At 35.4% G+C, this 72089-nt stretch overlaps 1 protein-coding gene, 1 non-coding gene and 1 pseudogene across 3 annotated transcripts; 1 reads left to right on the plus strand and 2 right to left on the minus strand.

The window, feature by feature from the left end:
* The first annotated feature begins 12577 nt into the window (after positions 1-12577).
* On the plus strand, positions 12578-17343 carry LOC110645674 (26S rRNA (cytosine-C(5))-methyltransferase NOP2B-like; annotated as a pseudogene).
* Positions 17344-17802: 459 nt separating this feature from the next.
* Positions 17803-26787, minus strand: LOC110645671 (proline-rich receptor-like protein kinase PERK1). 2 transcript variants are annotated; one of them, XM_021798898.2, is made up of 8 exons: positions 26370-26787; positions 19653-20075; positions 19477-19578; positions 19159-19229; positions 18812-18888; positions 18564-18708; positions 18246-18407; positions 17803-18070 (listed from the first exon to the last, which is right to left on the minus strand). In XM_021798898.2, exons 1-8 carry the CDS (start codon positions 26584-26586, stop codon positions 17909-17911), a joined length of 1359 nt encoding a protein of 452 aa, XP_021654590.2. In that variant the 5' UTR covers positions 26587-26787; the 3' UTR covers positions 17803-17908. The 2 variants fall into 2 exon arrangements, with proteins under 2 accessions (XP_021654590.2, XP_021654591.2); XM_021798899.2 differs by having other exon boundaries at positions 19477-19563; positions 26370-26776.
* Positions 26788-57118: 30331 nt separating this feature from the next.
* LOC131181214 (small nucleolar RNA R71) lies at positions 57119-57225 on the minus strand. Its single transcript, XR_009149842.1, has one exon. It is a non-coding gene; the product is annotated as a small nucleolar RNA R71 (small nucleolar RNA).
* Positions 57226-72089: the final 14864 nt, after the last annotated feature.

Below are 72089 nucleotides of genomic sequence, written 5' to 3' on the forward strand. Positions count from 1 at the left end.
CTTTTTGAACCCAAGATCATCTCCGTGCTTTGCCGATGTGGGATTTAAAGCACGGAGATGGTCTTGGGTTCAAAAAGTAATGATATATAAAATGGGGAAACTAATCACTAGAGGCGCCTTTTGGTGGAATGGCCTGGAGAGTTGGAAGAACTCCAGGGTTAAGTGTGCTCGCTTAAGAGAAATCCTAGGATGGGTGACCTCCTGGGAAGTTCTCCAATCCACCTATGAGACGAAATCGTGAGGTTTATGGCCAAAGCGGATAATTCCACTAGTGGTTGGAGTCCAATCGTTACATAAAATATTCGTGAATGATAAAAAAATTATGATTCCTATTGTAATAGCCTTATAATATTGTTAAGGACCGCGGGGCAGGTTTATAGAATTTTTAAAGTTAGTTTGGATAGTTTTTGAAAAATATTAGTTTTGAAGTCTTATAATTGAGTTGTCTGATGTTGTGATTATTGCTTGATTTGGATGGCCCAGGAGGGACCATATAATGATGATGAGATATTGGTTGAGTTTAGAAGTGTTATTTGAACCATTTTACAGGTTGGGTAGGTCATAGGTATAGGGGAGACTCTGCCGAATTTTTAGCATAACTTAGGATGTCTTTGGTCTTTTCTAAACTTGTATTGAGTCAAATATATTAAATAATTGCAATGAAATTGTCAGGTAAGCCGGGACAGCCTTCCTCCTCCGCTCAGCCGCCTCGGTGACTTCGGTTAAGTCTGTGAGTAAAATATTAATTTTAATTGTAATTTTGATATTATTATATGTTCAAGCATGCCCATGCATCACTTATAAATATGTATCTACGTAGTTAAACACTAGGCACGTTTTATATTGCATTCATAATTGTTGAAGTGCCATGGATGTTGTTTGTGGTAATTTGGAGCAGTGTGTGTGCATGGCATGCGTGTGGTATGGTATTGGATATGGACAGAACGGGTAGACATGGCTTGAGAGATACTTGCTAGGACCCTGCATTTGGTTTATTAAGCGAAAGTCTAGCTTGAGAGACACTCGCTGGCAGTGGTTGGATTAAGAGGGCTGTATAAGGAATCAGCTCCCATATATGTATTGTTTGACAGTGTTGGGTGTGTGAGTGCTCCAAATTGTCCTTTTGCTGTTATGGTATGAAAATTATAACGATGTTGTATTTCACTCCACAGGGTGCATTAGCTTTAGATAGTTATAGAGATTATGATTAAAATTAGTATTTTACTCTCTGAGTTGAACGCTCACTCCTGTTCATCTATTTTCCAGGCTACAGAAGGATTATTTGTTGTAGCTAACCTGCTCTTCTTCTTCGCAGGTCCATTAACAGTATTTAATGTATTTTGTATAATTGAGTTAAATTTTAGACTCCGCATATGTTAAAAGCACTTATTTTTATTTTGGGCCTGTATTATAAAAGTTATGTTAGACCTGTAAAATTATTAACTGTATGCATGATGGGATTGGATGAGGGAGCTGAGCTCCCATTTGAGTTATGATATTTTGATTATGTGGAGGGTGAGCTGAGCTCCCCAATTTATTATATATTGTGTTTACAGGTTGGGTGAGTCAAAAACTCCTCGTTAAATGGTCCATTTTATAGCCGAACTCGATCCGATTAAATTCTTGAAATTGGGCCCAAATGGGCCTTAGAGTTGGGTTGCGGAATAGTTAGGCTTACTACGGGCCTCGGGGGCTTTAGGCTGGCCCAGGTCCTAGTGTCGGTCCAGCCCATAGGTTGGATCGTGACAAAAGTGATATCAGAGCTTAGGCTTTAGATTCATGGGAAAGTGTGTACCTAGAGTTGTCACATGCGGAGTATAGGATTCTGTTTCATATTTTTTCTATAATTCTTCATTTCTAGATTCTGCGTTATTCCTAGGTTAATATAAGAGTGCTTCAATTTAGCACATCGGTTTTTTGAAGTACATAGAAGTGTGAGATAGAGTTTGCAGACATGTTGAGGTTTGCCATGGAAATACGTTCTCCAAGAAACACTATATTTCTATCAGTATGGGTCTAAATGTTGTGCCTATCTGGTGCTAGGCACGAGTACATAAATGTGAGTTTTGATAGTATAATTGCACTAGATAAGGGTGAGGATACCACTATTAGCAGTCGTCAGTGGATGACCCAGTCAGAGTAAGTTTATGATAATAGTAGATTCAAGAGAGATAAGAGATTAGGAGACCTAGTCTGTTAGGATGTATCGTAGGAACTATACAATGTTTTCAATATCTGCTCTGTAAGCTGCAGATTACAGTACTGACATGAGATTATTGTATAGAGCTGCGTGCATCCCCGTGGTGCTCCATAATGAGGGTGTTTGTGAATGGCCTCTATTTTGATACAATTATACCAGAACAGAGTTCTATATCTGCAGAGGAGTTGGGAACTCCTGGTTAGGGATCTAGAGCTAGAATATCAAAGGTCACAGTTGGGTGGTAACTAGAGTCAGTAACTCGGTTACCCTAGCATGAGCTCGAGTTACATCAAGAGTTGCCATCAGACCAGAGGTTGCGGATTAGTTGCAAAGTAAAGGTGACATCTATAGAGTGAGACCATCTGGTCTTCGGTATGAAATTTTAGATGGTTTTTGCAGTATGACAGACGTTTTGCTTAGAGCTTAGTGAGAATAGTATACCTTGTGTGTATCAGCAAGGTGTAAAGTACAACCCTACTACCTAGGGAAGGTCAAAACTATGAATTGATGATTTACAGAGCTATGATATGATAAGAGAGTCATTAATTTGACATGGTTTTGGCAAGGTGGTAAATGTAGTACCTTTGTTGCAGTAAGTTATACCCTATCTTTTCAGAAGGGATCGAAGGTTATTACTGATAATGATGACTTATGGAGTAGTGTCCCAGATGGGATTGTAGCGTGAGATAGAGAGTTGTTAGCTCAAGTGTTCTGGAGAGGGTACAAGTTCCATGTAAGAATTATAAGATGTAAGATCAAGATGTATGTAAGCCTTTAAATTGAATGACGGGTTTGGATACCCAGTATTTTAAGTTTCAGCTAATTAAATGGATATGAAAAATTAGAGTTGCTACAGATCCCCTCCCTAAGGTAGTAGGGGGTAGTATGTAGTTCAAAAGGGTAAGAATAGAGATCACGCAGGAGAAGTATTACTGCTATTCCCTAAGTTCATCCTTAGCTTCTTAATGCTTAAGACTAAAGTATACTCCAAATAAAGTAAAAGAAAAATGACAAAAGTTAGCATCGATAAATCATAAAATATGTATATATATATATATATATATATATGGATGGAGTGTGGTTCAAATGCAGTAGGAGAGATAGCCTGAATGCCAGTAGAAGTCTAGCTAGGGTAGTTAGAGGATTAATTCTGAGTAACATTGAGGTATAGATGACGTGGTAGGGATAGTGGAAAGGTATAAGTTTCTGATATGACAATCAGGTTCAAAAAGAAAATAGAGCTAAAGGATGGAAGAGTGAAATTTTGGATTTGGGTAAGATAAAAAGAGTTAGCTAAAGAATAAACTGGAAAAATAGATTATGATAAGATTAGGAAGAATAGAGCCAAAATACCAAGGAGGTGAATGTGGTTTTAGAAAGGGTAAATGAGATAAAAAAAAAAAAAAAAAGGATAGAGAGCGTAGAAAAGGATGGCATTAGGAAGAACATTGTTAAGTTATAGAACCCAGAAGTACAGGACTTAGAGCAGGTCATAATTGATGTAGTGTTAGGAGCCTGAGCCTATAGCTTAGAGTTACAGGATCTGGATTAGACCTTATCTGTTTTCTACCCCCAAGATAGGATAATGGGGCAATGACATAAGAATCCTTTTGGTTGTTGACAGTATAATGAAAATTAGGTGAGGTGTGCGACCAAAGTAGGTAGTAACTGTTGAGAGTGCTGTGGTAACTTGAATTGTATTGTCAAATAAAGAAGCAAGATCAGTAGGAGTAAGTTTGATAAAAGTCAACATAAGGGATATAAATATGCAAGATGAGGGATAATGTCACAGAGGCTTGATATTAAAATTTAGAGTGGTGAGACCTAGAGTTAAAAATTGGAGTTAGACATATATTTTCAGTGTGATCGATAGAATAATTATGTAAAAAAAAGAGTAATAATAAATAAATAAATAATAGTATGATAATATATAGTAGAACGCTAATAATGATTAGAATAGGACAAGATAGGTATAGGTGTAATTATAAGATACTGAGAAGTACATGGATTAGAGGAGTGATTGTTGGTAAGATTGGAGTGGATCTGAAAGAATCTGTGAGTGATTTTATCTTCTAGAATATAACTAAGTATAAGGAGCATTGGACAAATAATTATAAGTATGGAAAATAGATGGAGAGTAAAAAGGAAATAGTAAATTCTAAGATGATATGTCAGGCAAGACAACAATATAACAAATGATAAATACAACTGATATCTTATAATAACGCACAATAATTACAAAGAAATAATAAAACTAAAAAGGGAGACTAAGGGGTATGAGCTAAATCTTGTTTATCAAACAATGGTATACCATAAATAGTGGGAGAACATTTCTCCTTCTTTTTAAATTGGCTCGTGTTTCGATTCTAGGAGATTATGTTAAGAAGAGAGGTCGTGTCAAAGTGACCCAATTAATTGAAAATTTGATGCGCATTAGTACATATCCAATCTTTTGAGGCGAAAATGACGATAATGTTGTACCTAATGTTAAGTATGAAAGAATGATCAAAGAGATGATAGGAGTTAAATCGAGCTAGTTACTAGGGCTTACAACCCTTTTGAACTATAAGCTGGAGGAAGTGCTATTTGCTAATGAGTTACAGCGAATGAAATTATTGCTAATGGGAAAAGTTGAGGCTGAAGTTTGGAAAGCTATGGGCAGTGTATGTGATTATATTAAGGAGAATGAACACGTGAAGTATCTTGTTCAAAATTAAGGCATGGCACATATTTTCCACAGCCGTATTAGTTCAGATGGAACTTATAATTTCTGGGGCTCTTATCCATTCAGGATGAGCAATTTCCTATTAAGGCTGGTAGGGAATGATAATGTAACACCCCCATTTGTATAGCCTGGTATATTTCACTGTTCCGGTGACTGGAGTCGGTCCGGACAATTAAGGAGATTAGAACCCTACTTAAGACAACTAGAGAAGCCATAAACACAAATAATTAGTAATGTCCAATTAGTTAAGTATAAACAAGAAAAACAGAACAGAAGAAGTTAAAAGAGCCGAGAGTCACAGCGATGGGTGACCTTCTCGGGAACGACTGCGAAGTCATTTTAAACTCAAATTTCGAACTGTAAAATGTGACGCCGCGGTCCTTAGGACCCTTATGAACACAGTGGAAAAGAGAAAATCACGAAAAAGAACTGTTAAGCCAGTCAAATAATTAGGTCAGGGAGCTAGAAGAAATATGAAATTAATTACAAACTGGGATGAACCGGCGAGGGGCAATTTGGTCAATTGACCCCGAGAGCTGACTCTTGACCTAACTGTCAAATAAAATCGGAGAAAAGAAAATTTCGAAATCGAGAATTAAATTAAAGAACTAATAGAAAAATTAAAAAAAAAAAGAGAGAAAATGGAAAAGTCAAAAGGTGATGACATCATGCATGACCTCATGCATGATGCCATAAAGAATAAAATTAATTTATTTACTTATTTAGATTTTTGGGTCTTCCATAAGGATAAAAACAAAGAAAAGAAAAAAAAAATTAAAATTATCTCATTTCTTCTTCTTCTTCTTGGACGTCTCGTATCTCTCTCTCCCTCACCACCATGTGCAACCACCATTGATGAATGCATCAAGCTTCCATAACTTGATTTTAGCCTTTCAAAATAAACCCTAAACCCTAAAAAGCTTCCAATCTACACTAGAAAAGAAGATTGAGGGAGAAGAAGAAAGAAGAAAGTGAAAGAATTGGTGGATTGTAAATCAAAGAATTAAGGTTAGTGATTTAAGATGTGAAGTTAGTTTAATTGTTGCATTTTTAGCTTGAATTACTTGTAGATAAACTTAAAATGAAAAGAAAACTTGTTGAGGGATTATGTAGAATTTTGGACAGCTAGGGTTTGGTTTGACAAAGTATAAATTTTTTTGAGCTAAACATGTTTGGAAGCTTAATTGAGTTAAGGGAGCATGTTTATAAGTGTTTAATTAGCTAAATGCGACAAATGACATGAATTAGGGTTTTGAACATTAGGGTTTAGAGACCAAAAATGTGAAGAAGTGCTAAATGATGTCTTTGACATAGTTTAAGGGAAGAAATGGTCATTGGTGACCTAATTAAGTGTGTTAGAAGTGTTTAAATCAAAGTCAAATTTGGATTGGGTATGAAGCATGACCAAAATTCAACTTTGAGGGACCAAAAATAAAATTTTACAAGTTCAATTGATATGGGACCAATTGGGAATGAAAATAGGCACTAAATGACACAATTTTCATTTAGGAAGCATGCCCAAAAAGTGACTAAAACCTAGTGAACAAATTGACCAAAGTTGAGAAATCACAGTCTGCCTCTGCACAAGTTGACCAAATGAACAGTGTTTATTCATTTGGTTATAACTCGAGCTAGGCAGGTCAAAATGACCTGAAATTTTACCAGTGGTTAGATGAGATATAGATCTAAAACTTTCATGAAGAACACAAACCCAAATTATTCCATTAACCCACTCAAATTACTGAGCAAACTTGGTGACCTGAACCTGCAGAACTGCAGATTTACCATATGAATAGTAAAGTTTCAATAGCTATAACTCTCTCTAGAAAACTCCGATTTAGGTGATTCTTGAACTGATAGAAACCTAAGACATATTAGAACATTTCATATGAAGAAAATTAGGTCAAATTATGGACTTGATCAAATTGCTGAACGAAGTTGGATCAACAAATCTATAGAACCAAATTCTGCAGCATAAACAGTAATCATAATTTGTGTATAACTCGAGCTACAAAACTCCAATTGGAGTGATTCAAAAAGGAGAATAAACTTAAGACAATAAGGAACATTTTCTATGAAGAAAGTTTTGCCAAATTCTAACAGTAAACTGACCAATGAAACAGTACAATTAGGGATACCAAAACTGAAAATTTGGCAATTTTGCCTAAAAGACCTAAGTTTTGAAAAAATGACCAAAACTAACAAGTTTGGTGACCAAAATGTGGTATGTGGGTGAAGTTGGAGTTCCCATACCTATTAAGCCTTAGAAAGTCAATAATTTGACTTGAATAATATAGTAAATAGTAATTCGAAACACAAAATTTCAAGAAAGTCGAGTTTAGCACGTTAGAGCTAGGTAAAAATGAGGCTAAATTTATTTTGGATTTATGTTAAGTTTTAGTACTGAAACATTGTAAAATTGTGTGTTTCAGTTGAAAAGAATACCGGGAAGGAACCCGAGGAACCGAGTCGAGGCCAAGAAGCGACTCGCTTGAGGTTTGTGCACAACGTATAACTTTTGTAAATTATTTCTGCATATTGTTTTGAATAATTTAAATCAGTGAATTATGACAATTTTTATGATGTTTTGATTTAAATTGTGGAAAGTTAGTTGTGTATATTTGAAATGACAATGTTTAGCAAATTGTTAAGATAAGTTTTGAAACCACAGTGTCATGATCATATATTTGAACACCTCACTAGCATGACTAGTGGGGGTAATTAGTTTCGAATTTTGATTCCTTCTCTGGAGAAGTGTTGAGGTGTGCCAGTAGAAGAGAATGTGAATGGATATCCATATATTTGAGCTACCTAGCCTTGTGATGTGATTTCTTTTTAGCCTCTGGCTATTGAGATTCTATTTGTCTTGAATGGCATGATCTAACTGTGGGTTTTATGAAATGTGATTTGATACTTCAAAATGAAATTGTTTGGGATTAAAATCTCATAATACATGATTTGTACTTAATTCTCATGTTCAGCCAAATTTTTGAATAAATATGATTTAAGTTTTGCATAAAGATTATTTTAGTATGTTGTGCACCACTGAGTCCTAGTACTCAGCGATAGCTTCTATTCTTTGTCATGAGATCTGAGACTAGAGGAGCAGACCGAGTCTTGAGGTGTGAGGAGCTATCAGCTTGAAATCACCGGGTATAATTTATACCCTAATCGTAAATATTTCTTTTGATGTATGTATTGCATATAAATGTATGGACATGTAAATGGGTCTTGAGCAGCTTGTACAAAATTTGTATGAAGTCTGTAATAAAGTTTAGTTTGTAATTCTTTTGATGTAAATTTTGTAAGGATGTATATAAATTATTTTGTCTCTAATGAAATATGAGTGAAATGTATTGCTAGTATTTTGAGGATTATTAAATTTTGAACTTGAGAAATTGATTGAAATGATTGTGGAGTTGTTGAAATGGATTGAGTTTGATTGTGAAATTGAAGTAGTTGTTAAGAAAAATTTTTAGAAGTGCTTTTTACAGGTATTTGAAAAACTGGTTTCTCAAAATCTGAATGAACTCACAAAATTTTTATAAAATTTGTGGAAAACTAAAATGGACCAAAAATATTAACTAGTTTTAATTTTAACTAAATGTTTTAAATATCTATTAGAAAATGCTCACCACTTGTCAAAAGTAAGAAAATTGTTTAAAATCTCTTGTAGGGTACTTAATGAGTTATCGGTCGGTGAAGTTCGGTAGTTCATTAGGTATTCTACGGGATCATGTTATGCCTTACAGAGGGTTAAGGTGTGACAGATAATGTTCTGATAAGTAAGTTGGGAAAGGGGATACAAAAAGGATTTTCTATGGTTAATTACAAGTGTTACGTAATGTGAAGAATGTGCTGGTAGGAGTCAATCGTAAAGTTAGAATTCTCGAAGTAATGGAACTAGTAATCAAGATAAGACTAAGAAATTAAAAAAAAAAAGAAAGTTAAAGTTGATGATGGGATGGACATCCTTGAAGGAAAAGGTGTAAGGGTGAGATAGGACTAAGATTAAGGAATAAGTACAGCATGTTGAAAAGATATCAACAATAGCAGAAATAAGAAAAGAAAGTGGATAAGATCCAAAGGACAGGAAGAAAGCTCGATAAAGCTAGTTATAATGATAAGGATAAGAATGAATAGATATGCTAGGAACACACTAAGAGATGTTTGAAACAAGTTATTATGAGATAATAGATTAAAGGAGTAGTAGAGCCTCTATCTAAGTGCCAATGTGTCAGAAGTAGGCCACATACTAAGAAGCTTTAGGAAGAAGTCTAGATATTTTCATTTCAGAGAAGGAGTGGGAAACGATAAAGTTGCATTAACTGGGTTGTCAGGGAATACAAATACATTTGTCATATAAGAGAAGAGACCCAGTTCACTTTCTAATATTGATAAGTGGTGTAGGGTACGCTTGACACTTGGATGGAGCTCTATATAACTAGTTACATAAGATGGACAAGAGCTGGTCTAAGGACCTTAGTAATAACACAAAAGAGATTGAAAATTTGAAGTATCATGGGAGTGAGAAGATTTATAGGTATTGACCATTGAGGTCATAGGACAAGTAAAGGTTTCGAACGAGATGTATATGATAGGTGCTATAGGAAAGCATTTCATAGGATACTATAGAGTAAGGAACATAAGTCATGTTTTTGGGGAATAGAGATTATTGAAACAAAGGAATGAGAACTGAAGTCACCAAAAGACACGTTAGGGCGTAATAAAAGTGAGGTAAGCGCCAAAGTTGATTAAAGTTATCAGATATCAAGTCGAGAGTAGTGGAGTTATAATGAGTACTAGAGATGACAGAAAAAAAGAGGGGTCAACGAGTAGTCAGATGTGATGGTTTAGACTCAGAAGGAGGATGGTAACTGGCATACTACGACAGGGGCAGATAGGCATAAAAATTTTTAACCATCCATGCAGATCCAAGGCGGAAAGATGTAAAATTTGCAATGGGTGACCGTGTTCTTGAAGGTTTCTCCTATGAAAAAAGTTATGAGATTTGGAAAGAAAAGGCAAATTGGCACTCCGTTATATACGACCTTTTAAGATCATGGACAAAGTGGGAGCAGTTACCTATCAGTTAGAGTTGCCACCAAACCTTTCTCATGTCCACCCAGTATTCCACATTTTCATGCTTAGAAAGTATGTTTCCGATCCTTCTCATGTGCTGCGACCAAACACAGTGGAGTTAAATGAGAATTTGATCTTTGAGGAGCAATTAGTAGCCATAGTAGACTATCAGATGAGACAACTTTGGTCAAGGCAAATCCCTATGGTTAGTCCTGTGGAGGAGTTAATCCATGGAGGAATGCACTTGGAAGTTAGAGCGGGATATGCGCAGCAAGTACTCATAAGTTTGATATGCAACTATGTGTCATTGTTCTGCCTTGTGTAAAATTCGAGGACGAATTTTCTATGAGGGGGGAAGAATGTAACATCCCTAATTTTCAAATAATTATTATATATATATATATATATATATATATATATATATATATATATATATTATTCTAACCTTGGTATTGTGGACTTCGCGTATGTACTTTCATTTTGTGGAAATTCGATCGTCGCCCGGATCTGCAATTTCGGGCCGAGCAGATAAGCTGCTGGAACCATTTCAAAACCGGGACAAGATTATAGGCTATCCCACCATTTTTAGACGTTCTGGACGCGTTCCAGTTGTCAGATTTGGCATAGGTAAATTCGAATTCTACATTACTCAATTTTTGCCTTGTACTGGGTTAGAATAAAATTTCTAAAATATTCGTGGATGATAAGAAAATTACGATTCCTATTGCAATAGCCTTATAATATTGTTAAGGACCGCAGGGTAGGTTTATAGAACTTTAAAGTTAGTTTGGATAGTTTTTGAAAAATATTAGTTTTGAATTCTTATAATTGAGTCGTCTAATGTTGTAATTATTGCTTGGTTTGGAGGGCCCAGGAAGGGCCATATAATGATGATGAGATATGGGTTGAGTTTAGAAGTGTTATTTGAACCATTTTGCAGGTTGGGTAGGTCATAGGTATAGGGGAGACTCTGCCGGATTTTCAGCACAACTTAGGGTGTCTTTGATTTTTTCTAAACTTGTATTGAGTCAAATATATTAAATAATTGTAATGAAATTGTCAGGTGAGCTGGGACAGCCTTTCTCCTCCGCCCAGCCACCGTAGTAACCTCTGTTCAAGTTTGTGAGTAAAATATTAATTTTTATTGTAATTTCGATATTATTATATGTTCAAGCATGCCCATGCATCACTTATAAATATGTATCTATGTAGTTAAACACTAGGCATGTTTTATATTGCATTCATAATTGTTGAAGTGCCATGGATGTTGTTTGTGATAATTTAAAGCAGTGTGTGTTGTGGCGTGCGTCTGGTATGGTATTGGATATGGACAGGACTGACAGACACGGCTTTAGAGATTCGCTAGGATCTGGTCCTTCGGGGTAAACACGACTTGAGAGACACTCGCTGGGACCCCGCATTTGGTTTATTAAGCTAAAGTCCGGCTTAAGAGACACTTGCTGGCAGAGGTTAGATTAAGAGGGCTGTATAGGGGATCAGCTCCCATATATTTATTGTTTGACAGTGTTGGGTGTGTGAGTGCTCCAAATTGTCATTTTGCTGTTATGATATGAAAATTATAACGATGTTGCATTTCACTCCACAGGGTGCATTAGCTTTAGATAGTTATAGAGATTATGATTAAAATTAGTATTTTACTCTCTGAGTTGAACGCTCACTCCTGTTCATCTATTTTTCCAGGCTACAGAAGGATTATTTGTTGTAGCTAACCTGCTCTTTTTCTTCGCAGGTCCATTAATAGTATTTAATGTATTTTGTATAATTGAGTTAAATTTTAGACTTCGCATATGTTAAAGGCACTTATTTTTATTTTGGGTCTGTATTATAAAAGTTATGTTGGACCTATAAAATTATTAACTGTATGCATGATGGGATTGGATGAGGGAGTTGAGCTTCCCAATTTATTATATATTGTGTTTATAAGTCAGGCAAGTCAAAAACTTCTCGTTAAATCGTCCATTTTATGGCCGAACTCTGTCCGGTTGAATTCTTGAAATTGAGCCCAAATGGGCCTTAGAGTTGGGTTGATGAATAGTTAGGCTTACTACGGGTCTCAGGGGCTTTAGGTTGGCCCAAGTCCTAGTGTTGGTCCGACCCATAGGTTGGGTTGTGACATAAATTCATTATGATAAATCTTAAATTTATAAATAATAATGGTCCACTATAAATAAATTATAAAATTAATAGATCAAAATAATAATGCGCAAATCTAATAAAGATTGAATAAAAAATAAATTATTTAGAAAAAAATGATAATTAAAGCATAATAATTGAAGCAATCTATTGAAAGAATAAATAAAAAAATAATAATTAAAGTATAATAATTGCAGTAAACTATTTAAAAATAAATTATTAAAAGTAGAGAAACTATATATGGCCACTTGAAAGAGAATATATTTATTTGTAGTGGTATACTAAGTTTATTTTTAATGAGTAAAATTAAATTTTTAATAAAAAATTAAAAATATAATAAAAAAATAAAAAATAAAAGTAATGAGTATAAGAAAAATTGAGATTCGAAGACAAGGTAGAGTAAGCCTTGCCCCTACTTATCCCTCCTCGCCTTTATTTACGCTTTCCTCACCCCCGAACCAAACAGAGAGCATAGGAAAAGAGGAAAGGCACAGAGTAAGAAGAAGGATGAGACCACTGAATTCTAGCTTCTCCATATCACTGTACAATATACATAATTGACCTAGGTATATTCCTTCTTCATCTTTTGCGCTATATATACATTGAACACTTGCTTTTATATTTATGTTTCGTTTATTTTGGCACCTTGAGATGGTAACTGTGGTTTTCTGTTTTGGGTTTTGTTGGTTCTTCTATTGAATTACAGTTTATGGTTTGATCTGGAACTTATTCTTTTATAGTTGGAAGTGGTTAGCTCGAGTTCTGTGTTAATAATTTTCTTGTTAATAGGTTTCCGGATACGCATTTGCTTATAAATTTTATTGTTATTAGGTGTCTCTAAGAAATCAATGAGCGTGATTAGTATAGATTGCTAGGATCTGTTTACCAGGGTAGTTTTGCTGATTCATTGCTTAAAATTTGCGTTTGGGTGAAAAAAATACCAGGAAAGTCATGGCTTACATGTGACATTTTGGTTTTTCCCCCTTTCTTATGTCCCTTGCCCACCAAATGTAACATGAACTTTGAGTCAATAACTGTATTCTGGGAATTTGGTGATTCTAGTATTTGCATAATGTTTGGCGAATTTAGTTCGATTGCTTTCTTTCAGTGTCAAGCTAAAACCTCTTCTATGATGCACAGCTTAAATGGCCCCTGCTGCACTTAACAAAAAAAAAAAAAAGGGCCCAAAATCGCAGAAACCTCCACCAAACAAGAAAGCAAACAAAGATGTTTTCACCGAAAAACACCCAAACAAGGATGACATTTTGGATGATTCTAGTAGCTCAAGTGAAGAAGTAGATGAGCATGGATCTGCTTCTTGTTCTGATATCCTTTTTGATGGTGATGATACATTCACTGATGATTTTCTGCAAGAAAATGATGATGAAGGTGCTATACTTTTCTGTTTTTACTGTTTTGTTCTTTTCTTTTGTTTTAGTTTGTTGACATTTTGGGTATCTCATTTTGTTGTTGCAGAGAAAGTTTCGGGTTCAGATTCTAGTATGGATTCAGGTTCAGATTCAGATGAATCTGATATTGGAAAAAGTCAAGAGCTCTTGATGAACGAAAAGCAAAGGAAGAAAAAAATGTTGAAGAAGAAATGCGACTCAACCTTGCAGAAGAATCTGATGAATTCAGATTGCCCACCAAGGAGGTTTTTAGTTGTCTCTGTTTTTGTTTCTCTTTTTGCTCAATCTTGATTTAATTTGTCTTCTTCTATTGGATATTATCATGTTAAGATTCTTTTATTTCTTAATGATGCAGGAACTTGAAGAAGAAGCACACAGGCCTCCAGATCTTCCAAATTTCCAGAGGAGGATAAGAGAGTGTAATATTCTCAGAGAGTTTTTGCATATCATGCTTGTTATTTGTTAGCAGGCTTTTACGCTTTAATAGTATGCAAACTTTTGGTTGATAGGAATTACTTGGGAAATGGATGTTCCATGCATAATATTATATTTGATGATAAAAAAATGTCAAATGCCTACACTAATGTAGTTGTAATGAACAAAATCATATACTTCACTTGAAGAAAAATTTCAGTTAAAGCTCATGCCTTTTCTATTTCTTTTTTGCCTTTTATATTTGCAGTTTTACCAAGGTTTTGGGTCACAATGCCATTGATAGGGTGTTGTTGGATGCTCCTTGCGGTGGGACTGGGGTAAGCACAGCTGCTAAAGAGATTCACTCGAGCATTGGCTTCTTTTTACTGCTATGAAACTGTAAGGTTTTTATTCACTTTGTTGGTCATATCTAAAGATGAATTTGTTAAAACCTCTAAAAGCTTTGAAGATATACAGAAATGTGCCCATTTGCAGAAGGCATGGTCCTTGTGTGTTTTTTAAAACATTCAATAGTTTGTAGAAGAACTATTGTTTCTTTTAACCTGGAAGGTTACAGAGTAGAGCCCTAATGTAATCATGCTTTATTCTGATGCTGCCTCATATTCACTGTGAAAATAAGCTTAAGCAATTCCAAAGTACTAAGGTTTTCAAATGAGTTAACCCATCCTTTTCTTGGAAGTTGTTACTGCACCATAAAAGTTGGCAATAGGATGTTCTTGACAAGGCTAGAGAAAATGTCTTGCTTATCATTTCATTTATTCTTTCCTAATAAAATTATTTACTTTTGTTAACTTTATCATTACTTCTTTTTTTATTTAATTTTTTATTTTATTTTTTATCATATGAACCTTTTGCCAAACACTTAACATGCTTTTGCCTGTAGCATTTGATTCTTGCTGCAATTGACATGGTCAATGCAAGCTTGAAATCTGGGGAATACATTTTTTACTCCACATTTTCCATGATGGTTGTTGAGGTCTGTTTATAAGAAAATGCCCTTGTGGGTTTCCATTTAATACTTTTCCCTTTATCATTCTGAACTTTTATCTTGTAGAATGAAGCAGTCATCAACTATGCTCTTAAAATGAGGGATGTCAAACTTGTCCCATGTTGACTCCACTTTGGGCATCCAGGGTAATGCTGAGTCTTTCGCTCACATGCATTGTTTCCGATTAACATTTTTTACTTGAATATTATAATAACTATTTTTTTTCCTCTTATAGGTTTATCTGGTTTAGGGAATATCGTTTTCACCCATCTTTGGAAAAGACAAGATGTTTCTACTGTCATGTTAACAACATGGATGGATTTTTTGTGGCAAAGGTAAATCTTGATCATCAAATTGCCATTTTTAATTTTGATAATGAACAAACTGGCCCCCAGTTATTGGCAATTTGGCATACTTGAACTATTTTTCTGGTTTCACATTTTGTGGCAAAGGTGAGTCCTGATTTTGTAAGTGCTGAAGGTCTTGGCGTTCTGTGTAGCAAAAATGTTCCTGAATACCTACACTTATAATTAATGGTAGCGCTTGTTGAAAATCTGTCTTGTGAGGCTAACCAATGCATGCTTTGGATTTTTTTCTCAAGCATTCTTTTTCTTCAGTAGCCATGCTGGAATATTAGACCAAAGTCACTTTCTACATGATGGCTTTGATCTCAAGGTTGCATATTACTCTACAAATAAACATATTACTATACAAATAACCCAAAACAGAGTTTAATTGCATTTGCAATAAACTAGAGCACTTGTTCAAGATCTCTAATATTTGTGAGAATAACCATCACATTCTTCAGGATTTGTCAAGTGCATGATAATGGCCATTTTGGTATATAAGCCTAAAGTCTGAATGCGATACCAAACTTCGACGTGGTGGTTTAATTCAAGTTGCAAAAATGAGGAGCCCTTTGCATTTATACCTATAAGGCAAAGAAGGCTTTGGAATATGGATTAGTTGAACTTTGTAACCGGTAATTCCTCATGCTTGAAGTGGAGTATATGAAGGATGAGAGGTGTAGTTAATAGGATTAACAGCCCAAGGAGAATCTTGGTTTCCTTCTTACAATCCTTTCCTATGACCAATCATAATTTTGGTCAAGCTTCTTAGGCAAATGTTTGCAATTTGATGTGGTCATTTGATTTTGGATCTTACCACTCCATTCGGACACAAATGAATGAGGAATTCGTTTCATTTTACAAGTTATAATTGATTTGCAATTGATTTTTTATTATTTTATTTATTTTATTTTATTTTTTGTTTGTAGTTTAGAACCTAGTAATATAATTCAACTCAATTCAGTTAAATGTTGTGTTTGAAGCAAATGAAGAATTAAATTTAATATCCATTGCTTTCATAATTTCCTACACATATAATATAGTTTTCAATCAACTGTTTTGACCTTGCAATTCTATTTTACCTTTTGCGGTTGAAGAAAATGAGCAATTCAATGCCTACTGCTGCACCATCTAAACCTTTAGAATCAGTTGAATAAGCTTCTGGATCAAATGAGAGCAATAGTGAAAAGAAAATTGTAGAGCCTTTGAATATAAAAAGGTGCTATGAAAAAAGGTGAGGGCCTAATTAATGTTGTGTCTGATAATGGAAATGTGGAATCCCCATCCCCCGCCAAGAACAGGGGGAAGAAAATTTCCGTCCAGAGAGGAAATCTTAAAAGGCAGGTAAATGTCTCTTCAATTTGTACCAATCTTCTTTCTATTCATCAAAAAGGTGGCATGTATTATCTGTTGTACATAGTTCGGATAAAAAATAATGGGAACAGTTTAATCATAGTACAATTGTTCCATCTGTTGGACACAGTACATTCATTATCATCTGAAGGCTTACTATGTTCAAATGCGAAGCAAAATAATGTTGACCTTTCCCTCTTAAGGAGAACAGTATTTCTTAGTGGAATTAGAAACTAATTACTTAAAAACTGCTGCAGAGAGGGGAAGAGGAACTCTGAGGGAAGCCAAAAAGAGGATGGCAAGGAATAGTGGCACTGAAGAATGACCAGCTGGTTACATAACAAAGCATGATAACTGATATTTTTATTTGGTAATACAAAGATAAGAATGAAGAATTGCTAGAAGCAACATGCTTGTGTGGTGTGCAAAACCACAGTAGAGAAATGCATCAACCCAGTAGCACAATGTGTTGTTTAATTTTGTTAGCATTAATTAAGGGGAGTTGTCCTTAATATGATTGTCAAATCCGTATTTCCTACTTGTTACTCTTTTAAATAGAATAGATGGGTTAGTCAATTCAACATATCTATTGAGACATGGAGGACTTTCAACTAATTTCTTATTTATGGATTTTTAGGTGTTAAGATGAATCAAGCTCAACTCTACCTAAAAGACTTATCTTATAGGAGAGAATTGCCAAAATTATGTAGTAGGCGTTTTGCAACTTTTGGCATTTTAGCGCACGTGTTCATGCTCAAGATTGGACATTTGAAGTGAGAAGTTTATAATACTAAATATTTATGGGTGATTTAGTATAAAAACTTGGATTGATTTTGACATCATATTAATAAAATGAACAGATCGAACTTTCTCATAAAATGCTTGATCCATTTAAATACGTGACCTTCATTTGTAATCAGTATATCATTTTAGTGATTAAAAATATATCACTTTGATATACTCAAGTTAGAATCCTCACCTCTTTAATATTCTCACTTGAAAAAAATGTCTATTCCTAAAAAAAAAAAAAAAAAATGCCTATTCCAAATAAATTCGTTACTGAGTAATCTTTTCCATTCGTTACTGGGAATAGAAAATTCAAGGAAATCAACACAGCAATTAGGCTTGGCTTTTCAAAGTGATCCACAGAAAAACAAAAAATAAGAAACATTATTTTATCTACAGAGAACAACAAAAAATAAGACAATAATTTATTCAATAAGCTCCCCAACAATGTGAAATCAACCCTTTGTAACTAGAATATGAGCTTCCCTCGGGCAACGATGAGTAGTACGGTGACCCATCATATAGGAATTTTTTGTCAGTTCTACGCCATATACGCTTCCTAACCATATTTCCCTGTAGGACTTCAACTATCTGCAATACACAGCAAATTACATTTAGTTAGGATGCTACTAATTGTTCAGCTCAGCCATTTGGAAGTAATTAAATCAACAATGCTCATCTACTTGAAATTTTAATAAGACCTATATAACATAAGAATTGAGCTTCAAAAATTGAGTATAATACTTAGCTCTTGCGGATTTATTACCTGGCTCATTTTTGGGCGAAACTTTGCAGGTTTATAAACACAAGCTGCAGCACAACAAGTCATTCGAGCCAAATCCTTTTTCTTATAGGCCTTCTGCAATTTGGAATCAACAAGAACACTATATTTGCCTCTATACAAAGCTTGTTTGAGCCGAGGCCTTGCCTGAATTTGAAAGCGAAATATACTATATAAAATTAGAATAAAGTTTTTATTTCTTTTCGATTTTGACTATATAAAATATTATTTTTATTTTTTGGAATTTCTATTTTCATTTGTTAATTATTGAAAAATGATTAAATATTTAAAATGAGTACATACCCAATCAGCTAAGTTAATGCGATCATTGCCTTCATCATCAACAGCAGGTTTCCCAGTAATCAACTCCAAAAGCACAATACCAAAGGAAAAGACATCAGACTTATCAGTGAGCTGCCTATTGTTGAAACACTCAGGAGCAAAATAACTGCACTTGAAAAAAAACAAATAAGAAATTTTCCAGAGGGAGTGATCTAGGGATGAGATGCCATTATGGCTTATGCTCGATAAAAACAGAAAATGCATCTTACCCAAAAGTTCCCTTTGGTTCAGTGGAAATGTGACTAGTAGAATCTGAAGGGTCTTTGGCAAGTCCAAAATCTGCGATCTGATCAAAGGAAAAAATATTGATACTACAAGTACAACCTAGTATTTATTGTCACATACCAATAATTTATTATGAACAGTCTCTGGTGATGACTTCCTTTTCTAGTACAAGGACTTATGTTCAAAGATTTACCCAAATGGGGCATAAAGTTAGATAATGAGAATGAATTAGATCTTAAATCAAATTTATTGATGCACCCCTCATTCGAGTGGGAGGAAGGCTAATTTTTTATATAGAAAGCATAATCTTTTAACTCTTATAAAATCTTACCTTTGGTTCAAAATTTTTATCAAGAAGAATATTCTCACTTTTGATATCCCGATGGATGACCCTGGGATTACCTAAAGATATAAATATCATAAGAGAGAGTGAGAATATTTATATAGACTTAATTCATCATGTGGCTGATTGGTTATAGACTAAGCTAATAGTATTTTTTCACATGATCCATAATTTAAGGATGATTAAAGATAAAGTATATGATTACCCATGATTTGACTAATATGGCATTGTTTTATTGATTTTGAACATGAATGATGTGTAAATGAAAAAAATCAAACTTAGAAAAAGTAACAAATAAATACTTACACCCTTCATGCAAATATGTCAATCCTTTTGCAGTGCCTAAGGCGATTTTCATTCTGTTTGACCAAATGACAATGGAGTTTCCATTTCCTGCAATGTTATTTCCTTTTATAAGGAAACAATACCAATCACATATTCCATGCCTTTTGGATGTCAATTAAAATAGGGACAGGACTGACCGTGCAAATGAGATTTCAAGGAGTTGTTGGGAACGAACTCACAAACAAACAATCTGTCCGCTTCATCATTGCAGTACCCTAACAGCTTGACAAGATTCCGGTGACGGATGCGAATAAGAGTTTGAATCTCAACCTCAAATTGAAGTTGTGCAGCTTTCATTTCCGCCTGTGACTGTCCAGCCTCATATTTAAGCTTCTTGATTGCAACCACTTCACCATTGGGAAATTCTCCCTTAAAAACTTGACCACAGCCACCCACACCAAGCTGGTTCTTGTTAGAGAAACTACCAGTTGCCTTCGCTAGTTCTTCGTAAGTATAGAGCTTGGGAACACCTTCAAGCTTCTGAAAGCCATTAAGTGGAGTTTTTTTATTGGAAATAAGCACAGTAGTGTACGCGGGAGGGATAAGCAGAGGTTGGTCAGCTGGATAAGGAATGAAATCGAATTAGCAGCCAGGATATCAAATGGTTAGTCAATTATATATTCACAAGTATAAATACAAAGAGGAGTGGATCATATAATGGCCTTGATAGATTATATAAACATTAACACAAAAGCAAACTTCCCATAGCTACAATGTTGCAATGAGTTTATAAAAATATTTATCAACTCCTTTTACTTTCTGATTTTTTCTTTGTTTACCTGTTGTATTTATTTTTTTTAAATTATTCAATTTATGTAAATTAACTCCGCCTAAGTAGTTTGCCCTTAGCCGGTCCCAAGCCCGGATAAAGGAGGAGGGTTGCGGTAGGTGACAACCAGCGTAAAAATTTCGTCACACCCTATGATATGGATTCAAATGATATAAACGTTGGGGCGTCCTCTACTAACGACGCGCTACATCGGAGCCCGGGTGTAGTGATAAATATGCAAGGGTGTAGGGCGTTCACCGAAAGCAACGCGCCATGCCGGCGCCCGGGTGTGGTGTTAAGTGAGCAAGGGTTCCCACATCATGGACGGGTGTGGGTAAAGAAGTTAGTCCATAGGACAGATAATAGAACAAATAGTGGAACAGAACACAAGATAGACATAGAAAATAATAGAAGATATCATAGAAGGAGACCAATTAGGAATGAGCAGGATAGGAGAAGGATCAGGGTTGGTACTTGGAATGTTGGATCACTTACAGGAAAATTAATGGAGCTTGTGGATACCTTGGAAAGGAGAAGGGTGAATATTGCTTGCATTCAGGAGACTAAATGGGTAGGAGAGAAAAGTAAGGAAGTGGGTAATTCAGGGTACAAATTGTGGTTTACCGGAAAGGAGAGAAACAAGAACGGAGTGGGTATAATCATAGACAGGACATTGAAAGACGCAGTAGTAGCTGTGAAAAGAGTAGGAGATAGAATTATACTAGTAAAGCTAGTACTAGACGGAGAAACAATAAATATAGTTAGTGCTTATGCCCCACAAATAGGACTAGACAAAGGAGAGTAAACAAAGGTTTTGGGAAGATATGGATGATTTAATGCAAAGCATACCGAATGAAGAGAATGTTTTCATTGGTGGAGATTTGAATGGACATGTAGGAAGTGATAGGCAAGGTTATGAGAATGTTCATGGAGGTTTTGGTTTTGGCAGTCGAAATGAGGAGGGAAAAAGCATCCTGGATTTTGCTATGGCATACGACCTAATACTAGCAAATACCTACTTTATAAAAAGAGATTCACATTTAGTGACTTTCAAAAGTGGGCAACATAGAAGCCAAATCGACTTCCTCTTAACCAGGAAGACAAATAGAGCTCTATGCAAGGATTGCAAGGTCATTCCAGGAGAGGCTTTAACAAGTCAACATAGGTTGGTGGTCTTGGATGTCAAGTTTAGGAACAATTCAAGTAAGGTCAGAAGAAATAGTGTAGCTCGAACAAAGTGGTGGGAGTTCAAAGGAGTAAAGCAAGTGAAGTTCAAAAATGAGCTTCTTGAGTCTGAAGTATGGAAGCTAGATATGGAGGCCAATGATATGTGGATACAGATGGCATCAAATATTAGAGAAGTAGCTAGAAAAGTACTTGGGGAGTCTAAAGGACATGGACCACCCTCAAAAGAGAGATGGTGGTGGAATGAGGAAGTACAAAAGGCAGTGAAGAGAAAAAGGGAATGGTATAAGAAATTACCTAAATGTGATAATAATGAGGCATATGAACAGTACAAGATAGCAAAGAAAGAGGCAAAAAAGGCAGTTAGCCAAGCAAGAGCATAGGCTTTTGAAAAGTTATATGAGAAACTTGGAACTAAAGAAGGGGAGAAAGATATTTATAGATTAGCAAGGAGTAGAGAAAGGAAATGTCAAGATCTCAATCAAGTTAGGTGCATTAAGGATAAAGAAGGAAAAGTGTTAGTGAAAGATGAGGACATTAAAGAAAGATGGAGAAATTATTTTAATGATTTCTTTAATAATAGTCAAAATGGAAATAGCGTGAATATAGATTATAGAACAATAGAAAAGAATGTAAATTATACTAGAAGGATTAGATCTTTAGAAGTAAAGGAAGCACTTAAGAGAATGAAAGTAGGTAAAGTCTGTGGACCCGATGAAATACCAATTGAAGTGTGTAAGTATTTGGGAGATATTGGAGTGGCATGGTTAACTAAATTATTTAATAAGATTCTAAACTCAAAGAAAATGCCTGATGAATGGAGGAAGAGTATTTTAGTACCTATTTTTAAAAATAAGGGAGACATACAGAGTTGCTCAAATTATAGGGGAATTAAACTCATGAGCCATACTATGAAGTTGTGGGAGAGAGTTGTGGAGCATCGACTACGTCATGATACTTCTATCTCTCTCAATCAATTTGGTTTCATGCCTGGTCGTTCAACTATGGAAGCGATCTTTCTCATTAGAAGCTTGATGGAGAAATATAGAGATGGGAAGAAAGATCTACACATGGTTTTTATTGATTTGGAGAAGGCTTATGATAGTGTTCCAAGAGAGGTCTTATGGAATGCGTTAGAACAAAAGAGGGTATCTATTAGGTACATACAAGTATTGAAAGATATGTATGAAGGAGCAACTACTATTGTGCGCACCAAGGGAGGGGACACAAAAGAATTTACGATATCAATTTGATTACACCAAGGATCACCATAAGCCCTTATCTTTTACATTAGTTTTAGATGAACTAACGAAACATATACAAGAGAGTATTCCTTGGTGCATGATGTTTGCGGATGATATTGTTCTGATAGATGAGACACGAGAAGGAGTCAATAGGAAGCTAGAACTTTGGAGAAGTACTCTAGAGTCAAAGGGTTTTAAGTTAAATAGAACGAAGACAGAATACATGCATTGCAAGTTCAGTGAAGGCCAAACTGGTGATAGGGAAGGAGTTAGTTTGAATGGAGTGGCACTGTCCCAAAGTAATCACTTTAAATATCTAGGCTCAGTCCTTCAAGTAGATGGGGGATGTGAGGAGGATGTTAGTCATAGGATTAAAGCCGGATGGTTGAAGTGGAGACGTGCCACGGGAGTTTTATGTTATCGTAAGATTCCCAATAAATTAAAAGGAAAATTTTACCGTACAGCCATACGACCGGCTATGCTATATGGTAGTGAGTGTTGGGCACTGAAAGAGTCGTATGCATCTAAGATAAGAGTTGCAGAGATGAGAATGTTAAGGTGGATGAGTGGTCATACTAGACTAGATAAAGTCCGTAACGAAAGTATTAGAGAAAAGGTAGGAGTGGTGCCAATTGAAGATAAGTTGAGAGAAGGGAGATTGAGGTGGTTTGGTCATGTGAAGCGTAGACATACGAAGGCTCCAGTTAGACAAGTAGAGCACATTAGGCTAGAGGATAGAAAAAAAAAAGGGGTAGACCTAAATTGACTTGGAGGAGAGTAGTACAGCATGACTTAGAAGCATTACACATTTCTGAGGATTTAACCCAAAATCGTTCAGAGTGGAAAAAGCGAATCCATATAGCCGACCCCAAATTTTTGGGATAAAGGCTTAGTTGAGTTGAGTTGAGTTGTATTCAATTTATGTAAATTATACTTTTTATATTTTACTTGTAACCAAATGCATATCAAATCCCTAAACGTTTTATGTTTAACCTATAACAAATTTTTCAGAAACCTATTACAAGCTTAAATTTTTATATTTCACAATAATTAAATACAATTTTAATTTGTCAATGCATGTGCATACACACATGATTAATTAAGCAAGTGAAGATGACTAATATAAACACATCTAACATGGAATCCAACGACTATTCTGAGCTCTCCTTTATCCTCTTTCCACATCTCCTCTATCCTGAAGGACCCTCTGGTGCAATTCCAATAGAAAAGAGAGAAAATAGGAGAAGAATACTCAAATAAGAGAGAGAAGAATTAAGAGAGAAGAGTAGTTTCATTCAATCAATACACTAATAATCTTCTACAATTAGAGATTTATATACATTGAAGTAATAACTACCTCTAACTAGCTAGCTAACAGCTTAACAACTCTCTCCTTTTATTCAAACAGCACATATCAATACTCCCCTCCTCAAGATTCCTTGTCCTCAAGGAATATAGCTTTGCTACAAATGTCCAAGAAGAGTCTATAGAAGAATGAGTAGCAGCTAGCTCATGGTCATGAAGATGCAAATAGTTGCAGAACACATTGAATCTAACTGAAAAGAGAGTTCAAGTGAAATTGAATTTCTTGATATTTGAAGAGTAGCCTTGCTTCATCTTGCATTTTATAATTTTCAAATGTCCAATTGAAACTAAATTTCTTTGCAATTTGAAGAACTTCATTTTGCATTGTATCATTTCCAAATGTCCAATTGAATTTTGTCTCAACATTTGTTTCATCTCGCATTTGATTCTTCCCATATCTAACTCTAATACTTCCACCACATTTATGGCCTCTGACATGAAATCTCTCTCCAAAAGTAAAATTACAACAAAAAATTGGACCCCGAGAGACCCACATCTGCTTAACTGCAGATGCAGCAATAGTAGGAAGCAGTTGAAATTGCAAGAGACCAAAAATATCAGTAGAAACACAGCAAGGAACTTCCCAAGGTCAACTAGCTTTATGGCCATCCTCCACCTGTTTGGTAAATGCTTCACCAGCGCCATTTTGGGCATATGCCAATAAGCTAGCTATCTTAGGCATAAAACCAAACAGAAGAGAAGCACGAAATGGATCTTGCTTATTAAAACAAATTTTAGTAGCAGCTGAGCAATTGGGTAGAAGCCAAGTTAAAGCCTTTGCTACAATTTGGCATCACAAGTTCATCTTCAGATTTTAATAATATGGCATTTTTCTCAATGTCACATCCTTGTTTTAATTCAAATAAAGCATCTTCAACTATTTCAATATCCTCAACCTGTACAACTGCGTTAGCACCATCTTCCACAATTTCGTCATCATCACTTTCTTTCACAACATCAAAGCTTCCTTGAATTTGTTGTTTCTCTTCACAGGACCAGGTAAAATCTTCAACAACATCATCATTCTACCCATCTTCTACATTGAATTCAAAATCTCCAATGACTTCCTCATCTTCAACATCATTTATAATGGTGAGCCAGATTGGCTCTTTGTCGCAAATATGATCCACTGTGTACACTTCTTCACACCAAAGACAAAGACCTTGTTTCCTCCTTTTATTTAATTATGAGATAGTCTTTGTGATTGAGAGATGAGCATCAGTTTTTGATTTCCCAAGATCTGTTTTCCCAACTTGGCCTTCATTAGTCTTTCTTCCTTGAATTGATAATTCCAATTCACCTCCACGGTTCCCATTCTCACTGCCATTACTCCAAGAATTCTCTGTTTTTTGGATTTGGACATCCAATTTTGGTTCAAAACTCTGAAATTTTGTTTCTTCTTGAACCAACTTCTCAGAATTTTTCATTTTCTTTTCCCATCTCTCGGTAATTTCGAGCATACCCTGAATAATCTTTTCTACTTCCATGGTCTACTGTTGGTACTTTACATAAATCAAAGAAATTGAAGGAAGAATGAGTTGCAAGAAAGAGAAATATGAACCCTAAATTCAGATTTACAGCTGAAGGAAAAAAAAAAGTGAAATTGAAAACAGATAAGAAGGGAATCTATTCTTGATAGTTTCGGAAACAAAGGAAGAAACAAAGTTAGAGAGCATAAAAAGAATCCGAGGGAAGAAACGGAAGGAATTTCAAGGAAAGAAGGAAGAAGAAAGAGAAAAGAAAAGAAACCCGTAAATCCACCATGGCCGAGGATCAACTTGCTTTGATACCATTGATGCAATTCCAGTAGAAAAGAGAGAGAATAGGAGAAGAATACTCAAATAAGAGAGAGAAGAATTAAGAGAGAAGAGTAATTTCATTCGATCAATACACTAATGATCTTCTACAATTAGAGATTTATATACATTGAAGTAATATCCGCCTCTAACTAGCTAACTAACAGCTTAACAACTCTCTAACTGATAGCTAAAACCCAACAGCTCATCCTTTTATTCAAACAGCACATATCACCCTCGTTCTTGCATTTTGACTTCTTCCTTTTCGTTCTTGTCAATTCGATGTGAATACATATAGTAAAACCCCATTAAAACCCTAAGCCCAATAACTGAATTAGAATAGTTAGGTCTCTAAACGGAAAGCAATTGGTCTTTATCATACTGATTATTCAACTAGGTTCTTCATAAATTTATTTACCTGATAGTCAAAATTCACCCAAAGAGACCCTAGCGGAACAATAAGCATACGTATTAGAAAGGGAAAAGAGTACTGACATTTCTTGGGGCCAGGACCACCATCAGAGTTGAGGGAATCAAAGTCACAAGACGCAAGGATTGTCTGGCGGTCGACATCAGCCTCCTCTCTGCTACGGCCTTCAGTTTTCCTGGGATGGGAAAGAGAGGAAGAAGAACCTCCGTTAATTACAGATTTCAGCTTGGGTAGCGGTGCCCGAGGTGAGGCGTCGACGTCTATAGCTCCATCCTGATCCATCAGTTAGTCCTCCTAGGGCTCCAACTTTGCATCTGCGTTGGGTGTTCTATATTAAATAAAAGAAATGATCCAACTGCTGACAGGCTTGCTCGCACTCGCACAAAGAAAATTCTTCTCGTGGAGTACATTTTTCAACATGAAACCAGCTAGCTAGTGAGAGCAATAACCTCGCTAGAATAATAAAACAGCGTATTAAAGCTAGCGAGTCAGATCATATATATTTGTATTGAAATTCATATAAAATTATTTAAAATATATATAATAAATTTATTATTTAATTTAATAATAATTAAATTCATTTTCATATAATTTTAAATTTTTTATAATTATACTTTAAAAAAAAAATTAATCCTTTAAAAAAAATTTTAATTTCATTTATTTTATTTTTACACGTATTAGTGTTATAGTTATTTTTTTTTTCGGAAGTTATGATTATGGATGAAGCTTTTGAATCAGCTCAAAATTGAATCTTCTAAAAAGCTTTATCTGTTTCCCTTAAATCTTAAATCAAATCAAAATAATTTATTTAATATAATTTGACCTAAAAATTATGAAAAAATTTAAATAATATGATACATACGTCACATATCACTTCATGTTAGTAACAAATTTTAATATATATATATATATATAATAAATTTTATGCAGATCTTATTATAATCAACAGTCAAATTTCTTTTTTTTTTGGCTAAATTCTATTGTTGGGCAGCAACTGTATTTTAACTACTATTAAATTTTTTTTCCTTGTGTTAATAAAAAAAAATAAAAATCATTTGGCATCATTTTCCAAAATTTTTTATTAGATGCGCAAAATGTTAATTTTACATATTATAATTATATTTTTTAAGTATTTGAAAAAGTAAAAGAAATAAAATTTACTTATAAATACTAAGCAAATTATTTATTTAAAATAAAAATTCTCTCAATTTTCTATCTCATTCAATTTTACAACTCTCTATTGAAAACAAAAATCAGCTAGTCCCTTTGTCTCTTAATTAATCATTATCAATGCCCAATAAACCTATAATAAATTATAAAAGCTAAATGCACGGGAGTATGCGGGTTAGACAGCCATGTATCTACCTTGTATACATCTGTCAGGTACGAGACTAGCTGTCGGGCATGAGACCCGCTATCAGGCTTGTAAAACCAGAAATAAAATAGGCATAGTGACCAGTAAGTAGGCATATAGCCTGTAGAACAATCATACCAGACATATATTGTCAGTTCATGATTTTCTCGGTAAGTAATACTGCTATCTGTAGTCCCTAATTAGTATACTAATTTATCCAAACTAAATAAATAAGTCTAAGTATACTATGGGCAATTAAACATTTTTAATTATTTTATTACTATTCACTGTTACTATTTTCTAGTACTGTTTAATAGTACCATTAATTTCATATCAATAGGACATTAGTCTCAATTTACATATTCATATCATTTTTAATGTTTAATCAGCCTTATGAGTATTTTAATTATCATGTATAACATTTTCCCCATTAACCTTTCTTTATGTTCATTTTGATGTATTATCTTTATCTAGGAATTTGGTTAGATTAGGATGTCTATTTGGCCAAACTTCTTTTATAACAATTGCTCCTCTATGTTTAAACTTGAATTTGAGTTTTTGAATCACTTAATTCGGGGTTATAGAACTCAAGTCATGATCAAAATACCATAACTGGTCCCTTTGTCTCTAAGCTGTCCAGAATTGACAATTCCTGGTCAATAAATTTTGACTAGTCATTTGATCATTTTATAGTCATTTTTAGGCTTAGGTTCCTTCACAAGATATGTTCCTCTATGTCTTAGGGAATCTCAGGTACAATTTCATAATTTTTCAAGCTTGATATAGTGAGTTATGGTCAATGTATTGACCTAGACTCTTTATCCTATAAAGGTAATAGTCAAACTTCAGGACAGTATGTTTGACCCTCTTTTTAGGATCTTTACACTTAGAATTTGGCAAACGTGTCTAAATCAATGTTGTAGCTCTAAGTGTCATGTTTCCAGATCATATTGGCACATCTCAAATGGAATTTTTTAGTGGGAGTTATGACCAAATGAACACACGGGTATTAAATGGCATTCTTGGTTCAACTTAACATTTTTCAGATTTCAATTCATAATTTTGGCTAATATTTTCCCTAGGATGCAATGGGTTTTGGAGCTTGGTCCAAACATAAAAATTGTTGAGCTATGTCTTATAAAACTTTTGGCATTAGTTTCACTTAATTTGTAACTTTGGATACCGAGTTATGACATTATTGCCAAAAGTGATCAAGCATACCAAAGCATACGGCCTTCAGTTTTCCTGGGATGGGAAAGAGAGGAAGAAGAACCTCCGTTAGTTACAGATTTCAGCTTGGGTAGCGGTGCCCGAGGTGAGGCGTCGACGTCGACAGCTCCATCCTGATCCATCAGTTAGTCCTCCTACGGCTCCAACTTTGCATCTGCGTTGGGTGTTCTATATTAAATAAAAGAAATGATCCAACTGCTGACAGGCTTGCTCGCACTCGCACAAAGAAAATTCTTCTGGGCACTACATTTTTCAGCATGAAACCAGCTGGCTAGGGAGAGCAATAACCTCGCTAGAATAATAAAACAGCGTATTAAAGCTAGCGAGTCAGATCATATATATTTGTATTGAAATTCATATAAAATTATTTAAAATACATATAATAAATTTATTATTTAATTTAATAATAATTAAATTTATTTTCATATAATTTTAAATTTTTTATAATTATACTTTAAAAAAAATTAGCCCTTTAAAAAAAAATTTTAATTTCATTTATTTTATTTTTACACGTATTAGTGTTATAATTTTTTTTTTCGGAAGTTATGATTATGGATGAAACTTTTGAATCAGCTCAAAATTGAATCTTCTGAAAAGTTTTATCTGTTTCCCTTAAATCTTAAATCAAATCAAAATAATTTATTTAATTTAATTTGATCTAAAAATTATTAAAAAATTTAAATAATATGATACATACGTCACGTATCACTTCATGTTGGTAACAAATTTTAATATATATATATATATATATAATAAATTTTATGTAGACCTTATTATAATCAACAGTCAAATTTCTTTCTTTTTTTTTTGCTAAATTCTATTGTTGGGCAGCAACTGTATTTTAACTACTATTAAATTTTTTTTCCTTGGGTTAATGAAAAAAAATCATTTGGCATCATTTTCCAAAATTTTTTATTGGATGCGCAAAATGTTAATTTTACATACTATAATTGTATTTTTTAAGTATTTAAAAAAGTAAAAGAAATAAAATTTATGTGACGCCCCTTACCCATTTACTGTATAGCAGAGCAAGAAGTGTCACATTCGGTGTCGGAGCACCTTATCTTATTTTATCATATCTATTATAAACTTTTAATATCATTTAAAGGTAATAGTCCATGTGTAGAATTTTTTTTTTATATCTTATTTCTGTGGAGACCCGGACAGAACCTTCCCTGTTTTATTAGCATCTGGCGGGTTTCCACTAATCACCAGTTAACATATCCATATTCATTTCACACATTTCCATATCATATTCTTTTTTATCATATCATTCACAACTATTTATGAGATTTCAAAAATATCATCTATTGCATTCATATAGAAATTCATAGATAATAAATTACAAGTTTACATTACAATCTCAAAATGTAATACATCATGTGTTTATGTATAATGAATAAAAAATACAAAATCTAGATATACATAGGCCCTACCAACAAGAAATACAACTGTAGAGGTGACTAGTAAATACTGGCAGATCTGAGCAGTCTTTGTGTGAGCAATACTACTGCTGCTGCTGTGGCTGCTGGGACTGATCTCCAGTACCTACGCGATGGAAAACCAGCGTGCTAAGCATAACGCTTAGTGGTGTATAATTTATAACAACAATAATTTAACAATTGAAATAATAATTGTAATTCATAAGTTCTGGGCCTTTTACATTTTTATTTCACTTTGGAAAGAATAAAAATTATTGGGATCTTTTCTATTTACTTATTGTGTATTCAGTATTAATTAATCATTATCAATTCCCAAGAAACCTATAGCAAATTATAAAAGCTGGATGCACGGGAGTATATGAGTTAGACAGCCATACGTCCACCATGTATACATCTGTCAGATACGAGGCCAGCTATCGAGCACGAGACCCACTATTAGGCTTGTAAAGCCAGAAATAAAGTAGGTACAATGACCAGTAAATATGCATATAGCCTATAGAATAATCATACCAGACATATATTATCAGTTCATGATTTTCTCGATAACCAGTATTGTTATCTGTAATCCCTAATTGATATACCAAATTATCCAAACTAGATAAATAAGTCTAGGTATACTATGGGCAATTAAACATTTTTAATTATTTTAGTACTATTCACTGTTACTATTTTCTAGTACTGTTCAATGGTACCCTTAATTTCATATCAATAGGATATTAGTTCTAATTTACATATTCATATCATTTTTAATGTTTAATAAGCCTTATGAGTATTTTAATTATCATGTATAGCATTTTTCCCATGAACCTTTCTTTAGGTTTATTTTGATATATTATCTTTATCTAGGAATTTGGCTAGATTAGGATGTCTATTTGGTCACACTTCCTTCATAACAATTGCTCCTCTATATTTAAACTTGAATTTCAGTTTTTGAATCACTCAATTCGGGGTTATAGAACTCAAGTTATGATCAAAATATCATAACTGGTCCCTTTGTCTCTAAGCTGTCCAGAATTGACAATTCCTGGTCAATAAACTTTAACTGGCCATTTGATTATTTTATGGTCATTTTTAGGCTTAGGTTCCTCCACAAGATATGTTCTTCTATGTCTTAGGGACTCTCAGGTATAATTTCATAATTTTTCAAGCTTGATATAGTGAGTTATGGTCAATGTATTGACTTGGACTCTTAATCTTATAAAGGCAATAGTCAAACTTCAAGGCAGTATGTTTGACCCTCTTTTTAGGGTCTTTACACTTAAAATTTGATAAAGGTGTCTAAATTAATGTTGTAGCCCTAAGTGTCATGTTTCTAGATCATATTGTCACATCTCAAATGGAATTTCTTAGTGGGAGTTATGGCCAAATAAACACACGGGTATCAAATGGCATTCTGGGTTCAACTTAACATTTCCAGATTTCAATTCCTAATTTTGGCTAATATTTTCCCTAGGATGCAATGGGTTTTGGAGCTTGGTCAAAACATAAAAATTGTTGAGCTATGTCTTATAAAACTTTTGGTACTAGTTTCACTCAATTTACAACTTTGGAGACCAAGTTATGACATTTTTTCCAAAACTGGTCAAGCATACTAAAGGAACAATGTTTTGGTCAATTTTTGGGTTTGCAATTTTAGTGACCTAAATTGTGCTAATAATTTAACTTGGTTAAAGGCAAAACTGGGTCAAGTGGTCTTCTTGAAAAGTGTAGCCCTATGTCTAAGCTTTCCATTGGTGTAAATTTTAGGTTATTTGGACCAATATAGAGAGAGTTATGACCAAATGAACACGTACTGTTCATTTGGTCATTTTCTGAGTTTTAGTGTTTGGTCATCCGGGTTTGGGCGAAGAATTGGTCATGATTTTGACAAAATTTGGGCATGGTGTTTGCATGAAAAATGGGCTATTTTGAGTATAATTTCAACTCCAATTGGTCTCATACCAATTTGGAGTCACACATTTTCAGTTATGGTTCAATAAAGGGATTGGACTCCTCAAGTCCCAACCTACAGAAAATCAAACACTCCCAATATCTCAATTCCTCCAACTTCCTTACTTCAATTTGCATGCAATACACTTCTATAAGCAACAATCTCAATTGCAAGATATAATATAAAAGTACCAAAGTTAGGTCAAACCCTAACTCACAAATTTCAATCTCATGAAATTTAGATACAAACCAATTCTAATATATAATACCTTGTTAGTTCACTTCCCTAACCTAATTAAAACAAATAAAAACCATCAATTCATGTCTCCCTTAGGGCTGCCAAAAAAACAAAGATTCTTCCCTCAAGGTTTACTTTTAATTTCATGAAATTTATTCCTAGCTAAACATGCCTTTCATGTTTAATGAAGAAGGAAAGATGGATTAGGACACTAACCTCACTTGAGCTTCCCAAACCTCAACTTTCTTGCTTCTTATGGGTATCTATGGCTTCTTTATGGAGTGGGGAGCATTTTTTATGAAGGGTGCTAAAGGTTTTAATGGGTAGATGAAGGAATATTCAAGCTTGAAGCTTGAAAAAAAAATGGTAGAGAGAAGACCAAAGTGGGCGGCACCAAGGAGAAAGAAGAGGAAGAAGAAGGTGAGTTGGTGGCTTTTGTCATCTTGTGTGTTATATATATTATATAATTATTGTACTTTATTGTTTTTTAAATTTCATAAGTCGATTTCTTTTCTTTTCTTTTCTTTTCCTATTCTTTCTCTTCTCATTTTCTAAATTCAAATTCATAAATTTAATTTATGTTAATTATTTTATTTTCAAATTTTAATTTGACATTTAGGTCAAAATTCACCTCTGGAGGTGAAATGACCAAAATGCCCTTCATAGTGCATATTGGGTTATTTTTAATATTTTATACCAATTAATAAATTCTCTAAATTATATTTTATTTTCTCAAAATTTTTTTCATATTTTCTTAACATTTTATTCTTTAATTTATGCCTCCTCACTATAGTTTTAGTATAGTTCTAGACATTATGGCTGTCCAAACAGACATTAGTCGTCGGAACAGTAGAATGTACGGACTACCTATGGTGAGGGCGTTACAATTCTTCCTCTCTAATAAAAATTTCATCCTCGAAATTTACCTGATGTGAAGAGTTGAGGGAACTGCTGCCTCATCGTGTTCTCGCTTTCCCATGTCGCTTCTTCTGTATTGTGGTGTCTCCACAAGACTTTCACTAGTGAAATCCTCTTATTTCTGAGTTCTTTCACTTCCCGTGCCAAGATTTTGACTGGTTCTTCTTCATATGTCAAATCAGGTTGTACAATTATCTCCTCTGCTGAAATGACATGTGAAGGATCTGATCTGTATCTCCTGAGCATCGACACATGGAACACGTTGTGAATCTTGTTCAGCTCAGGTGGTAAAGCTAGCCTGTAGGCTACTGGACCCACACGCTCAATGACATCATATGGACCAATAAACGTAGGGCTCAACTTACCCTTCTTACCAAATCTCAGCACTTTCTTCTAAGGTGATACCTTGAGAAACACCTTTTCGCAAACCTCATACTCTATATCCTTTCTCCTCAGGTCGACATATGACTTCTGTCTGTCTGAGGCGACTTTCAAATTGTCTCTGATGAGTTTCACTTTTTCCTCAGTCTGTCTCACTAAATCTGAGCCCACTACCTTTTCTTCACCCATTTCTGTCCAGCATAAGGGAGTCCTGCATCTCCTCCCATACAATGCTTCATATGGAGCCATTTTTATGCTGGCTTGGTAGCTGTTGTTGTAAGCAAACTTTACCAAAGGAAGATACTTCTCCCAACTTCCTTCAAAATCAATGATACAGCTTCTCAACATATCCTCCAATACCTATCATATCATGTCATTCATGTCATTTGTGTTAGGTTATTATTATCATTCCTTTAACAATTATAGTAATTCATTAAGTTCTAAGGGTTACTTGAATCACCCTTTCTGACTGTTTATCCGTCTATGGATGAAAAGCCTTACTGAAGTGTAGTCGAGTGCCTAAGGACTCCTGTAGCCTCTTCCAAAACCTCGAAGTAAATCTCAGGTCTAGGTCAGATATGATCGATGTTGGCACTCCATGTAGCCGGACTATCTCATCTATGTAAATCTCTGTTAATCTCTCCAGTGAGTAGTCAGCTTTAACTGGTAGGAAGTGAGTTGACTTGGTCAATCTGTGACACCCCTTACCTTACCCGTCTACAGTGTAGCTGAGCAAGATATGCCACGCAGTGTACCGGAACACCCTATTTTAATTCAATCATTTTTTATTCTTCCTAATTTATTTTTTTCACAGTTATAAAGTACAATTTATGAAATATAATTCATTTAAGTCATTTATTGAAATTATAATTTATTTGAGATTCCGAAAATTTTATAGAAAATCCGGCAGAGTACCGGCTCAAAATGGAGAAAACAGTTCTTCAAAACCTGTGAAAAACACTTCCAGTAATCATTTCCAATCATTCTCAAACTCCAATAACCATCAACATGGTCTCAACATTAGCAATCATTTCAAGTTCTCAACATTAATCCACAGTTCATTCAAATTCAAAATCAACTAAAATTTCATGAAGATATTCTCAAATTATATTAATTAATAAAATTCTTCAAAATATGTACATCAACATATGATTACATAAATTTACTATTTACATGAGTTCATAATTTATAATTCACAAACAACTACTTATTACAAAATGCAAAAACATAATTTCAAAAGGGACCTAAAGATCCTACCACTGATGCACTGTAGATAAGAGGTGACTCTGACTCTAGGTAGATATGTGACCTCACCCAGTCTGTGGTCTGCTGGGCTCTTTGTCTGTCTCTCCAGAACCTACGCGTGGCAACAAGCGACGTGCTAAGCAATAATGCTTAGTGGTGCTAATAATAAAATAAAAAGAACTAAAAGGAAATAAATATGCAGTGAGTGTATTGATGTCTCATGTAGACAAATTTTTGATAATTATTGGTAGTCTTATTTATTTGGTACTTGTTATATTCATTATTTCATTAAATTTATCAACTTTTATTTTTGGTTGCCCAAGTAACTTATACTGGATGACTGGACTGGATAAACGGGTAAACTGGCACTAGGTATCAAGTACCTCGGGCCGTCACACCATCGGTCACATATATGTCTCCCTGTGTGAAACAAAACAGCTAATAAGCTATAATAACATTATGCACAAGGCCAAGTCTCAACACAATGTCAGAATGGCTAAAAGCCATGAAATCACAGAATGGCATAATGCCATGTGTAGTATTGCTAACTGAATCCTATTGGCATGCCAACCTATCCAAACCAATCTTGCTAGGTGTACTAGGGCATGTTACACTTTTAAACTTTACAATTCTTGAAATTTAAGTTTAGGTGTTACTATTCATTTTATTAGTCAACTAAAATATTGACTTTTGTATAGACAATAGGTACATTGGTTCTAATACTCCCAACATACCACATTTTTCATTCTAAAGTTGTTGGTATTGATTGCCAATACCATTTTTAAGCTTAATGTTAGTTGTTCAAAATTTTTAGATTTCAAGCCTTGTGTTCACTGTTCCATTGGTCATTTTTACAGTAGGAATTTGGCAAAGTTGTCTTCATGAAAGTTGTTTCTTATTTTATCTAGTTATATTTCCTTTTTTGAATCACTCCATTTGGAGTTTTGTAGCTCAAGTTATGGCCTAAACACCATAACTGGCCAGATTGGACAGAATCCAAAATTCTGGGCAAAACTGGTTCTGCCAGATTTAGTAACCTAAGTTTGGTTGATAATTTGACTAGGTTATGGTCAGAATTTGGATTTGTGTTCTTCATGAAAGTTGTAGGTCTATCTCTCAGCTTTCTGCTGGTAAAATTTCAGGTCAATTGGACCTTTCTACACTGAGTTATGACCAAATGAATAAATACTGTTCATTTGGTCATTTTGCCCAGGCAGAATGCAAGTTACCCAGATTAGGGCAATTTTAAAGCCAACTTGGTTTGGTTTTCTGGGTAGGGTTTCTTCACCAAAGTTGTGCCATTATGTGTCTAGTTTCATGTCCAATTAGCCTTGCACCAATTGAACCTCTACAACTCTATTTATAACTGCCCAAACCTACTGGACTCATACTCAGTCCTGCAGATCAGCCAAGGCAGCTCACCTAAACTTAAATCCAACATCCTTTCTCACTTCAATTCCTTCTCACACACATTCAAATGGTCACTAATTGACCATTACAAGGTTAACAACCCATTACATGAGCAAACCCTAATGTTGTTAAGTGTCCACATTTTCCATGCTCATACATGCCTAAATTTTGCATTTCACTTACACAACTAGGTTCAATCACTCATTTAATACTAAGGGCTGCTCATAACCATTTTTCTACCAAGCAAAATCATCAAACCATAGCTGCCAAAATTTTTAGAGCGCACACACACACATTTTTATCTTGTTTTCTTACATTTCCTACTTACTTCATGCCATTAAATATGAATTTAATCAAAATAGCAAAAGTTTGGACACTAACATTGATTTAGCTAATTCTCAAAGCTTGAGAACTCCTCTTTTTCTCTTTCTTTCTTCTGCCCAAGACTTGCTCTAGGTGTAAGGGTAGATATTTGTGAAGGGAAGCTAGGGTTTTGGGGTGATTTCGGTGGTGAACTCAAGCTTGGTGAAGCTTTAATGGAGTTTTCCTTCCTCTCTCTCTCTCTTTATGTTTTTGGCTGCCCCAAAGGTTGAAGATAGCTGTTTAGTTCTTTAATTTTTATCTCCTTTTATTCATTTTTAAGTAGTTTATAATGATGTGTCAAAATTTGGTTGGGTGGGAGGATGTTTAATGACATCATAATGATGTCATAATTCAAATTTCTTTCATTTCTTTCCTTTTCTTGTCTACTAAATTTCAATTTAATTTTTAGCAATATTTATTCACATATTATGTCATAATAATTATTTACTTAACTGGAAAAGTCGGCCAAAAATCATCTCTGAAGACGAAATGACCAAAATGCCCTCCGTTTGGCTTATTGAGCCAAAATCATTTGTACCGATTGAAAAAATTTTCTAAGCATTTTCTTGGCATTCTAATGTCATAGAAACCTCAATGACCCTTCTCTAGAGTCCTAAAAATTATTTTATGAATTTTTTCCCCTGGTCTAGGGCTCCTAGTTGAGAGAACCGCAACTTCCCACTAGGTTACCCATCGCTAGGGCACTGACTCATTTAACTTGGTTGTATTTTATTTCTAAAATTTTTTCTAAATTTTTCTTATTAATATTTGAGTTAATTATGGTTCCTCACTTTAGTTTAAATATTTTTTCGGACGTTTTAGCTATCCGGACTAACACTGGTCACCTGAACAGTAGAATGTACGGAGTTGCTACAGGGAGAGTGTTACACAATCTATCCACAATCACCCATATAGTATTATGCTTCCTCTGTGTCAATGGTAGTCTAGTGACAAAATCCATGGTGATGCGGTCCCATTTCCATTCTGGTATGGATATAGGTTGTAACAACCCTGATGGAACCTAAAGCTCAGCCTTAACCTGTTGGCATGTCAAGCATCTAGTCACAAAATCACCAATCTCTTTCTTCATTCTAGGCCACCAATAATGTGTTTTCAGGTCTTAGTACATCTTGGTACTTCCTGGGTGCATAGCATGGAAGCTACTGTGCGCCTCTTTGAAGATATTTTTCTTCAGTTCCTCATCTCCTGGTACACATATTCTGCCTTTATAATACAGGCACCCATCTCTTTTCAACTCATAGTCAGTCTCCTTCCCCTCTTGAGTTCTACCCATAACAGTTAGCAACTTTTCATCCCTTAATTGTGCTTCTTGTATTTGCTGTAACAAGTTTAGCTTTACAAGCAACTCAGCCAAAAGTACTCCATCCTATGCTAAAGACAACCGAGCATTCAATACTCTTAAAGCCATCATGGAATTCTTGCTTAGGGCGTTAGCCACTACATTTTCCTTCTCAGGATGATAGTCAATCACACAATCATAATCTTTAAGGAATTCAATCCATCTCCTCTGTCTCAGATTGAGTTCCTTCTGGGTTGGCAAATACTTTAGACTCTTGTGATCTGTATAGATGTAGCATTTCTCACCATATAGGTAATGCCTCCATATCTTTAATGCAAATATTGTTATCGCCAATTCCAGATCATGAGTTGGGTAGTTCTTTTCATGTGGCCTTAGCTGTCTAGAAGCATAGGCAACTACTTTCCCTTCCTACATCAGAACACACCCAAGCCTATTGTGAGAGGCATCACTATAGATCATATAGTCTTTCTCTAACTCTGGCTGTGTCAACACTGGAGCTTCTGTAAGCATAGCCTTCAGCTTCTCAAAGCTGGTTTGATATTTATCATTCCAGTCAAACTTTGCATTCTTATGCAGTAACTTATTCAGTGGGGCTGCTATAAGGGAAAATCCCTTCACAAATCTCCTGTAGTATCTAGCTAACCCCAAAAAGCTTCTAACCTCTGTTACATTTTTGGGAGGCTTTCATTCAACTATTGCTTCAATCTTCTTTGGATCTACCCTGATCTCATCTACTAATACAATGTGTCTAAGGAAAGATATCTCATCCAACCAGAAGTCACACTTGGATAACTTGGCATACAACTGCTTTTCCCACAGTGTCTGTAGTACTACTCTCAGGTGTTCATCATGCTCCTCCTGGTTCTTGGAATACACTAAAATATTATCTATAAAGACCATAACAAACCGATCCAAGTAGGGATGAAAGATATAGTTCATTAGGTCTATGAAAGCTGCTGGTGCATCTGTCAGCTCAAATGGCATCACTAGAAACTCACAATGTCCATACCGGGTCCTGAAAGTAGTTTTAGGAACATCTGTCTCCTTCACTTTCAACTGATGATAGTCGGATCTAAATTCTATCTTGGAGAATACTCCAGCTCCCCTCAACTGATCAAACAGGTCATCTACCCTGGGTAAAGGGTCTTTGTTTTTTATAGTCACCTTATTCAGCTACCGGTAGTTTGTATATAGCCGAAGGGTATCGTCATTCTTCTTCACAAATAGCACTGGTGCTCCCCAGGGTGACACACTAGGGCGTATGAAACCCTTGTCTAGTAGCTCCTATAATTGAACTTTCAACTCTCTTAGTTTAGTAGGTGCCATCCTATATGGAGCAATAGACATCGGTGCAGTATCCGGCATAACCTCTATGGCAAACTTCACTTCTCTATCGGGTGGCAAACCCAACAACTCTTCCTGAAACACATCCAGAAATGCACATACTGTGGGGATCTCCTGTATGCTTGGGCTAGTCTTCCTGGTGTCAACCACATGTGCTAAGAAAGCCTCACAACCCTTTCTTATCAATCTTGTAGCTGCTATGGCTGATATGATGGTAGAAAGACAACCCGTTCCTTCACCCACAACTGTAATCTCATCCCCATCTGCTGTCTGCCGTGACATCCTCTTTAGCCAATAATCTACCATCACCTGATGATGTGATAACCAGTCCATACCCAATATCACATCAAACTCATGGAATGGTAGCTTAATCAAGTCAGCTGAAAACTCATAACCCTGTATCCTCAGAGGACAACCCTTTTAGACCTTTTTCACCATGACACTATGGCCTAAAGGGTTTGTAACTTGTATGTCCTCCTCTAACTCCTTTATCTGTACCCCTCTATCAACTGGTGGTGTGATACACACATATGAATGTGTGGAACCCGGATCAATCAATGCACATACTAGTAGATCATAAAGGGAAAATGTACCTCTGATGACATCAGTTGGCTCTGGCTCATCTCAAGCTCTCATAGCATAAGCACGAGGTGCTACCCTAGTCTCCTGCCTCTGCAGTAGGCCTCTGTGATGTACCAGCTGTATCAGGCCTCGCAGGTCTCCTACTCCTCTGTGCTGCTGGGGTAGACCTCTCCATCTGAGGTGGAGCAGTGGGAACACTAGTGTTCCTCTATGGACAATCCTTTAGGAAGTGATCCATAGACCCACATCTGAAACATCCACCCGTCAACAATCTGCACTCTCCTCTGTGGGGTCTACCACAATGTACACAAGTAGGTGGTGGGGCTGATCCCCGTGTAGCTGTACCAGGTGAACTACCCACTGATGCACCAGACTGTTCTCTTCTTCTCCTTGGAGCAAACCGAGACTTCTGCTTCTTACCCCGACCCTGAGTCTGACCCTGAGACTCCTTGGGCCTCTTACTACCCGTGTCTGTTGAACTGGACTGACCAGATCCAGAACCCCTCTTGTGTTGCCTATCCTTTCTGGACTACTCTTTATTTCTGACTCTCTCCACATCATCCACATCAAGGGCTGATGCTACCAATAGAGAGAAATCAGTGAAGTGGTGAGATGTCACTATTAACCTGATGTTGTCATTCAATTTGTCCTCAAACCTTCTGCATTTATCAGTTTCTGTGGGCATCAACTTTAATGTATATCCGCTGAATCTCACGAATTCTCGCTCATATTCAGAGATTGTAAGCTGCCTCTGTCTCAGTGCCAGGAATTCTCTTCTTCTGGCCTCCAAGTACACATGACTGATGTATTTCTTTCTGAATTCAGCCAGAAAGAACTCCCAAGTAATTTATGCAGGTTGTACCACCCTCGATACTGTCACCCACCATCTATAAGCATCCTCCTGTAGCAGTGACAGAGCACACTCCAACTGCTGCTTTGGTGTGCAGTGCAACTACTGTAATACCCTCTCTGTCCTCTCCAGCTAATACTCTGCTGCAGCTAGATCATCATCCCTCTTACCCCTGAAGTCAACTGCCCCATACTTCCGCAGTCTCTCTAGTGGGGATCTGTGTATAGGTTGCGACTGTGGGGGTGGAGGTGGTTGTACAGGTGGTGGTAGTGGTGGTGGCTGTGGTTGTGGAGGTGGGGGTGCCTGTGGCTAAGGAATGGCTCCGGTGACCTGACGAAGCAGCTATGTCATTTGTTCATAGAAGGCCTGCTGTGCCTTACTCACAACAGCTCGAGATGATTCCACTCTACTACTACTTCGCCCCCGACTAGGAGCAAGTGTGGGTGCGTGACTCTCTACCTCCTCCTCTATCGGTCCTGGAGGTCCGTGCTCTGAAGGATCAGATGCCATCGATCCTATAAAACAGACAAAGAACAAATATGCATTAGTGTCACCTCAACTCTATTTAAAGGCCCATGCATGTGATGCACTCTATCTATTTCTAACTATCTAGGTTTAGGACCGCCTAAACCTCTGCTCTAATACCACTAAATATGACGCCCCTTACATGTCTACTGTATAGCCGAGCAAGAAGTGTCACATTCCGTGCTGGAGCACCCTATCTTGTTTTATCATATCTATTGTAAACTTTTAATATCATTTAAATGTAGTAATCTATGTGTAGAATTTTTTTTTTTATCTTATTTCTGTAGAGACTCGGACAGAGCCTCCCTTGTTTTATTAGCATCTAGCGGGTTTTCACTAATCACCTGTTAACATGTCCATATTTATTTCACACATTTCCATATCATATTCTTTTTTATCATATCATTCACAACTATTTATGAGATCTCAAAAATATCATCTATGCATTCATATAGAAATTCATAGATAATAAATTATAAGTTTACATTACAATTTCAAAATGGAATACATCATGTGTTTATATACAATGAACAAAAGTAAAAAATCTAGATATACATGGGCCCTACCAAAAAGAAATACAACTATAGAGGTGACTAGTAAATACTGGCAGATCTGATCGGTCTCTGTGTGAGCACTATTACTGGTGCTGCTGTGGCTGTTGGGACTGATCTCCAGTACCTACGTGATGAAAAATCAACGCGCTAAGCATAACGCTTAGTGGTGCATAATTTGTAATAACAATAATTTAGCAATTGAAATAATAATTGCAATTCATAAGTTCTAGGTCTTTTACATTTTTACTTCACTTTGGAAAGAATAAAAATTATTGGGATCTTTTCTGTTTACTCATTGTATATTCAGTATTAATTAATCATTATCAATGCCCAAGAAACCTATAACAAATTATAAAAGCTGGATGCATGGGAGTATACTGGTTAGACAGCCATATGTCTACCTTGTATACATCTGTCAGGCACGAGGCCAGCTGTCGGGCACGAGACCCGCTATCAGGCTTGTAAAGCCAGAAATAAAGTAGGCACAATGGCCAGTAAGTAGGCATATAGCCTGTAGAACAATCATACCAGACATATATTGTCAGTTTATGATTTTCTCGGTAGGCAGTACTGCTATCTATAGTCCTTAATTGGTATATCAATTTGTCCAAACTAAATAAATAAGCCTAGGCATACTATGGGCAATTAAACATTTTTAATTATTTTAGTACTATTCACTGTCACTATTTTCTAGTACTGTTTAATGGTACCATTAATTTCATATCAATAGGACATTAGTCCCAACTTACATATTCATATCATTTTTAATGTTTAATAAGCCTTATGAGTATTTTAATTATCATGTATAGCATTTTTCCCATTAACCTTTCTTTAGGTTCATTTTGATGTATTATCTTTATCTAGGAATTTGGCTAGATTAGGATGTCTATTTGGTCACACTTCCTTTATAACAATTGCTCCTCTATGTTTAAACTTGAATTTTAGTTTTCGAATCACTCAATTCGGGGTTATAGAACTCAAGTTATGATCAAAATACCATAACTGGTCCCTTTGTCTCTAAGCTGTCCAGAATTGACAATTCCTGGTCAATAAATTTTGACAAGCCATTTGATCATTTTATGGTCATTTTTAGGCTTAGGTTCCTTCACATGATATGTTCCTCTATGTCTTAGGGACTCCCAGGTACAATTTCGTAATTTTTCAAGCTTGATATAGTGAGTTATGATCATTGTATTGACATGGACTCTTAATCCTATAAAGGCAATAGTCAAACTTCAGGGCAGTATGTTTGACTCTTTACACTTAGAATTTGATAAAGGTGTCTAAATCAATGTTGTAGCCCTAAGTGTCATGTTTCCAGATCATATTGGCACATCTCAAATGGAATTTCCTAGTGGGAGTTATGGCCAAATGAACACACGAGTATCAAATGGTATTCTGGGTTCAACTTAACATTTTTTAGATTTCAATTCCTAACTTTGGCTAATAGTTTCCCTAGGATGCAATGTGTTTTGGAGCTTAGTCAAAACATAAAAATTGTTGAGCCATGTCTTATAAAACTTTTGGCACTAGTTTCACTCAATTTGCAACTTTGGAGACTAAGTTATGGCATTTTTGCCAAAACTAGTCAAGCAAACCAAAGGAACAGTGTTTTGGTTATTTTCTGGATTGATAGTTTTAGTGACCCAAATTATGCTAACAATTTGACTTGGTTAAAGACAAAAATGAGTCAAGTGATTCTCCTAAAAAGTATAGCCCTATGTCTAAGCTTTCCATTGATGTAAATTTTAGGTTATTTGGACCAGTATAGAGAGAGTTATGACCAAATGAACACGTACTGTTCATTTGGTCATTTTCTGGTTTCAGTGTTTGGTCATCCGGGTTTGGGCAGAGAATTGGTCATGATTTTGACAAAATTTGGGCATAGTGTTTGCATGAAAAATGGGCTATTTTGAGTCTAATTTCACCTTCAATTAGCCTCATACCAATTGGAGTCACACATTTTCAGTTATGATTCAATAAAGGGACTGGACTCCTCAAGTCCCAACCTGCAGAAAATCAAACACTCCCAATATCTCAATACCTCCAACTTCCTTACTTCAATTTGCATGCAATACACTTCTATAAGCAACAATCTCAATTGCATGGTATAATACAAAAGTACCAAAGTTAGGTTATACCCTAACTCACAAATTTCAATCTCATGAAATTTAGATACAAACCAATTCAATATATAATACCTTGTTAGTTCACTTCCCTAACCTAATTTAGACCAACAAAAATCATCAATTTCATGTCTCCCCTAGGGCTGCCAAAAAAACAAAGATTCTTCCCTCAAGGTTTACTTTTTAATTTCATGAAATTTATTCCTAGCTAAACACGCCTTTCATGTTTAATGAAGAAGGAAAGATGGATTAGGGCACTAACCTTACTTGAGCTTCCCAAACCTCAACTTTCTTGCTTCTCATGGGTATCTATGGCTTCCTTATGGAGTGGAGAGTATTTTTTGTGAAGGGTGCTAAAGGTTTTGATGGGTAGATGAAGGAATATTTAAGCTTGAAGCTTGAAAAAAAAATGGTGGTGAGAAGACCAAAGTGGGCGGCACAAAGGAGAAAGAAGAGGAAGAAGAAGGTGAATTGGTGGCTTTTGTCATCTTGTGTATTATATATATTCTATAATTATTGTACTTTATTATTTTTTTCTATTTTATAATTAAATCATATATGTATAAAAATTCATATGACTAATAATATATATCCTTAATTATTTTCTATCATTATAAATACATGTTACTTTAAACTTAATATACAAAATTTAAATTTAATGTATAATTTTAAAAAAATGTTAATATATTTAAGATAATAATTTATTTAATAAAATATCAAACAATGTGAAATCAACCCTTTGAACCTAGAATGTTTAAGATAATAATTTATTCAATAAATTTGGACCACAATTGAAGGATGATCATAGATAATGATGCTAATGGTTACACTTGACTTATAAATTTTAATTTTTAAAGAGGGTAATTATTAATTTAATCTTAAAATTAATATTTATCTTTAGAGAAATAAATATTAATAAAATAAAAATTTAATTTAATTTTTTTATTAAATATTTAAACAATATTAACGAAGAGTTAAAAGTTATAAATATAATAATTAATTTTTGTTAATCTCATACTAAACACTCGCTAAAATATATCACATAAGTAATTTTCTTCTAATTATATCTTAAAACAATAATATAAATACTTTTGCACATTCAAGTGTCCAATCGAAAACATCTTCTGAAAAAATAGTATATTAAAAACATTGAAATTCCACCCTAATGGCGTAATAATTTGATATAATTATTTGATGAAACTGTGATTTGATAAAGGCAGTTTATATATAATAGCAAATTAATTAAATATAGGTAAATATAAAAAGCAACTAGTAATTATTTTTTTTTTGGGACTTACTACAAGACAATTAATATACATTTTCATAATTTATTGGCTTTTTATGCCACGTAGAGTATCGTACATAGATCACCATTTTATTTCATAATTTATCCATAATTTATTTATTCTTTTTATATTTGTAATCACAATATAAGTGTACAATAATTTTTATAATTAATAATTTATATTTTTTTAAAATCTTTTTCCTTTCATTTGATTTTCTTTTCTCTATTTTTGTAATTTAATTATACACGTATAAGAATTCATATAACTAATAATATATATCCTCAATTATTTTCTATCATTATAAATACATGTTACTTTAAACTTAATATACTAAATTGAAATTTAATGTATAATTTTTTTTTAAAATTAGTTAATATATTTAAGATAATAATTTACTTAATAAAATATCAAACAATGTGAAATCAACACTTTGTATCTAGAATGTTTAAGATAATAATTTATTCAATAAATTTGGACCACAATTGAAGGATGATCTTAGATAATGATGCTAATAGTTATCAATTTAATTAAGGGTTAAATGTTAGCTTTATAAGTTTTAATTATCAAAGAGGGTAATTATTAACTTAATTTTTACGGTTAACATTTAATTTCTATAGAGATATAATATTAATGAAGTAAAAAAATTAATCTAGTCCTTTTATTAAGTATTTAAATAACATTAATAAGGGGTTAAAAATTATAAGAATAATAATTACTTCTTATTAATTTCATACCAAATGCTCTCTAAGATATATTACATAAGTAATTTTCCTCTAATTATACCTTAAAACAATCATATACATACTTTTGCGTATTCAGGTGTCCAATTGAAAGCATCTTCTGAAAAATCAATATATTGAAAAATTGAAATTCCACCCTAATGGTGTAACAATTTGGAATAATTATTAATAAAGATGTGATTTCATATAGACAGTTTATATGTAATAGCAAATTAATTAAAAATAGGTAAATATAAAAAGCAACTAGTAATTATTTTGTTTTGGGACTTACTACTAGCCAAGTAATATATACTTTTATAATTTATTGACTTTTTATTTCACATAAGGTATCGTACATAGAATCACTACTTTATTTTATAATTTACCAACAATTTATTATCCTTTACAATCCATATATCCTCTAGTGGAATGTTTCCTCCAAGAGCTCCAACTATCTGGATGACATAGCAAGGTAAAAAAGTTGTAATGTCCCATTTTCTGAATGTTTTGACAGTTCAATGATAGCAAAAAGTGTCTGGAATGTGTGAATTAATGACATAATATGGGTAATTTTTACCTTACTTATTGGTGGCCAAAATGATAAACATTTATATATATAGGCAGCAGCACAATAAATCATTCGCTTCAATTTGATTTATCATAAAGTTCACAATTTAGAATCGGAAAGAACTGTAACTTGCCTGTTGATAGCTTATTCAATTCGTGTCCTTGACTGAAATTGATTAAAGAAAATATTCATTATTTTTCTGTTAAAGTAATTTTCTATTATAGATCTAACATCTATCAATACCTGAAACACATGCATAAATTATAGATCTAACATCTATCAATACCTGAAACACATGCATAAAATAAAAAGATAAAAAGAGAACAAGAATTTGACAAGAAATAAATGAATAACATAAATTGGTGGGGGGGGGGGGGGGGGGGGGGTGTGTTGGGGGAAGAGGGCTTCGGAGAGTTGGGGGGGGGCGCGTGGGGAAGGTGGTGGAGGGGGTGTGGTGGTGGAAGAAAGATCTTGTCAATAGCTAAAAAGCTTAGCATTTGGCAAGCAGTTAATACTACATCGATTATTCACAGTTTTCATGTAGATATTTCAATCCTTTCGCAGAACCTGCGGCGATTTTCATTCTTTTTGGCCAATCCAAAATCTCCTTTTCTAGGATGCCATTTCTAATCTGTAAGATCTCAATAGCATATATCTTCCTTGTGTATATAAGTATCTCAGGTAATGAAAATGAACTCACCTTGCAAATTAACTTTCAAGGACTTATTGGGATCGTGCGCCAATCCTTCTTTAGTCTGCTGATCCGGAAGATACCTAAGTTTCTTAATAGCAAAGGTTTTACCATGTAGGGATCCCTGATAAACTTGACCAAGACCACCGCCAAGGAGATACCTGTTGGGGAAATCATGAGCTGCCTTTGCTAGTTGTTTATAAGTATATTGCGTCGGCCCAAATGTAGCCGGTGATTGGGGAGTTGCCATAGTACTGGTCCGTTTCCAAGCAAAAAGCAGTCAAAAGTTGCAGACTTGCTGAATCGCTGCAGTTATATATCCTATAACATGACTACTACGACATAAGCCAATTACAAAATCGCACCAGAGAGGCTTCTTGCAAGTATATATGCTGTTACAGTTCACATTTTGAGAGAGAAAGGAAGGAATAGGGAAGGTGCGGAGTTAATTATTTTCTTTGGTTTAATACCAGGAATTAAGTAGCTTCTGCGTTGAATGATTTAATATATATCACTATTAATTTTATGTACAGTTGGAGGTTAATAAAGAAGCAGAATGGGGCAACGGAGTTGCAGTTTAAAAATTGAAAATGAAAACAGACATGGGCACGTGATCTGCACGAGCAGATAGACGATGCTCATTCTATCCTACTGTAGTGTCGAGTGGCGACATTTCCTATATTTTCTTGAGCCCATATGGGACAAATAAATAAATGAAAACAAAACGCGTTAAGTTCTCTAACTCTTTCTCCGCCTTCCGGCACTTGTGCGTGGTTTCTCGGCCTTCAATACAGAACATTTGACCATCTAGCACCCAGCAAGAGCAGTAAAGAAATTAAGGGACGACCAGCTTGACAAATGAACCCGAATAATAAAACCTGCTAGGTAAAGACCAGATAAGAAGATGCTTATAGACCTCTGCTTTACTCCAAACTCTGCATCAGAAACAAGCACACGCCTTCATCTTAAACCCACACATGCCAAGCACGTTCCTTATGTTGTGGCAGTGGGTGTACAATAGGCTTTGAGGCGTGATAAATCACTATCTTTAAGGTATTAATTGCCCCCATTAGATTGCTGCAAGGTTATGACAATATACCTTCAGGATACAACAAAGCCTGAAATCTGCAGACAGCAACTCCTGAAGATTTGCCTTAAGAACTCTTTATATGAACTGAATTTAGAGAGACTAAAAGAAAAGAAGAAAAAGTAGAAGTAATATATATCTGGATTGAAAAAACTCATCCATATTTATAATGAATGAAAAGTCATGGCACCTTTACTAGATAGACACATCTGTCTATCTCCAATAGATACAACTGTTTATGTAATAGACATGTATACATTTATTAAAGATACCTATACAAATAGTTGTGACTATTTGTATAGAATAGACATGTCTGTTTATTATCAGATACCTATACAACAGTTGTATTTGTTTGTATAGAATTGATATGTCTGTCTATTAACAGACACATCTATTTGTTAAGTGCCATAATAGAATAATATATATTGAATTATATATATATAATTCTATACATATTTCACTCTTGTCATTCCTTCACTTTCTTATATTTTAACAATATAGAAATTCTTTCTCTCTATACTATCTAACATACAAGCTATTTATAACAATCCCCCACTTAGCTTGTATTGTTAGATCCCATTGTTTCATGCATAATGAAAAGTATCTTTCGATTTAAACTTTTCCTTAGTGTAAGTATTTCAAAGTTCTAAAGAAATCATGGTGGCCTTAGCTTAAACCTAGATTCCTATTAAATAGAACTGAAAATACTACACACTAATCAATTAGTTCAACTTAAAAAGTTCACCAAAATTTTAGCACGAATATGGCCTTGTGCTACCTCCTGTTTTCATGAACATTTATAAAAGTTATTCTCACTTTTGTTGAAGCGGCACCACTTCCTATGTTCATATAGGTGAAGTTTCCTTTGTAATAATTTTAAACTTCATTAAGAGTATAAACACTCATCCTCATTCCATTAACTTAGTACATTAAGTACTTTAATTACACTATTTACTAATGACTTATTGTTACCCTTTAAACTTTATTTAGTAATAATACTATAAAGTAGGGTTCCCATTATTAGTAAATTTAATGGAATATTCTAAATCCTAATCAGCACATGTGCTTATGATCATAACTCTCGAGAGCCCTTTTATTAAAGGATTTGCTAGATTATTATAGGATTTAACATAACCATGGTAATAACACCATTAGAGACTAATTGTCTTACATTTTCATGTCTTAAGCTTATATATATATACTTTCAATTGTATATTTTACTATAAGCTTTAACCATCATGATTTGACTATCACAATATAAAGAAATAGATAGCACAGGTTGTGGCCACAACTTAATATCCGATAACAAGTTTCTCAGCCATTCTACTTCTTTACCTACATTCGCCAAAGTTATAAATTCGGATTCTACCGTAGAATAAGTTATACAAGTTTGTTTCTTTGATGCCCAAGAAACAAAACTTCCACCTAAAGTGGACACCCAACCAAAAGTTAACTTATTATCCTTAGTAATACATACCCAATTGGTATTTATAACACTTTAGGATCTCCAACCATATTTGTTTCACTAGTCAACCATATAATCACATGTTTATAACATGAACTGCATTCACAGTCTAGGTTTGTACCTTATTTGCAGAAATAAATTGCTCCATAACTTGTTTAAAATGAGAGTATCCAACAATAAAGAACCAAGCTAAACTTGCACACACACACAAATGCATACTCATTTGTTCTTTTGTCACTTCTTACAAATGACTTGTAAGAAACTCTTATTTTTACTACTCAAAATGTACCAACCTTTTGGCCAATTAGTTCATCTCTTCATGCATGTAACTATTTAAAAGAATTGCATCTTTTCATTTAGTTACATCTTTTGGCCAAGGGACATAACTCTTTGCATAGATACAATTCTTTATATGGTTTTTATACAATTGAAAACTTATCACAGAATAATCTATAGTTTATAATTCCTTTTTTAAATATCCAAAAACCCTTGAAATTTCTTTTCAATATTCCACACTAGGATTATTAGTATATCTTGACAATTTATACATTGCAAAAGCAATGTCAGGAGTAGTGCAATGCATAACATACATTAAGCTACCAATAGCACTAGCACACTCAATTTGAATAATTATTCTATCAAAATTTCCAGTCAATTTGTAATAAATATCATATGAAGTATTTACTTCCTCAATATAATGAAATTGACAAAGAGTAAAACCCCCACTATGTTATAGCTGGGTAGTTTTAGGCAGATCCCTCAAGGATAATAACCAAAATATAAATCTAGACAGCAATTTTAAAATTCTCCCAAGAATAAATTAAAGAATAATAATGTTGATTGTCGATAAAAATGAAGAGAAGAGACAAAAAAAAGAAAAGTTAATAGATTTTTTTTTTTGTTCCAAACTGCTATTTATAAAGCATTTGCATCTCTTCAAACATATACAATAGTTCACTTTATATATATTAGACTAATTATATCTGTTCACTTATACCTTTTAGAATAGACACAACAGTTCACTTCGTATCTCTTATAACAATTACATCTATTCTTTTGCACCTTTTACAACAGATACAATCGTTCACTTTGTATCTCTTAGAATAATTATATCTGTTCACTTATACCTTTTGCAACAGATACAACTGTTCACTTTGTATCTCTTAGTATAATTACATCTGTTCACTTATACCTCTTAGAACATATACAACCGTTCACTTATACCTTTTAGAACAGATACAACCATTCACTTATACCTTTTAGAAAAGATACAACCATTCACTTTGTATCTCTTAGAACAATTATATTTGTTTACTTATACTTTTTACAATAGATACAACTGTTCACTTTGTATCTCTTAGAACAATTACATTTGTTCATTTACACATTTTAAAACAAATATAATTATCGATAATAAATAGTTCATTTTGATATCTTTTAATGAACAGACATAATTCTTTTGAAATGAGACAAATTTTTCTATTACTAATATTTTAACAATATCCCTACCTAGTTGGTAATAGACACAATCAATATGAATTAGGATTTATGCATATAAAAAGCGTTTTTCGACTTATGCACATAAATCTTATTATCTTCTTTAACACATTCACCATGAGCTTTAGCATCATAATATAACTTTATATTTCTTTAGACATATTATCAAGTATTTAAAATTCAAAATATTTCATAATGAGAAATTTATCCATACCTTTTTTTTTTCTGTATTATATTCGAATTCTAACGAACTCCAAATTTCTTTTGGAGACTTAACAGAGGTAAACAAATCTTATAACCTATCTGATGAGTTGTTGAGAATATGACCTCTGTATGGCAATTCATCTTCTTTTCTTGATCTGCTTTCACCTTCTCAGTGAACATAATTTTTTCCTTAAAATGATCAAGTTTCACGAACTCTTGATTCATCACGGAAACAGCCTTAGACTCTATTGCGATTAATACCTTAAAATTGTTGTGGCAGTGGGTGTACAATAGGCTTTGAGGCGTGATGAATCACTATCTTTAAGGTATTAATTGCCCCCACTAGATTGCTGCAAGGTTATGACAATATACCTTCAGGATACAACAAAGCCTGAAATCTGCAGACAGCAACTCCTGAAGATTTCCCTTAAGAACTCTTTATATGAACTGAATTTAGAGAGACTAAAAGAAAAGAAGAAAAAGTAGAAGTAATATATATCTGGATTGAAAAAACTCATCCATATTTATAATGAATGAAAAGTCATGGCACCTTTACTAGATAGACACATCTGTCTATCGCTAATAGATACAACTGTTTATGTAATAGACATGTCTGTTTATTAAAAGATACCTATACAAATAGTTGTGACTATTTGTATAGAATAGACATGTCTGTTTATTAACAGATACCTATACAAACAGTTGTGACTGTTTGTATAGAATTGATATGTCTGTCTATTAACAGACACATCTATTTGTTAAGTGCCATAATAGAATAATATATATTGAATTATATATATATAATTCTATACATATTTCACTCTTGTCATTCCTTCACTTTCTTATATTTTAACAATATAGAAATTCTTTCTCTCTATACTATCTAACATACAAGCTATTTATAACACCTTAGACTTGAAATCAAAGTGAATAGACTCACAACAAAATAATAAGGCTTCATTGACCAGGTCATTCACAATTGTGAATTTCTTTTATCACAGGAAATTGACATGTCCCTTTATTGGGTTAAGAAACAAACTAATAAAATTGCTCACTACTTAGCTAGGGTGGCTTTATTATATGTTAATCCTTTTGTGTGATATGAGCCTCCGAATTCACTATATGATGTTTTGATTATTATATTCTCTATGTTTTTTCACTTAATTCTATAAGTCTTAGTTTGGATGTAAGTGAGGAGTCTAATATCAGGAATAGTTTGGACCTATTTTAATCTGTTAAGTTTTCTTTTTTTCTTTGGATTTTTGTAAAACAAAATTTAATTATTTAAAAAAAAATATTGAAAATTTGCACAGTAAGACATTTGCAGGTGGCCCAATATTAATATTGAAATTGATTGTGATAAGGAATTGTTCTGATTTCATATCAGTGTCTGTCTAAGAACTTAATTCGAATAGAAATTTTGATAAAGTTTAATTTTATTTTTTAATAGTTTTTTTTATTCGATTTGATTTTTGGTTCAGCATAATTTTGATTCGAGTTTCAATTCTTAAAATAATTTTATATAATTATTTCCATGAAAAGTTATATCTGAATTATCATTAAAATTTTGAAAGTGATTGTAATATATAATATACCTTTTAGTTATTTTTTTTATAAATTTTATATATATATATATATATATATATATATATATATATATATAATTGTGAACTATATAAATATAATATTATCTTTCATTCCTCTATTTGTTATTAAAATTATGTTTATAATAAAAATTATAATTAAGCATATTATATAGCATAGTAATGCACTTATAATTCTTATTATAAACATAATTTTAATAAAAAATAGAGGAATGAAAGATAATATTATATTTATATAGTTCACAATTATATATATATATATATATATATATATATATATATATATATATATATATATATATATATATATATAAATGATCTTAATTGCATATTTTTACTTAGTTTGACTAATTCTAGGTTAGGTGTTATGGGGAAGCCTACTGGCTTGGGTATGATTAGATTGGTTTATGATGAGTTTTTTCTAATAAATTTTATTTATTAAATTATTTTACTTATTAAAAAAGTCTTAATTACATATGAATATAAATTATATTATCATTAAAAATATATAATATATCTAAAAAATTATAAAAAAATACAAATATAAAATTATTCTCAGTTCAGTATAATTTCAATTTTATTTTTAATGAAAAATTAAAACTGAATCAAATTAAAATAATAAAATAAGTTTAGTTTCAAGCTAATTCTAATCAATTGTATAAAGTTTTTCAATTCAGTTTGAAATTTTTAAAAATTGTATACATCCCTAAATACCATGTTGATAAAATAAATTAGGTCTAATTTTTCTCATAAAATATCTTTTGAAGTTAGGTCGAATAAATTTTATGATTCTAAGCCCTATTGGATTTTACAACATTGAAATAATTCGTGACAACTTTCATTTGTGAATTTGCAACTAAACTTACAACTTTCATTTGTAATCAATACCTCGATCTATTACAAATAAATTCATTACTGGGATTAGAAAATTCAAGGAAATCAACATCAATTGGCTTTTCAAAGTCTTGATCCATATAAAAACAAATTTAAGAAAGATTATATTATCTATCAAAAGAAGAGCAACAAACCAAGAAAGAGAATTCTTTGTATAAGGATTTTAATCAATTTCAAAGAGTACATAGAAAAACAAAGCATTACATTTCTAAATATTAATGCAGTATTTAATTAGACAAATATGGTTGCCCACGACTGAAGGATGATTATAGATAATGACGCAAGTGGCCAATTATAAATATTTTAATTACTTTGATTTTTCAAACGGTGTAAATTATTACAATTTTGTTGTTTATGTGCTATATTGCCAACATTTACTGTTATTAATTAGAAAATCTTTCTAATTGTATGAATTTGTTGTACTTATTTTTCTTAAGGAATAAATATGATATGTGGTTAGTGAATATTCAGAAAACAACCCGATACTTCTCCATCTAGTTTGATTCGTTATAAGTTTGACTTATTCTTGTGTATATTTGTTAGTTAATATTGTGATCTTCTTGTAATCTTATACAAAGACTGTTGTGTATATAATCTTGTAGTCCTTCACCAGTAATAAACACAAGCAAATTACTATTCATCTTTGAGTCCTAAACCTTTACATGATTATCAGAGCTTTCCCTCTCAACATGAGTTCTTCTTCTTTAGCTACACAATCCACTCTTACCTCACCAATTTTGTCCTCTCCCTCTGATGCATGCATTTTATATCATCATTTAGGTGTAATTTTTGCATATAATTTACCCTTGTTCATAGCTATTATTATAGATATTAACATATATTTAGTCAATTTTATAATTTCTACACTTCTTAGTTTAATTTTTGGAATTTATTTGTTTTGTAGGTTAAATTTGGAGAAATTTAGTGTATTTTGATCAGAGTAGCCATTTGGAGGAAATTAGAGTTGAATTGCAAAAATTTTTGAAGTTGAGTTAAAAAATGGCCGAGAGCTTCACAACCTGCAGCACAACCGATTTAGCTTATGTCGCAGGTTGTGTCGATCATCAGATATGCTGTTTTTCTTAGGCCGTAGGTTACACAACTTGCGACACAACCCGCGACACAACCGATTCAGCTTATGTCGTTTTTACTGGAAATGACTGACGTGGCATTTTCATTACTCTGATTTTATACCTCACTTTCTCTGGAATCTTCCACCTTTTTACCCATTCTAGGGCAGATATCTGATCCATATAAAACCTCCTTTATCTATTTTTCTTTCCATAGGGAGGAGAGGAGGCATTTTTTTGGCAAGAAAGAAGGAAAGAAAGAGAGGAGCACGTGAAGGCAGCAACAGCAGCAGCAGAGGACGTTCTGCAACTCTCCAGCAGCTGATACTTCAACATTCTTCTGGGTTTTTCTATTCCTTAACTTAGATTTCCATTATTTCTTCATTTATACACTTGGGTTTGACTTGAAACTATGATTTGTGAGTAGTTATTTGAGATTCTAGAGATGGGTTTGTAAATATTGTTTTGTATTGTGGTTTTGAACTGATTTAGTCATTTAAATGAGGTTTGTTACATTTTAATTTATTGCTTGTGAGCTTGTTGCCTTCCTTGATGAATGGGCCCTCATTAAGTTAAGCTTTAATCCTTAATAGATGGACTGAAAAGTGAATATTTGGGATAGATAATCTTGCAATAAACATAGTTTTCTTGGTGTTAGAAATAAGCTAAGAGGATTAAGGGAATTTTCCAAAATCAATTAGAGCTTTAATTGGGTTTTTGTTAGGTTTAAAATACCGTAAAAACAGGGTTTGATTTAATGAATACCAACTTTGAAATGCTTGAAAAAGGTTTCAAAGAACTAAGAATTGATTTCCCTCAAAATTGCAATTCTCATATGTTTGGCTAAATTGGGGATAAATCACATGCAAACAATATTGAAAATCCTATCTCTAGAATCACTTTAATTTTTATTGAATTTAGATTTAATTCCTCCCAATTTTATAATTAGAAATTTCAAATTAAATTTTGGTAAAGTAGTTTTATTAATTTAGTTAATTGTTTGATTTAGTTTAAATTCCTCAAATACCAATTTTAATTTTAAATTTCATTTTTAATATCTTTAAATTTTACCATTCTAATTAGCTTATCCTTTTATTTCCAATTTAAGCACAATTCCCTGTGGGAATGATATTATTTTTAAAACTATACTATTGTGACCCGTGCACTTGCGGACACACTACCAAGTTTTTGGCGCCGTTGCCGGGAAATTGTTTGTTTTTAAGTTGGATTTTAATTGTTTTAAGCTAATTAGAATTTTTATTTTCTTTTATTTTCACTGTTGTTCCTTGTGTTTTTCAGGTACTTTTCTTGTTTATGAGACGATCGAAAAGCACAAGTGACACTGAATTGTTGTTCAACTCTGAAATTGAAAAATTATGTCGAGCCAACAAAAAGGAATACAAGAGAAAAAAAGAAGCAGAAAAAGAAGAACAACAAAGATTTGAGCAAGAAGAGACAATTGAAAATATGGAGAATCAAAATAGAGCTATTGGTGGAGATAATGGAGGAAATGAGCAAAATAGGCAAAATGAAGTTGTTAATCAAAATGATCCTCAGAGAAGATCCATGTTAGACTATGCTTTTCCTAGATGTGCAGATGTGAGAGATAACAGACCTATTATTGGAGCTAATCAATTTGAGTTAAAAACTGGTCTCATTCAAATGGTTCAGAATTCACAATTTGGAGGTAGTCCACTTGAAAATCCTCATTCTCATTTGAAGAAATTTTTGATGATATGTGGTACACAAAGGCAGCCTGGAGTTTCAGATGAAGTGATTCGGCTCACCTTATTTCCATTCTCTCTTCGGGATTCAGCATTGGAGTGGTATGACTCACTTCCACAAACTACTATAGCTACTTGGGAGCAGCTATCTCAAGCTTTTCTATCTTAATTTTTCCCACCTGGGAAGACCACTCATTTGAGGAATTTGATGGTAGCTTTTAAGCCAAGGGATGATGAAACTTTGTATGAATCTTGGATGAGATTTAAGGAGCTTGAAAGGCAATGTCCTCATCATGAAATACCCAAATGGATGATTGTTCAGAATTTCTACACCAGAGTTACTCTAGCCATAAGAAACACAATTGATTCACAAGCAGGAGGAGACTTCATGAGAATGACAAGTGAAGAATGCTATGATTTATTAGAGAAGATTGCTCATAATACCCATTTATGGGGAAATCCAAGAGCACTTGAGCCAAAGAAGGCTGGGATTTATGAACTTGACTCAGTTAGCTACATGAATGCAAGATTTGATCAGTTGACTCAACTTCTTAGTGATTTTTGCACAAAGGCAACAACCTCAACTCCTACAACTATGCAACAAGTTGCCTTCACAGATGGAACTCAAAGTTGTGGAGTTGATTACTCTTCTTATGGTGATGATTTTTTGCAAGAACAAGTTGCTTATGCAGGAGGTTATCAACAAAAACCTATGGGAAATTCTTACTCTAATGTGAACAACTCAACATGGAGACCACAAGCAACTTTTGCTCAACAAGGTTAAAGCTCAAATTATGCTCATAACCAGCAGTATATGCAACAGAATAGACCTCAACTTCAGCCCACAAGGCAGCCACAACCTGGATATCAAGCAAGAGCACAACAATCCCTTCCACCTCATGAACCGAAGCTAACCTTAGAAAGCATGATGGAGAAATTTTTTACTGAACAAAGCAAGATGAATAGCAAATTGGAGGAAGAAATGCAACACATGAGACAAACCATGGATCAATTTCAAGTCCACAATCGTTTGTTGGAGACTCAATTGGCTCAACAAGCAAGCTCATCAGGAAGCAAATCCTATGGGAAATTACCTAGCCAACCACAAAACCCTCATGAACAATGTAAGGTTGTGACCTTGAGAAGTGGTAAGAAAGTTGGTCAAGAGAGTGAAAACAAGAGAGAAGAAAAAGAGAGCACAAAAGAAGAAAATTCAGTAGAGAGCAAGAAAAATGAAAAAGAAGAAGAAAGCAAAAGTGAGCAAGATGAGGGAGAGAAACCATACATCCCACCTAACCCTTACAAGCCCACCCTTCCTTACCCTCAAAGATTCATCAAGCATAAGCTAGACAAACAATTTGGCAAATTCCTTGAAGTGCTAAAGAAGTTATATATCAATGTGCCATTCACTGAGGCACTATCCCAAATGCCAAGTTATGCCAAGTTTTTAAAGGAGATTCTTACCAACAAGAGAAGGCTAGAAGATTATGACACCATCAACTTGGGAGAGCAATGCAGTGCTATAATTCAAAAGAAGTTACCTCCCAAACTCAAAGATCCGGGTGTGTTTTCCATTCCTTGTCATATAAGTGATAATTGTGTGGCAAATGCCTTATGTGACCTTAGAGCTAGTGTCAGCCTAATGCCACTTTCAATATATGAGAAGTTGAATATGGGAGAATTGAAGCCCACAAACATGTATCTTTCATTGGCTGACCATTCAATTAAGTATCTAGAAGGCATTCTAGAAAATGTGCCTATCAAGGTTGGGAAATTCTACATTCCGGTGGACTTTGTCATTTTAGATATGGAAGAAGACACAAAAATTCCTATCTTATTGGGAAGACCCTTTTTGGCAACAGCTGGTGCATTAATTGATGTAAAGGGTGAGAAATTGACACTTAGAGTGGGAGATGATCAAATGATATTCAACATCAATCCAGCCATGAAAAGGAAACATGAAGAAGTTGAGTATTGTTTGCGGGTAGACATTATTGATGAGGTTGTTCAAGAGCATTTCAGAAAAAGCTATCCACAAGACCCACTTGAAAATTGCTTAGTCCATGGTGGGAGCATTGATGATGATAATCATAACATAGCTGCTTTTGCACAACACTTGGAGAGTTCTCCACCACATCCTGAAGCCACAATTTTTCAGCTTGAAGAAGTGCAAACTTTGGAGATTAAACCACCATCATTAAAGGTAAAGGATGCCCCAAAGGTAGATCTTAAACCTCTTCCTTCCAACCTCAGGTATGCTTTTCTTGGACCTAATGGAACATATCCTGTTATAATTAATGGATCTTTGACTGATATTGAGAATGAAAAATTGTTGAGAGTTTTGAGAGAATATCGAAGGGTTTTGGGTTATGCAATTGATGATATAAAGGGAATTAGTCCAACAGTCTGTATGCATAGGATTTTCCTAGAGCCAAATAGTAAACCTTCCATTGAACACCAAAGAAGATTGAATCCTACAATGAAGGATGTTGTGAAAAAGGAAATCCTAAAATTACTAGCTGCTGGAATTATTTACCCCATTTCTGACAGTGAGTGGGTTAGTCCTGTGCATGTTGTACCAAAAAAAGGTGGGGTGACAGTTGTTGTTGCAAGGGGTTTTGCGGTCGCCTGAACGAACCCTCACCGAAGTGGGAAAAAGTGAGGAGTCGCCACCTTAGTTTTGAGGGAAATTAAAGAAAACCATTTGTGAAAATAAATTGAAATGAAACCATTTCAAGACAGAGATTCTAGGTTCGGGGTCCGTAAACGGGTGGGGAAGGTGTTAGGCACCCCACCTCGTCCCTTAATAAGGGTAAGTAGGTTTAATTTTTGCATTAGTTAGGAAGGCTTGAATGGACATGTTAATCCTTTTGACTAAAGGAACATTTGATTTTTCACTAAATTTGGATCACCCAGATACATAAGTAAATGAGACAACCTTAGTGAGTTATTGTTGTATGTTAATTTCATTTAAAAGAACTATTTTATTCAAATATAATTTAAGAATTGGATAAGAACTTTTCTCCGAACTCTTTAATATTTGTTAAAATTTTGAGTTGAGATCGGATAAGAACTCTCCTCCGATCTCTATTTAATATTTATTAAAATTTTGAGTTGAGACCGGATAAGAACTCTCCTCCGATCTCTATTTAATATTTATTAAAATTTTGAGTTGAGACTGGATAAGAACTCTCCTCCGATCTCTATTTAACGCTTATTAAAATTTTGAGTTGAGACCGGATAAGAACTCTCTTCCGATCTCTATTAAGTATTTATTTTAAATTTTGAGTTGAGACCGGATAAGAACTCTCTTCCGATCTCTATTAAGTATTTATTTTAAATTTTGAGTTGAGACCGGATAAGAACTCTCTTCCGATCTCTATTAAGTATTTATTTAAAATTTTGATTTGAGACCGGATAAGAACTCTCCTCCGATCTCTATTTAAATTAACAGGAACCTGAATGGGATCTTTCCGATCTCCCGAATTTTAATTTCAGCTACATGTCATAAGGTCCTAAAGCTAAGGATTCTGGCGTTCGAAGGTACTGGGGATAAGGCTTCTTTTAACTAATTGATATTTTGTGACTAAATAAGAGAAGCTGGACTGAATTTTGCTGACCTCCCCTAAGGTCCCTTTACCAGTACCTATTAATGTCCGATCTATTCTGTTTCGTTTACTTTGGTTTTATTCCACTTTATGGCATCTTGCCGAATTGCCGTTTACGTCAGCCTGATAGTTTGGCTATTTTCCTGACGTGTTATTCAGGCTCTCTCTCTTAAAAGAGACCCTTAAGTTGCAGTTACCTACGTTTTACCAAACCACTTACACGCTACTAGGAGCTAGAAAACTTGCATTCAGAAATGACGAAGATTAATAAAATGATGGACTGATCACTAAAGAGATAACTCGAGAGTAACATTCTTTGGGGTTCTTTTGCACAAAATGAACTTGGAGAAAATCGCATATGTAAGAAGAACAAAGAAAGTGCGAAAAGTAAACGTAAACACTTAATAAAACAGCAGTATGAGCTCTTACCTGTAAGGAGCCAAATTTATTGAAATAACTACGGGATGACAAATAGTGATAAGACAGCGGACTGATTAGCCTGAGGGCTGATGTTCGTCGTGAACTGAAGGGTGCTTAGCCAAAATGCAATCAGATTAAGATAAAAACCGAGTGGAATGAAGTTGAGCTTGGACAATGGGAATGAAAACAGAGATGGTAAAGGACTGAAAGTGAGAGTGTGACCAGATAATGAACAAACTGAAAATGTAGAGTTCCAATATTCAGAATCCTTTTCAAGAAAAAAAACTTCAGAAAACTAGTTTCAAAAGTCTTTCTTATCAACACTTCTAAGTAGCAGAATAACAAACTGAATGAAGTTTCAGAGTTCTTCCGCTATAATAACTACCTCTCTTTTTTTGCCCGTCCTTTGAACAATTTTTCATGCAGGTATTTATAGGAATCGGGTGCTCCGCATGAAGGGTCAGGATTTATTTTGAGGGAGATGGAGGGTCTGGATTTTGAAGGACATGATCGGATGCTCGAGAATTAAAGAGAACAAAAATGAACGACTGAGATTATTCTTCAGAATATTTGTCCTTTTCTCCTTTCAATCTGACGGTCTCAAATCCTTTTGTCCGGAACGATCCGAGGGCTAAGAGTGAAAGGCGCTGGTCTTATCGTCTCTACTCTTGATCCAAGGGCTCCGGGCTCGTCCTTACAAGTGAGATCAACGGTGGAGATTGGGATGTACAGAACTGTCATGACATACCCTGGCACCTGTCAGCATTGCGGGCGATTCTTAGGCGTGCGGTGGAGATCTCGTCTGCCACGCTTTAACTACCTCGGCTCTGATTCTGATGACGGTTATTTGGGATTTGTCTTATTCTTCTTGCCTTTCGATCCTTCCCACGCTCCTATTCCGATCTCTCATGCTGATCTCCCATCTTCCGATCTCTATTATTCCGATCCCTAAAGATCGCCCAAATGATGTAATCCGATCTCTTGGAAATAAAAGTCAATTCTCATCTTGTTATTATTGCATTGATTATTTTCCGAGCTCTAATATGATTATCCGATCTGATTCTTTACCTGAATGACACTTATCCGATCTGTAATTCGAAACACCTGGATCTACCGCTCTATAATTAACCGATCTCTTTATGGAATCTTGGGAATATTCGTGAGACGTGTCAGAACAGCTGGCGAGTCCCGCTAACCGATGCGCTGCCTGGAACCTCGTGAGCATTAAATGCTCGGACGAGTATAAATAGGGGTGGGGGGTTAGCCATTTGCTCCTGTATGTCATTTTCAATCTCTCGCTCACAACCTCAAAGTTCTCTCGTTTACTCAAGTTCTTCCGACGCCGATCAGACTCCGGTAAGGGCTTTGATCTTCTTTTTAGTTTAAGTTCTTTATTTCCTTTGAAAATGAGCGGTGCCGAGGGTCAGAGAGCGGCGAGCCCTCCTTCCATTCAATTCTCATGGTCGTCTGACGAAGAAGAGGTGGTCGGGCCAAGCGCGCAACCAGAACCTCCTAGGGTCTCCGTTCCAGCTCGGGGGCGGATCGCACCATCAAGGCATGCACCTCCTTCGGGGAGGGAGAATCTTCCTATGGACGAGCTGCCGTCGATCTTGCAAGAAACCGATCTGCAGTCGTTTAGCCAGGAGTACAACATAGAGCCCGATTCATATGAACTTATCCGGTGTCACGGCGATCACCGAGCCGATCACTCCTTTGAAGAGAATGACATGGTGATGGTATACGAGGAACAGTTAAAGGCCGGTCTTCGATTCCCTCTGGACGACTTCTTCAAGGAGGTCCTAAAATTCCACCGAGTGTGCATCGCCCAAATTCACCCTAACTCGTGGCGGATTTTGGTAGCCTTCCGAGGCTTGTGCCGAGCTAAGGGAATCAGACCTACGGCTAAGGTGTTCGCCGAACTGCATAGGCTAACTCACCGAAAGGACGACGAGCATTGGTTCTTTCAGGCGAAGCCTCATTGCGGGCTCTTCACCGATCTGCCCTCCTCCCTTAAGAATTGGAAGAACCGCTTCTTCATTCTGAGGAGCAAAAATCTGACCTGCTTCGAGGACTTCCCCCGTAGCTGGTGGCACCAGGGGCCCTTGATTCCGAAGCGTATTACCCTGAACAAGGAGGAAAGCCTAATAGTGCTGGAGCTGAAGAATCAAGCTGCCACCCAAAAGTACTCCTGTTTAGATGCGGTGACTACCAAGCTGCATCATTGGACGATGGAGTTGATCACGGGCGAAAAGCGCGGGCTTCAGCTCTCTGATCTTGGCATCGGTATTTTCTATTTCTCAGATCTTTGAACCTTATCGATCTCACTGACCTCTTTTTTGTGTAGGTATGGCGGGCGGTGAAGGTTCTAGGAAGCGGAAGAAGGAGAGAGAGATTTCCCGGAAAATAAAGGAGATGAAGCGTTCGGCCCTACTTCAAACTCCCGGCCATGAACCAGGGGAGACGCAAGGAGGCCCGTCCAGACCTTCGGGGCCGCCGATCACTGAAGTTGTCCGATCTCCTCCTCAACAGGAAGAGCCGCCTCCACCTCCTTCAGCTGTTCCAAGCACGGAAGGGGCTCGTTCTCGACCTTCTTCGAAGCCCTCTTCTCGTGGCGCTCAAGTGCTGATCGCTTCTCTGGAGAACAATCGATCGTTTCGAGAACCCCGATTTTGCCAAAGTCTTGGGGTCTTCTATCCGCCTTCGGAGGATCGGACAGATCGCTCCGGATAACCTTGACGATATCCTGACTCGATCCATGAGCCTGAATGTGGAGTGTCTGGTGAACCAGCACATAGTTCGGGAAAAGGCTCATCGCCTGGGTAAGGATATCGAGAAGAAGAATCAGGAAGTGGCTTCTCTCCGATCCCAACTCCTATCCACTCAGGATTACATATCTCAGGTTGAGGGGCGGGCGAAGTTCTATGAAGACAAGCTGGCCGAACAGTCTCATGTTCTGGCTGAAAAGGATTGTGCTCTCGGGGAAGTCCAGGCGCTTCGGGCCAACAAAGCTTCTCAGGTCGCTCAACTTATCGAGGAGCTTAAGGCGAAAGATGAAGAAATGGTGACAGGAATAGCGAGTGCTTATGTGAATGCTCACCAGGACCTCTTAGCCAAACTCCAGAAGCGTTACCCAGAGGAGGACTTCTCTTGGATGGCCGACCTGGCTCCCGGGGGCGAGGGTGAGGATAGTGAGGAGGAGGGAGAGGGTGAGCGAAATGTAGATCAGGCTGGGGGTGATCCCCCAGCCGAATAACTTGTACAAATTCTGAAATGAAATGAAATGAAATGACTCTTTTGTTCAATGAATGGTTGTGATCGAAAAATTTCTAAACACTTGATTGTCTGAGTATATTGAAATAACTGAAAGCGATTATTATCCTAAGTGTGAGAGATCGGAAAACACAACATGCATGAGATTGGTAAGGAACTAACGCTAAACGGAACTTAATTGAAAATTTGGCTTGAACATCTAAGATCGGGATCTTCATTAAACCGGATCGGAACCTTAGCTTGATTATTCCTAAACTTTTAAAAGGGAGGTCGACCATGAATACTGGCAGCAAGGCTCTAGTGTTAATTCAATTTCGTCTAACAAGAGAGATCGGGAATATAGTTAACTGGTCAGGATATTTGACAATTGGCTTGAGAGATCGGTGAATGATTGAGAGACCGGTAAGGCTTAGCATTGACTCAATTCTCTGTGAAGAGAGATCGGAACTGTGGTTAAATAGCAAGGAGAGACTTAGCGCTAGGGATCGGTTTCGAAGTTTATAGATTCTGGGGATTGGCCAAAATATAGTGTCGACAGCTGCCCCTCTTTACATAATTTCTATTAAGGGAAAAATTTCCCGTGTAGGAATTATGTAAAGATTCAGACCCGTATTTTGGACGATTAGGTGTCCGAAACTAAAGCATACCTAAGTCAGTGACCTAGGGATCGGTATCAGAAGTTAAATTAAAATCAACTTGGATCAAGGAACCAGAGGTTGATAACAGGAAATGTAAATGTAGGAAATTAAAATCAACTTAGATCAAGGAACCAGAGGTTGATAACAAGAAATTTAAATTGCAGGAAATTAAAATCAACTTAGATCAAGGAACCAGAGGTTGATAGCAGGAAATGTAAATTGCAGGAAATTAAAATCAACTTAGATCAAGGAACTAGAGGTTGATAGCAGGAAAGTTAAATGCGGGAAATTAAAATCAACTTAGATCAAGGAACCAGAGGTTGATAGCAGGAACTGTAAATTGCAGGAAATTAAAATCAACTTAGATCAAGGAACCAGAGGTTGATAACAGGAAATTTAAATGCGGGAAATTAAAATCAACTTAGATCAAGGAACCAGAGGTTGATAGCAGGAAATGTAAATTGCAGGAAATTAAAATCAACTTAGATCAAGGAACCAGAGGTTGATAACAGGAAATTTAAATGCGGGAAATTAAAATCAACTTAGATCAAGGAACCAGAGGTTGATAGCAGGAAATGTAAATTGCAGGAAATTAAAATCAACTTAGATCAAGGAACCAGAGGTTGATAACAGGAAATGCAAATTGCAGGAAATTAAAATCAACTTAGATCAAGGAACCAGAGGTTGATAGCAGGAAATGCAAATTGCAGGAAATTAAAATCAACTTAGATCAAGGAACCAGAGGTTGATAGCAGGAAATGCAAATTGCAGGAAATTAAAATCAACTTAGATCAAGGAACCAGAGGTTGATAGCAGGAAATGTAAATTGCAGGAAATTAAAATCAACTTAGATCAAGGAACTAGAGGTTGATAACAGGAAATTTAAATTGCAGGAAATTAAAATCAACTTAGATCAAGGAACCAGAGGTTGATAACAGGAAATTTAAATTGCATAAAATTAAAATCAACTTAAATCAAGGAACCAGAGGTTGATAGCAGGAAATTTAAATTGCAGGAAATTAAAATCAACTTAGATCAAGGAACCAGAGGTTGATAGCAGAAATTTAAATTGCAGGAAATTAAAATCAACTTAGATCAAGGAACCAGAGGTTGATAGCAGAAATTTAAATTGCAGGAAATTAAAATCAACTTAGATCAAGGAACCAGAGGTTGATAACAGGAAATTTAAATTGCAGGAAATTAAAATCAACTTAGATCAAGGAACCAGAGGTTGATAACAGGAAATTTAAATTGCAGGAAATTAAAATCAACTTAGATCAAGGAACCAGAGGTTGATAACAGGAAATTTAAATTGCATAAAATTAAAATCAACTTAGATCAAGGAACCAGAGGTTGATAGCAAGAAATGTAAATTGCAGGAAATTAAAATCAACTTAGATCAAGGAACCAGAGGTTGATAACAGGAAATGTAAATTGCAGGAAATTAAAATCAACTTAGATCAAGGAACCAGAGGTTGATAACAGGAAATTTAAATTGCAGGAAATTAAAATCAACTTAGATCAAGGAACCAGAGGTTGATAACAGGAAATTTAAATTGCAGGAAAATTAAAATCAACTTAGATCAAGGAACCAGAGGTTGATAACAGGAAATTTAAATTGCATAAAATTAAAATCAACTTAGATCAAGGAACCAGAGGTTGATAACAGGAAATTTAAATTGCATAAAATTAAAATCAACTTAGATCAAGGAACCAGAGGTTGATAGCAAGAAATGTAAATTGTAGGAAATTAAAATCAACTTAGATCAAGGAACCAGAGGTTGATAACAGGAAATGTAAATTGCAGGAAATTAAAATCAACTTAGATCAAGGAACCAGAGGTTGATAACAGGAAATTTAAATTGCAGGAAATTAAAATCAACTTAGATCAATGAACCAGAGGTTGATAACAGGAAATGTAAATTGCAGGAAATTAAAATCGGCAGGAAATTTAAATTGCACTCACAAAGCAAGCCTGATATGGACCCAAGAAGTTCTTCCCCAATGAAGTGTACTTAACAGAATCCCGAAGACCAATGACGAATGGAGGACGAGTTGCAAGACTTGACCTATGGCCTTGTTTCTTCAAATGCCCCATTTCTGTTTTTCAGATTTTCTCCCGAAAAGCACCCTCGCGGGTTTTTACTTCCCCTTCGTCTATATGGCTAGAAGTGCCCTTCAGGGTTTTCACCTCTAGTTTTTTTTTTTTTTTTTTTTTTTAGGTCATTCCCTGCAAATCTCACAGTAAAGTACGTGAGGTTATCAATTGTCAAATCTTAATCTTATGGCAAAAATTTAATTGATTAATAGCGCATTAAATAACGAGAATGCAGAGGGATAATGTTAAAGAATAAATATGAGAGAAAGATAGAAGCATAAGGAATGGAGTATGACTTTATTGCGGTTTTAATAAAAACAAAGATGGAGTCTCAAAGAGGAAGGGTACAAGGATAGCTCTCACATATTCCCTGTGGCTGATTTTTGAAATCCCTTAACTGCCATTATTTCGAGTTCTCTGAAGCCTTATGCCGTGACAGTTTCTTCTTCATCCTGATTTCATGCCCCCTATTCCTTATTTCTCCCTTTTTGTTCTCGGGATGCCCTTTCGGGTTTTCACCCCTAGGTTTTTTTTTTTTTTTTTTTTGTTGCTAACTTACTTTTTCAGGACGCCCTTTCGGGTTTTCATCCTTCACTCGTTTTACAGAAAGCGCCCCTTCGGGGTTTTCGCCTTCTTTCACACATTTTGCTAGGAGCGCCCTTTCGGGTTTTCACTCCTACTCTTTTTTTTTTTTTTTTTTTTTTTAGGCATAGTATTTCTTGACGGTGTCAGCATTCACAGGTCTCGGAAACTCTTCACCATCCATGTGGGTCAAGATCAAGGCTCCTCCAGAAAATGCCTTTTTAACCACATAGGGTCCCTCGTAGGTTGGTGACCATTTGCCCCAAGGATCATTTTGATTCGACAGTACTTTCTTCAGAACTAAGTCCCCGGGTTGGAATTCGCGTGGGCGAACGCTTTTGTCAAATGCCTTAGCCATTCTCCTCTGGTATAACTGCCCATGACATGCCGCTGTTAATCTTTTCTCATCTAACAAGTTTAACTGATCCAACCTCGATCGGATCCATTCTGACTCATCAATCCCTGATTCGTTCAGGATCCTTAGGGAAGGAATTTCAACTTCTACAGGTAATACTGCTTCCATCCTGTAAACCAGTGAGTATGGAGTTGCCCCGGTTGAGGTTCTTACAGAAGTCCGGTATGCGTGAAGAGCGTAGGGAAGCATATCATGCCAATCCCTATATGTGACTGTCATTTTTCGGATTATCCTCTTGAGGTTTTTGTTTGCAGCTTCCACCGCTCCATTCATCTGGGGACGGTACGGGGAGGAATTGAGGTGTCGGATTTTGTATTGATCACACAATTTCTGGATCTTCGGGCCATTCAGATTCTTGGCGTTGTCAGTGACGATTTCATTGGGGAGACCATGCCGGCAAATGATATTATTTCTGAGGAATTTGAGGAACGTGTTCTACGTGATATGGGCGCATGACGTGGCTTCGACCCACTTGGAGAAATAGTCGATGGCTACAAGGATGAATCTGTGCCCATTGGATGCCTTGGGATTGATGGGACCAATCACATCGATGCCCCACATTGCGAAAGGCCATGGTGAGATGAGGTTGAACAATTTGTGAGGTGGCACATTTATCGGATCTGCATAGATCTGACACTTATGGCACTTCCGGAAATACTCGATGCAATCCTTTTCCATTGTGGTCCAAAAATATCCTCGTCGCATGATTTGGTTAGCCATCATGTGTCCATTGGCATGGGTTGCATAGCTTCCCTCATGAGTCTCGAAAAGGATTTTTTTCGCTTCTTTTGCATCCACACACCTTAACAATTCGCCGCTGGAGCTTCTCTTGTATAGGGTTTCACCACTGGGGAAGTATCCCAATGCTAATCTCCAAAGCATCCTCTTTTCGTTTCGGTTTACCCCTGAGGGGAATTCTCTGGTGCTGCAGTAGACCAGGATGTCATGATACCAAGGCTTACCATCGGGCTCTTCTTCAATCATGAAGCAATAAGCTGGCTCATTCCTTGCTTTAATCCCCAATACTTGAATTGTCTGCCCTTCTTCGATTTGAGCCATAACGGCTAGAGTGGCTAAGGCGTCAGCAAATTGATTCTTGTCTCTACTAAGATGAGTGAAAGAGATCTCTTCGAATTTCTTAATCAGCTCCAGTAAGTACTTCTGATATGGGATCAACTTTGGATCCTTGGTTTGCCATTCTCCCTTGACTTGATAAATTATCAGAGCTGAGTCTCCATACACCTCCAATTTTCTGATTTTCATATCGATAGCAGCTTGCAGACCCATTACACAAGCTTCATATTCTGCGACATTGTTGGTACAATCAAACCTCAACTTGACAGCTATCAGAAAGTGTTTTCCATCCGGGGATACCAATACAGCTCCAATTCCATTACCGGACAAATTGACAGCTCCGTCGAAATACATTTCCCATACGTCGGTTGGCTCCTCTTCTTTGCAGTTCACTTCATTAATATGCTCATCAGGGAACTCAAAATCCAAAGCTTCATAATCCTGGATAGGATTCTCTGCTAGGAGGTCAGCGATTACACTACCTTTCACCGCTTTCCTGGTCATATAAACTATGTCATATTGGGAGAGTATAACCTGCCATTTGGCTATTCTGCCTGGCACGAATGGGCTTTCGAATACATATTTGATAGGATCCATCCTGGAGATGAGCCATGTCTTGTGATTCAACATGTAGTGTTTGAGGCGGTTTACTGTCCAGGCTAATGCGCAGCAAGTCTTTTCTAAGAAAGAGTATCTTGACTCACAATCATTGAACTTTTTGCTCAGGTAATAAATAGCCCTTTCCTTTCGGCCGATATCGTCATGTTGCCCCAAAACACACCCCATGGAGTTTTGCTAGACTGCCATATACAGGATTAGAGGTCTTCCCGCCACTGGCGGAACCAACACTGGTGGGTTTGACAAGTACTGCTTGATTTTCTGAAAAGCCTCCTGGCAAACTGAATCCCACTGAGTGGAATTATTCTTCCGGAGTAGTCTAAAAATAGGCTCAGCTTTGGCAGTGAGATTAGAAATAAATCTCGAAATGTAGTTCAGTTTTCCCAGGAAACTGCGCACCTCCCTTTCTGTTCTTGGGGATGGCATCTCTTGAATAGCTCGAACCTTGTCTGGATCTACCTCTATTGCCTTTTCGCTCACTATGAACCCCAACAATTTTCCAGATCTAGCTTCGAATATGCATTTGGCAGGGTTCAGTTTCAACTGATATTTCCTGAGTCTCTCAAATACTTTCCTCAGTACCTGCACATGACTTTCTTCTCCCTGGGATTTGATGATCATATCATCCACATACACTTCCACCTCTTTATGCATCATATCGTGGAATAATGTGACCATAGCGCGCTGATAGGTGGCACCAGCATTCTTCAACCCGAAAGGCATGACCCGATAGCAAAACACTCCCCATTGAGTGATGAAAGCAGTCTTATCCTTGTCTTCCTCATCCATCGGGATCTGATTGTACCCAGATGCCCCATCAATGCATGAGCACCTGCCCAATCCCGCAGCATTGTCAACTAACACATCAATGTGGGGGAGAGGAAAATCGTCTTTCAAGCTTGCTTTATTAAGATCCCTGTAGTCAATGCACACCCTAACTCTCCCGTCCTTCTTCATTACCGGGACGACGTTAGCTACCCATTGAGGGTATTTGACCACTTCCAGGAACCCAGCGTCATACTGTTTCTTGACTTCATCCCGAACTTTGAGCAGTGTGTCGGGATTCATTCTCCTTAACTTCTGCTTTACCGGGACTGTCCCCGAAATTAGGGGAATTTTGTGCGTCACTATCTGAGGGTCCAAACCCACCATATCATCATAGCTCCAGGAAAATATGTCGAGGAATTCTTTAAGCAGACTGATCATATCTCCCAATTCTTCACTCTCCACTACCTTAAGTTCCCTTTTTACCTCTTCTGTGCCTAAATTTATGGTGTGTGTTTCGTCTCCACAAGGCATTAGGGAAGGTTCATCCTTTTCATTGCTTTCTTCTATAAAGTCTTCCTCAGAATCACTTGAAGTAATGGCAGTTATGGGGATTTCAAAATTAACCAGAGGAATCTCTGAGTCTATTGGATTATTAGGTGTTAGATGAAAGGTCCTGGATGAACGAAAATAGAGTATATTATAAAGATGGAATTCAAATGAAGAGCATAAAAAGGATTTCGAAATAAATGCGCTATTAATTCATTAAAAATTTATGTCATAAAAAAGGATCCATTTACAACGTTACACTTGCCACCATGGACAAAATGATCAAGTGTAGATAACCAAAGGTACTTTACTCGAAATTGAGTACAGGGATGTCCTCTGCCGTCCAGTTGTCCAGTTCTTGCCCCTCAGCTATTGGAGAGACCAGGGCCTCATACAGGGGATCCAGGTGGATGACATCGATGGATGGTTCATCAGGTGATTCTTCCACCTCTGCCGGATTTTCAATGACCGGTTTAGTGAAGACTTCTGTGATTCTCGGGATTACTTTCATCTTTCCCATTTTCTGATCGAATCTTTGATCCCGAAGTGTTTTCCTCATCCAGAATCGTCCATCCATAAGGGCATCTTCCCCATAACCCAATCCACAACGGCCTATCTTCTGGATAGCCGGTATCGGCTCCACGATCCCTTGCAAGGCAGTGCCTAGGCCTTTTCCCTCTTGATACCCATTTCTTGACATTACTTTGGCCACCATAGCCATAGCCCCCTCCTTCCCGGTATCTTGTAACTCAAGGGCCTGGAAAGAACTCTCCAACGACTCCTCGGCTGCTTCCACATAAGGAAGTGATTGCGGCTTGGTGACCAATATGGCTTCTTCACCCCTTACAGTGACGATTTTGCCGTCTTTAATGTATTTTATTTTCTAGTGCAAAGTTGAAGGAACAGCATTCGCAGAATGGATCCACGGCCTCCCCAACAACATAGTGTAGGCCGGCTCAATGTTCATCACCTGAAACGTGACGTTGAAAATACATGTACCGACTTGGATTGGCAAGTCAATGTCTCCCAACACTTCTCTCCTTGTACCGTCGAAGGCTCTCACCACCATAGCACTCCGACGTATATCAGATTGGTCAACCGGCAGCCTGGCTAAGGTGGCGCTAGGC

Source organism: Hevea brasiliensis, chromosome 6 (genome assembly GCF_030052815.1).
Source record: "Hevea brasiliensis isolate MT/VB/25A 57/8 chromosome 6, ASM3005281v1, whole genome shotgun sequence".
Taxonomy (NCBI): Eukaryota; Viridiplantae; Streptophyta; class Magnoliopsida; order Malpighiales; family Euphorbiaceae; genus Hevea; species Hevea brasiliensis.

Bases quoted from the DNA above. Each gene is read 5' to 3' on its own strand.
- LOC110645671 (XM_021798898.2), bottom strand. From the start codon at position 26,586: ATGGATCAGGATGGAGCTATAGACGTCGACGCCTCACCTCGGGCACCG. The intron at 19,230-19,476 runs GTAAGTATTTAT...TTATATCTTTAG, and splicing joins GACATATTTGCATGAAGGGT to GTAATCCCAGGGTCATCCAT. The intron at 18,709-18,811 runs GTAAGATGCATT...TTTCAAGTGCAG, and splicing joins GAACCAAAGGGAACTTTTGG to TTATTTTGCTCCTGAGTGTT.